The 72089-nt window shown below is 39.3% G+C and overlaps 3 protein-coding genes and 1 pseudogene across 8 annotated transcripts in view; 3 read left to right on the top strand and 1 right to left on the bottom strand.

Annotated features, from left to right (window-relative positions):
• The window catches only part of LOC131232802 (dnaJ protein homolog 2-like), a 12056-nt gene extending 9510 nt beyond the window's left edge, over positions 1-2546 (bottom strand). Inside the window, exons 1-2 of one of the 3 annotated variants that reach the window (XM_058229287.1) lie at positions 2416-2546; positions 119-352 (exon numbers count right to left, since the gene is read on the bottom strand). In XM_058229287.1, coding sequence (XP_058085270.1) covers positions 119-268 — 150 coding nt within the window. In that variant the 5' untranslated portion in view covers positions 269-352; positions 2416-2546. Of the gene's footprint in view, positions 1-118; positions 1200-2415 lie in introns of those variants that run through there. The other 2 variants (XM_058229289.1, XM_058229286.1) reach the window with 2 other exon arrangements.
• A 6283-nt stretch (positions 2547-8829) lies between these two features.
• Positions 8830-14774, top strand: LOC131233178 (8-amino-7-oxononanoate synthase-like). Of its 4 annotated transcripts, none has more exons than XM_058229792.1 (11): positions 8830-9144; positions 10916-11052; positions 11143-11250; positions 11437-11675; positions 11768-11809; positions 12471-12558; positions 12656-12789; positions 13294-13382; positions 13465-13615; positions 13718-13786; positions 14596-14774. In XM_058229792.1, exons 1-11 carry the CDS (start codon positions 8892-8894, stop codon positions 14726-14728), a joined length of 1443 nt encoding a protein of 480 aa, XP_058085775.1. In that variant the 5' UTR covers positions 8830-8891; the 3' UTR covers positions 14729-14774. The 4 variants fall into 4 exon arrangements, with proteins under 4 accessions (XP_058085775.1, XP_058085776.1, XP_058085779.1 ...); XM_058229793.1 differs by having other exon boundaries at positions 9010-9149; positions 10845-11052; XM_058229796.1 differs by having other exon boundaries at positions 9011-9144; positions 10845-11052.
• Positions 14775-21927: 7153 nt separating this feature from the next.
• Positions 21928-42095, top strand: LOC131233179 (8-amino-7-oxononanoate synthase-like; annotated as a pseudogene).
• A 7169-nt stretch (positions 42096-49264) lies between these two features.
• On the top strand, positions 49265-64694 carry LOC131233766 (gibberellin 2-beta-dioxygenase 1-like). Its single transcript, XM_058230555.1, has 9 exons — positions 49265-49417; positions 49717-49775; positions 49915-49960; positions 50568-50649; positions 51569-51887; positions 63705-63812; positions 63979-64222; positions 64292-64505; positions 64614-64694. The coding sequence occupies exons 1-8, from the start codon at positions 49265-49267 to the stop codon at positions 64355-64357; spliced, it is 1077 nt and encodes a 358-aa protein (XP_058086538.1). The 3' UTR covers positions 64358-64505; positions 64614-64694.
• The last annotated feature ends 7395 nt before the right edge of the window (positions 64695-72089 follow it).

Below are 72089 nucleotides of genomic sequence, written 5' to 3'. Positions count from 1 at the left end.
AAGTAATTTTATATATATATATATAAAATAAATAACAAAAAAAAAAAAAAAAAAACACCAGTAATAATCAGGGACTAAAGCAACCAAATGAATGGTGGTAAACCAGAAAAAGGCTAACCTTCTCAGGGTCTCCGCCTTTATCTGGATGATTCTTTATGGCAGCTTTTCTATATGCTTTTTTCAGCTCATCTTGACTTGCACCTTTCGAGACACCAAGAGTCTCATAGTACCTGGTGTTGTCACTCTTCTTCGGAGCACGTCCAAACATGATTTATGAACCTCAAAAGCAGCAGCTTATTTATGCACTACTAAAACTGATACCGCTTACTGTTTCTCTCATTTGCCTGAAAACCTGATTTAAGATATTTGGAAATAAGTAAATAGATAAATAGTGCAATGCATAAATGAGGCTGTGTTTGGAGGTTCATTTGAATTGCATTGCAAAAATTAAACTCAAAAAAGGGTAAATCACGCAACAGAACTAGCCCCACTAACTCAAAACGAGACTCAAGCCCCCAAATTTCAACTATGACCATACCAACTCCAACTTGAAATGTACAAAATTCTAATTAGGGGTTGGGCAGTCATTAGGGATAACAATGGTGCCACCTCCACTTTGGTTGCTTTCTATTTGATGAATTGAATGAATTGCTCAGTTCAACCAAGCATCCAAACACACCCTTAGAGCAAGAAATAAATTAAAATTATGAAATTGGCAGCCAGGGACAATGAAAAGCCCATTTGCAATGTTTGGACTCCAAGAACAAAATGACACTACAGGTTTCTTGTCAGTCCATAAAACCATATTTTCAGTAACAGAGGTGGCAGACAACTTCTAAGAACTCCAATTCAACAATAACATGCACCCATATTGGCCCCTATCAAAATTCAGGCATTTCTTTAGGGGCTGTTTGATTCGATGTAATTACTTATAATTTAATGTAAATAAGTAATAATTATTTTCTTTGTTATTTCCTTTGGAAATATTTGACATGTACGGTGTCTCAAAGGTTTCACTCGATTTGCGCCACGTCTGTAGCATGCCAAGAGTGCAAGACTCTGTGGACTCCACCATGATATATGGGTTTTATCCACACCACCCAATCATTTGCTAGATCATTTTAGGACATGAACCCAAAAATGGGACAGATCCAAAGGTCAAGTGGACCACACCAAAGGAAGAAGTGGGAATAATTACGTCAACCATTGAACCCACTGTTTTCTGTGGTGTGGTCCACTTGAGCTTTGGACCTGGCCCACAGAGTTTCGCTTTTACAAGGTTAAGGTTTGCCCAAAATTGGAGGTGAAATTCCACCTACATTTCGAATAGCTGTCATTTCTCATTATTATGCTTCTACCTTCCTTTACCAATATTTACAGCAAACCAAACATGCCTGTTAAAGAAAGTGAAACCAATGAATAAAAGAATAAATGAGTAAAAACAGCTACATCCAAAGAACTCTCTTGCTCGAATTGCAAACTTGAATTCAAACGAGAATTTAATAGAATGCAGACATTTCAACAAGGTCAAATTTAAAGAGGAGATACACAATGGTGGCTAAACAAGACGGAGCTTCTTGTTCCTCTTATAAAAATACATGATCCGTGACTTTCATCAGGTGGCCCACCATGAATTGCAGAAACTTTACTCATACAAGTGTGTTTTCCCCCAACTGAATATGGATGGTTGGATAAGCCATCCATTCTCAGGCAGCCAATTGGACACTAAAAACGTCCAGTGGAGGAATCTTTCGCACAATGCCAGTCCATAATTCTCCCAACAACATTCACGGCATAGATCACCAATGGTGGGCCTCACCTGGACAGTCGCCTAGCCCAACAAAATTTTTCTATATATAAATTTAAAAAAAAAATCACCAAGTATCATATGATTGTGCATATTCAAAACAAACACAGAAAATAAGTGACAGATTCTCTCCCCGGAAGGATTCTAAGAACTCCCATTCAAAATCCGGGCACACCCAGATCCCGAAATTCCATCTTGAAACTGAAATCCAAGAAAGATTCCAAACTATCAAACATCATAACCGGATTCTCTGAGCCCAAACAACCTCAACTACAATAAAAAAGATACCAGATAGATTCCAACAACTCCAAAATTCGAAAAATTAAGAAACAAACCTGATCAGGAAATCTTTCAAGAATGCGAAAACCCATCAAAAAACAAAAAAGAATCCAATTAATTCAATAAAAAAAATTACAAAAGCAACAACTCCAGATCGAAAAAATACGTTCCTGATTGAATCAGATGACTTTTCTAAAGCAACAAAAGCAAAACAACCACAAAGCGAGATTGATTCAACAACCCAACGAAATCATGAAAGCTATTCTCAGAGACTGTAAGAGATGATCGAAGAGAGGAGAAGGAAAATGAAATGAAGGAGAAGAGAGAACCGACGTGGGTTTGTGCAGATGGGAAGGAAACAGGTCGAATTCGCAGATGACAAGAAAGAGCTCTCTCTTCTTTCTCGCTTTATAAGACTCCTTTTTTGACGGCCACCTGACAGAGTATTTATAGGATCCTCGACTGGAGGATATGTCGTCGGCTTTTTTTTTGTTTCTACGAGTGGGGCCCACTTATTCAGTGGTCCAGTGTCGTTCTGTTGGACCTGGACTCGGATTCGGTAATGATCCTTCACTACCGACGTCCGTACTGGTCGGTTCTGAAAAATTCGGGCCCGACATTGATCCATATGATTTATCCGCACAGTCCATCCGTCTCGGCATCTCATTTCAGGGCATAAAGGTCAACAGCTGAGGCAGATCTAAATAGGAGGTGCACCACACCAAAGGAAATAGTGGTGATTGAACCCACACCGTTAAAAACTTCCGTTTTGTATCAAGTTCATACGTGTGTCTTCAAAGGTCTGCATGACTAGTAATAAGGTTAAAGGGTAAGCAAACGTTGCAGTGAATCTTATAAAGTTTTTACTGGTAGACTGTTAAGTCAAGATTATTTCATGTAGTGTGGTCCAGGCGACATTTCGATTGTCATTTTTTAAGGTTATAACTAAAATGAGCTCGGAAAATGGATGAGTGAGATGATAAAACACAAAGGCCATGGTGGGGTCACAGGGCCTTTCCAACGGGTAACAATATTGGTGTTGTGTGCTATACATTGGGTAACGTCCTTCTGTTAGACCTGGATGAAGATTAGATGTTATGGAATTGCATTTGGTCTAATGCAAACACGGTCTGGACATTTAAGTTGTAGATGTGTACAAGCGACTCGCATCAGCTGTGAAATATGGTTTGGAGGCTACAATTCAACTGTATTTCTCAAAGGGGATTTTTGAAATGTTGGGTGTAGATTACAGTTCAATTGCATTTCTCAAGAAATTTTTTTATCCCAAAAGTAATATTGGACAATACATACAATCATTATGCAATAATAATGTTAAATCTATCCACTGCATATAACTGTTTCTCCACTTTCATTTTAATAGCCACATATGAGACCGACACAATTGTCTAATAGATTATATTATGCAGCCATAAAAATTCAGTAAACGGATGAGTTGCAGGAGCTCATGGTAACTTCCCGTAAAAAGAAGCTTAGGTGAGCCCACCAAGATGTTTGTGATATATTTAGACCCAAAAATCAAGCGACCGCACAATACAAAAAGTAGGTAGGAAAATGTTTACAATTGAAAATTTTCTTAGGATATTCTTCCCGAGATGAACCGAAAACACAAAAATATTGGAAGCAGATTAGTTGGTGTACTTCACACCAGCTATATATCTGGTGTAGATACGTGTTGTGCGAAGACGAGTGCCGCTCCTCGAGCTCCAAGTTGTACGAATGGTTCAAAGGAGATCAAAGTTATGTGGGGCCACACAATGATATATTTATTATATCCACACCGTTTATCTATTTTTCAATATTATTTTAGAGCATCAGCCAAAAAAATGAATCATATCCAAAGCTCAAATGGACCACACCAAAAATAACAGCAGGATACTGATTTTAGTTGTTAAAAAATTCTTAGGGCCCACCATTACGTTTATTTTTCATATAATCTATTCATAAGGTCACAAATACTTGGATTAAGAGGAAAAACAAATTCCATATTGATTCGAAACTTCTGTGACCCCCAAAAGGTTTCAATGGTAGACGTCCAATCCTCCATTGCTTTTTGCAGTGTGGTCCACTTATCTTTAGATCTCTTTTATTTCCCGGCTTAAGCCTTAAGACGAGCTTGCAAAATAGATGGACAGTTTGAATATAACACATACCGTGTAATGTGACCCACGGAACTTGTTGGCATCAACACGTCATCTATATAGGTAGTGTGTGGTACACCAGCCAATCCGCTTCCAAAAATATTAGCCCCATCCCCATCCGGAACTTTTGTGGCCCCATGAATGCTTCAACGATGGACAATCAATCTTCATTGTCCGTATCAAGTTGCCCACTTGAATTTTGGATCTACATCATTTTTTAGAAAAACAAATGAATTGGGTGGGTATCTCACAAACATCACAATGGTGCTCACCTATCTTCTTGGTAAAGGCTTTCACACATAATCTACCTCCTTCAACATCAATGCCAAGCCTACAAGCACGGGTGCCTCCTTCAGCCTAGAGTCTGTATGGGCTATTCATCGAAGAGCTAGGGCCTGTTTGGGAGCGTGGATTTGGAAACCCCCTGGATTTGGAACCCCAGGATTGGAAACCCCTGGATTGGCAATCCTCCCAGTGTGTTTGGCACCCTGGAGTGTGAATTAACTTTAATTCAAAAATAACTACGCATGGTATATTCACAGGGGTTTGTATTTAATTACTAAATCAACTTTAATATCCTTAATTAGTGAGATATATAAATTTTGACGCTGTGTTTGTGATAAGCCCGCTGAAATATATGCTTTGCTTGAAAATGATCAAATTCCAAGTATTGGATGGACCGTAGGCACAAGATTATGTCTGAGTGACTAACCAACGATTTGTAATCGTTGATTAATATGGACAATGTTTGGACGGTGCTGGACAATGTTTGGACGGTGCTGATTTACATGGACAATGTCTGGACGATGCTGATCATCATTAGTGGGCCATGTGCCCAATAGAATGATAGTATACAGTGACACACATGTTACACTTGCAACTATTGAAATGATTTTAGGTGTAATACAAGCTCACCTCGTGGATTGCAAACCCTTGAAATGATTTTAGGTGTAATACAAGCTCACCCTCGTGGATTGTGAAACCCCCCCCCCCCCCCCCCCAAAGAGGGGATTAGAAACCCCCTTGGATTTGAAACCCCAGTTACTATATGCTGTCAAACAACCAAGGGGATTTGAAACCCCCTCCAATCCTAGGTGCCAAACGACCCCCTATGCTTGTCCAATTCTTGCACCTGGGCCCTTCTCTTAAAACGGACATAGTCCACCACAGACGGGAAGTGGATTGGCTGGTGTGGTCCTTTTGAGCTTTTTTTGGTGCGGTCCTTTTGAGCTTTGGATATGATTCATTTTTTGTCTAATGCTCTAAAATGACCTTGAAAAATTGATGAACGGTGTGGATATAATAAATACATCATTGTGGGGCTCATGTAACTTTGATCCCCTTTGAACTGTTCATACAATTCGGAGCTCAAGGAGCATTAGCACTCGTCTTCACCCCACACATGTCTACACTAGCTATATAGCTAATGTGTGGTACACCAACCAATCCACTTCCCCACAGATGCTGCCCATCGTACTGGATTAGTTGGTATACCACACACCAACAATATAGTTTGTGTATTGACGTTAGCAAGTTCTGTGGGTCCTATCATGAGGTATGTGTTATATCCAAACCATCCATCCGTTTTACGAGGTCGTCTTAAGGCTTGATCAGAAAAATAAGATATATCTAAAGATCAATTAGACCACACTGCAAAAAGCAATGGGGGATTGAACATCTACCATTAAAACCCTTTTGGGGTCACGAAAGTTTTGGATCAATATAATATTTGTGTTTCCTCTTCATTTAAGTATTTGTGAACTTATGAACAGATTTAATGGAAAATAAACATTACGATGGGCCCTACGAATGTTTTAACGGTGAAAATCATTATCCCGGCTGCTATTTGTGGTGTGGTCCAGTTGACCTTTGGATATGATTCAATTTTTGGCTCATGTACTAAAATGATCTCGAAAACGGGATGAACGGTGTGGATATAATAAGTGCATCATTTTGGGCCATGCAACTTTGATCTCCTTTGAATCGTTCGTACAACTAGGAGCTCGAGGAGCTTTTGCGCTCATCTTTGCACAACACGTACATACACCAGCTATATACCTAGTGTGTGGTACATAGCCAATCCACTTCCTGAAGTATAGCCCTAGTGGCTGAAGCGGATTGGCTGGTGTACCTCACACCAGCTATATAGCCGTTGTATTGACGTTAACAAGTTCTGTGAGTCTGATCATGAGGTATGTGTTATATCCAAACCATCCATCCATTTGGTGAGCTCGTCTTAAGGCTTTAGATAGAAAATAAGACAAATCTAACTATCAATTGGACCACACTACAAAAAGCAGTGGGAGAACATCTACCATTGAAACCCTTTTTGGGGTCACAAAAGTCTTGGATAAGTATGAAATTTGTTTTCCCCCTTCACTCAGGTCTTTTTGACCTTATGAACAGATTGGATGGAAAATAAACATTATGGTGGGCCATACGAATTTTTTAACGGTGAAAATCATTATCTCCGCTGCTATTTGTGGTGTGGTCTAGATGGTCTTTGGATATGATACATATTTTGGGTAATGCTCTAAAATGATCTCTAAAAATAGATGACCAGTGTAGATATGATAAACACATCACCGTGGGGCCATGTAACTTTGATCTCCTTTGAAATGTTCGTACAACTTGGAGCTAGAGGAGCGTCAGTGCTCGTTTTCGCACAACACGTACCTACATCAGCTATATAGCTGATGTGTGGTACACCAGCCAATCTACTTCCCCTTGTGGCCCATCAAATCTTTCAAAAGCATGCCATGTCGGCATGTGCGAGGAGCGAGTGTAGATGCACAACTACATCCTCTCAGTCGAAAATAGGCCGCTGATTAGGGCTGTTCACGAGTCAAGCTAGCTCGAAAAACTCGCTTGACTTGGCTCGAGTCAGCTCGGATTGACTCGGCTTGAATGATCGATTCGAGCCGAGTCAAGCTAATTATTTAAAGCTCGAGTTGAATTCAAGCCGAGTTCGACCAGGGAGCATTTCAACTTGACTCGACTTGAACTCGACTCAACTCGAAGATCGAACTCGAGCTCGACTCAGCTCGACTAACAAATATATTAAAGTTGTGAGGAATGTGGAGAAAGTTGAAGTGGGATCTCTTTGCTTTCACCCCAACAACGAAGAGTTTGATGTTGGTGTTGACGATCTCTTGAATCCAAAATCGTATATTGTATGGAACACTCACATGAATAGACATATCTTTCCTAAATATGTTGTGAGATACAAGTCCTCAAATCATTTGTAAGGTAACGGAAACTACGCTTTTGTTTGAGCAGCAACAATATAGGTGGGTCGCACTTTTTTGTGGTCCCAAGTCTATTCAAAATCCTATCTATTGGAAAGTATGGCCTTGATGATGGGTAATTCAGAACATACAATTGTGGATGCTTTTGGCCCATAGTTGTTCTATCGTAGGGCTCACACAGATGAATTTTCTACATTGCTGAAAGATAAACTACACCCTGTTTCGATTATCGGGCCAAATCAAAAATGAATTTCACTTAGTGAAGCATCATGTAAAATATATCTTTAAAATTTTTTTATTCAGCTTCTCTTCTGAATTAATGGAGGAGGATCAAAAATAAAATTCATTACTCTCTCAACTAACAAGCTTGAGCTTGGCTCGACTCGAACCACTAGCTAGACTCAAACTCGACGCGACACGACACGACGGCTTTGACAAACAAGCCTAACTTGGATGTTGAGCTCGAGCTCGAGTACATCGTGGCAAGCCAAGCTTAGCTTGGCCAACTACGACTCGGCTCGGCTCGTGGTAGTTGGAATTCGTGAACAAGAACGAAACGACAGCCGTCTCTGCCATAGCTGATTCCGCGAGTAGCCATTCCAGTGGCTACTCTCGCCATCGGTGACAACTGGTCATGTTTAATGGAAATCTAAACCGTCCATCAGATATTATTCCTCTTTTTATATCCAGGAAGTAAAAAATTAGACTATTCGTATTCGTAATCTTTATGTTCGTAAATAAAACGTTGGATGCCCAAAAAGGTCAATTCTTGTAAATGTCCACATTTTAAACTCGCATTTGGTCCACCTCATGAAATAACGGATCATATTTTATTTATAAACACTTAAACTTTGTTTACAACACGATGAACGGATGGGATCTCCCGCATGTCTCATTAAAACGTGCAAGAAGTGCAGAGCTATCAGGCGAGTAGCCATCACGTTTCACTGTCAAACGAGGATGAGTGCTACATACAGCGCGTGCTGAATAGAAATTCTATCCAGTACACTTTCCACTGTGCACGTGACAAACTAATGGATATCGAAACTGTTTATCAGGTGCACCGTTACGCTTTTAGGCCGCATTCAAAAAATAAAAGTGAATAACACCGTAACCATCCGATACGTGATGGAAAATGAACGGTTAAAAATAATGTATGATCATATCTGTTCAATCAATTTTTTCTTGCAGGCCTTCTACAGGGTGTCCCACCAGATGAAGAGTCCCGATCACTACATGATTGCCACGTGTACCTCAAGGAGGGAACTGCATTGGACGTCTATGCAGCGCGCGTTTCACACTCTCCTCTCTACTAAAAAGTGAAACAGCTCCCACCTGCCCTCTGAATCGGAGAAGAGAAGATTCTCTCTCTCTCTCTCTCTCTCTCTCTCTCTGTAAATGGAGTGCTCTTGGGATTTCTGGGTCGAGCAAGCTGTGGCGAGATTGGAATCGTTGAAAGTCCTGCGTTCTCTGAGGCCCATTTCCCTGCCTTCAAAAGAATCCAGCACCGTCGAGGAATCAGATAATGCCGTTTTGGGCACTGACGATTTCGAGACGTTCGATGGTTTGGGAGCGTGGGACCGTTCATCGGTGGAGATCGAGATTGCGGAATCCACTTTCCAGAAATGGGTCCATGATATTCCTAGTTCTGGTAAGGTAATTAGTTTTGACTTCCATACCTTTTTTATGTATGAACGGTTTACATATGTTTTCTTGAATTTGTTCTGAATTAGGTATTTTCTTCTGTTGTGAATTTTATTTCCTGAGTGTTTGAAAGTTGCTAGATTGTGAATAGAAAAAATAAATAAATTTAAGTAGTAGATAATATCTGTTAGTAATCGGCAGCATCACCTGAAATGGGAGTCCCCTGGTCCAGCCACACCCTTTTGTGGACGGCGAACTGTAAAAAGCTGACAGATCAAACTATCCTGAATGCACTCTTGTAGATTGAATGTCCGGCTTTTATTGTTTCATCTGGCAGTTTGCACACCATAGCAGGGCCATGGCATTGTCCCAATTGGTAAACTTTTTGCTCTGTGGACCATCTATGGTGGTCCCACTGGATGAGTGGTTCTGATCAAGGTAACTCTTTAAAGTGAGGTGATGTGTAATTGGGCATGTTCATATGTTGCTGATAGGGAATTACACACAATCTATCCTACCAACATATGCACAAACTGATGAGTGTACCCTTACATGCATCAAACGAAATTTTGCAAGTGGTTGAAACTTTGTTTAAAATGTATATGATGAAATGTCACCCAAGTTTGACTGAATTGGTTACCAAATCTTATGACCATGGAGCATTGCATGTGACTCTATTTTCCATTGATTGCAGTGTAAAATTTGATTTGAACCAATTGAGTTAAAATGATGATTGGCAGATCTGGGCTATATAATTGAAAACAGAACCGACCAATTATTAGAAATTGAGATCACCACCCTTAGCCATTGTCAACATATATAGGGACCAGATCTTGGTGCCTCCTTTTTTTTTTTTTTTTTTAATGGTATGCTTCAATGGTTTGGATCTTTCCACCCTATGTTGAGTTCTCTGATCTACAGTCCAGATGAAACTGTAGGAGGGCTTGGCATCACAGTTGGGTGTAAGAGGGTTGAGCTTTATTTGTAAGAACTGCAAGCATTTCTACAATTCCCAAAACACGTGGATGCACAATCAACGCCCTCTTTGGCTGAGGAATCTGCCATAATGTTGGTCTCTCTACCGACATGGGTAATTGAAATGTTTACCCTTGAGGCAATATGGTGAATCTCCTTGAAAATGAAGGATGGCTTCACTGTTTTGTCATCACCCTTCTAGGCCCAGGAGTTTGCAATCAGGAATCCCCTTGAAATTTGAAACTAACATTGCATGTCTCATAAGAAGCTAAGTTGTACCGATATGATTTGCAAAGTCAAATTGCAATTCCACTATCTGAGAATCTGGTCTATCCCTATACATCTTCCTTCTTGCCTCCATGTTTTTTTGTGCTATGATGATTGCATGGGCATCCATCTTATTCATCCATCTATTGATTTGTTTTTTCCCTTGTGTGTTTCTACAGATAATAAATGTACGAACTGCTTTTTCGTTGCCTTTCAAAAAAAATAAAAATAAATGTATGAACTGCTAAAGTTACTTTTTCTTTCCTCTCAAGTTTGTTTATGTATTCCTTGCTCTTATCTTTCAGAGTTTGATAATCTGGTGTTTACCGTCCCCTCTGCATTTGACTAAATCACACTTGTTCTATATTTGACTTAATGGGCTTTAGCTGCTTTTGATTCCATAGTCACAAGTTTTCATGGTGGATTCTATGTTTCTCATTAGTTCATTTCAGTGTAATGTTACAGATACCGTTGAAAAGATGGACTGAACCGATTGATTTGAAGGATTTCAGATTATGATGGTTTTGATTTTATAGGAAATGACACCAGTTGTAGAGATGGACACAGAACACTAATGGCCTGCCCTCCCCAGTCGAAAATGCTACTTCTCTTCTCAGGAAATGATTACTTGGGGTTGAGTTCTCATCCGACAGTACGGAAGGCCGCTGCTAAGGTATTCATAACCACTAATTCTTCATAAGCTCTTCAGTTCATTTGGATAAGTATACTTTTGATTGACATGTTCTTACTACCTGTAATTCAGGCAGCCCAAGAGCATGGAATGGGCCCCAGAGGGTCCGCATTAATCTGTGGTTACACTAATTATCACAGGCTGCTAGAGTCATCCTTGGCAGATTTGAAGAAGAAAGAGGTAGCTGATTATGATGAAGATTAGCTCTCTGAATGGCATGAATTGTCATGTTTGCTTCTTAGCTCATTCAACAGTATACGGGGAAAAAGCCCAATCTTCATTCTAGCTATTATTGCATTCCTGCATTCTGATACAATTTTATAGAAAGGATGACATTTGTGCATGTGTTTTATTTTTTTAATCCAGGATTGTCTTCTATGCCCTACTGGGTTCGCTGCCAATATGGCTTTAATGGTAACACTAGGAAGTGTTAGCTCTCTTTTGGCTGCTGGCAGAAAACCTTTGAATGATGAGAAGGTAGCCATATTTTCAGATGCTCTGAACCATGCATCAATCATTGATGGTATTCGTCTCGCTGAACGGCAACAGGAAGCAGAGGTCTTTGTGTATAGGCACTGTGACATGGTCCATCTTAATGCTTTATTGTAGGTTTGCTTGTGATGAGTTAGTTTGGTACTTTCATTTTTCTATCAAGTTTCTCAAGATCTTATGGCACTATATATTTGGGACTCAACAGATCAACTTGCACAATGAAGAAAAAAGTGGTCGTAACTGATGGGTAAGTCTCATGCAGTTAATGGCCACCATCCTTTTACTACTTTTCAGCTATATTTCTATTGCATATTAGATATATTCAAATAGTGTAGAGGTGCCTTAGAGGAATTATATGATTCATATTTGACCCAAGGATATGCATAACCTTCAGGTTTCTGTTTCCATTTTATGCAAGTGGGTCCCATGGTTTGGTGATCCAAAGTGTGAACTGATAGGCTCCATCGTGGATGGACCATGCACCAAACATCTAAACTGGTTGGAAGATCCTGGCTTTTCAATCATTGGCACTTTCTCAGTTGAATGTGGACTGTTACTACACTTGTTTTCTTAACTGTCTTTGCAGGTGACCAATGGAAGAGTCAGGATTGTATTGTAAGGGAGATTTTGAGCCATGGTCCATCCACTGGGCCATAGGATCTATGGTCTGGATGACCAAAACATGGGCTGCATTTGTACGAAGGACCTGAGGATGGTATGCATATCCTTGGGTAAGAGGATCATAATATCATGTAATTTGTCTTCCTAATATGCCATTCTATGGAAGGATACCAAGTCAAATCATTTTTCTCAATTTCTATGGTAGTTCCTAGCTCATAAAATACATCTTTGAGGGGGTATATTGTATTTTTGTTACATAAGCTACTGTCGTTTTTCTTATTGTGCAGCTTGTTTAGTATGGATGGAGATTTTGCACCTGTGATTGAACTTGTGGAGCTTCGGAAGAAGCATGGATTTTTATTGGTCATTGATGATGTAAGTGTGGCTTCCAATTCCAATTAGAGCTGCATGATTGTACCATACAAAACAGTGATTGATCTGATGCACTGGCATTTACCTGTTGTTTCTTCAGGCCCATGGGACACTTGTTTGTGGCAAGCATGGTGGTGGAGTGGCAGAGCAGTTTGATTGCGAGAATGATGTGGATATATGCATCGGAACTTTGAGCAAGGCTGCAGGTTGCCATGGTGGTTTCATTGCATGCAGGTAATCCAATCTGTGTTTCCACAGAAAATATGATTGCCAGATGGAGTGATTTTTTTAAAAATGTTTTTGATATCCGAATTATGTTTTGTTTTTTGATTTTTTATTTATTTATTTATATGCTTTTTAGTATTCATAATGAGGAAGCAGCCTCAAATTGCAGTTGTGTTTCATTGAAGTCAGATTTAAAATAATGTGGTAGCAATTTGTAGCTCAATTCCTCAATAAGAATACTAAGAAAGTTACTTGCAATTTGGTTATCACTTTATTCAACTAATTATTTGAGTTCATTTTAATATGCATCCAAATGCACATTACAAAGGAATTGTAATATCTGAAAAGAAAGCAGCTTAGCTAGTAATGCATCCTGAAGGATTTTACTGTGGAAACCTATTAGATCTATTTTTGGATGTCTGGATGTATAATGTTTGAACTTTCAACTATATTCATGTATGGACTCTATCAATGCAAGTTGCTACATCTTTGTTCGGAAATTCATTTGAACAGCAAAAAGTGGAAACTGCTCTTACAATCAAGGGGTCGATCTTTCATATTTTCAACGTCTCTTCCAGTACCTATTGCCGCAGCTGCACATGGTAGGATGTGTGATGATACTCCCTTTGCATTTATATGTGTCATTATACAAGATAATAACATCACGGGTACATGACTTTGTAGCGGCACTTATGGTGGCAAAAAAGGAAGAGTGGCGTAGACAGGCAATTTGGAATCGGGTGCTTGATTTCTCCGATTTAACCCAAATTCACATTACTAGTCCCATCATTTCTCTTATCATTGGTAATGAAGAAACAGCACTCCTTGCCAGCAGGTTTTCCTTATTTTCCTCATCAGATACTCACCTTTATTCATCTCTGTTATGAAAGCTTGTCACTAACTACGGCCACTAACTCACCTTGTCGGCCTGAACCAGGCATTTGTTGAAATCTGGTTTTCACGTGACTGCAATAAGACCTCCCACGGTGCCTCCCAATTCATGCAGGTAGTTAATCTTTTTCTTTCTTTTTTTTTACTTAAGTCTCTGTTGTTGTTTTCTTTTGCTGAATGGTTGAGTATAGATATCTGAATTGTCTTTTTATATTGTTTGTATCCTAATCTATTACTCTTCGTTGTTGTTTTCTTTTGCCGAATAGTTGAATAGATATCCAAATAGTCTTTATACTGTTTGTATCCTAATCTATGTAACTTACGCGGTGTTTGGATACAAGTGAGTTGAATTGTGGGCACAGTTTAATGGAGTACACTTCATTAGACTGATGACTAATGATTGCAATTCAATTCAATAGATTCACTGCAGTTTTTTTTTTTCCTTTTGGATATGTGCTAAGGGGGCCTTGATGAATTGTGGCTATTCATCCACTATTTGTATGGCTTATAAGTACAAAAATACAGATGATGGGCCCCATTATGGATTGAACATAGCCAGAAAATCCAACCGAGGATGACCTTAGCCCAACCCATCTAATGGAAAGTTACAAAAGCAAAACGCAGGGAATCCAAATTAAGTGAGAAAAATCAGATGGTTAGATCGTCCAAGCTGGATATTCACTTGCCTCCTGTCACACGGACCCTGAAGGCCTGAACTGAAAATGCAGTGTGATTTTCAGGCAATGCCCTTTCCACAATGGGGCCCACGATTTGGACATTCTGGATTGACTTAAATTCATGCCACATGGTGATGTGGATGAGTTGTGAAAAATTAGTAATGACAAACACGAGAAACCATCCTCATTTGTTACTTGTTTAAGGTTACTGATTTATTATTTTTATTTTTTAATTCTTTTCCATCAGGTTAAGGGTTACTTTAAGTGCTGCTCATACTTTGGATGACTTGAAAAAGCTCACATCTGCTCTATCTCACTGCATCAAATTATCTGATGTTGATGGCAAGAACGGTAGTACTATTAGAGCCCCCAAGCTCTGAGATTTTTTCTTCATCATCATCTTTGTCGTCGTTGTCGTTGTTTTGGGTTGCGGCAAACAAGAGCAGATTTAAAATGCACGTCTCTGAGTTTATACAGTTCAATATATTTTTAGGATTGTCAACAGCACAGAGAGCCTTAATATTTTTAGGAAAATTTCCGTATCTAGCTGGAATGGAGTGATTCTCATGCATGCAGTTGGGAATTATAATTCAAATCAAATCATATAAAATGTGGGCCCTACTTTAGTTGGGTTCTAAAACAAAAGGTACACTGATCTGATATCGTGATTGGTGGATGTTGAATGAACTATTGAAATAAGAGGTAGCTGACCCCAATTAAGGCTTAGATGACGAGGACGATTGAAATTAAAATAGGTGAAGAAGAAAAGAAAAGAAAATTTCAGCTGTACGAGTATATCGGTATAAACACATACGTTCCAATGTAAAGTACCATCTGTTGGAGCTGTGTGGGGCTGCAGTGACCTGAGTGCCATCCAACCCTATGTATTAGGCCTATATACCAAAATCCATTCTAACCCATAATTCAGTTGGGGCACACCAAAGGAACAATGGGGGACAATGGAGATGTCCACTATAGAAACTTCTAGATGGAATGTGGGGTCCACTGTGTTGTGTTTATGCCATTCGACCCACTAATCAGCTGGCCCCACCAGAATGAAGGGACAAACACTAACCCATGCCATTCCAAAGATTATGTGGGCCACACCACGTTACCATATAGGTTTTAGGCGTGACTGTATATTCCTCCCAGTGATATTTCCACATGAGTTTTGGTTCAGGATTTTTTGATTTTTTTTTCGGTGTATGGTCAACATGAAGAGGATCACCTGGTGAACGATTCGGATTCCACATGTATATCATGGGTGGACCCCACAGCTCCATTACCATACAATTGCAATGTACATGATCATTCCCCTCATGGAATATAAAGCCGATAATACCTAAGAAACCAGGGGAGATGTATGATACTCATACAGGTTATGAAGCTTGGTACACAGGCAGTCATAAATCTTACACGTGGCATACATGAAATCAAATTAAACCAATTAATTTGTGGAGCTCACTGTCGCTGAGTCACAATCACAAAATCAGACTATTTGAACAATCCTAACCTCTGATTCCTGGGAAACTTGATGAAATAGGACCATTGGATATTTTCCATTTTTAGCTGTCCAATAAATGACCATCAATCTGATAGTCAGCTAATCAAATAAGTGTAATTTTTGGTTCATCATCAGTTTAGACCCATGTTTTGGAGAGTTCAATTTGACTGACGTACCTGGCACATTCATTTTTTTAAAAGGAATTTCAAAGTCCTTGTGTATCATCCATGAGTTTTTTCTTGAAAGCATGTGGACGAAAAGTACTCCCACAAAAAAAAAAAAAAAAGGGTGTACAAAACCTCAAGGCCTATATCAGGTTAATCGTCATGGGCGAAAGATGAATCCAAGGGCAGGGCCTGCAATGAGAAGATTGTTGCCACTAATACAGGCATTTTTAGGCATCTCCCAAATTGGACCACGTCTAATTAAAAGGTATGTGAAGGGTTTTTGACAAAATTATGGGGAGTTGTTGGACTAGGTTTTCTTTCCCTTTACAATAAGAAAAACTTTGACACGCAGATAGAGTACATAATCACTGGTAAATTTGTAAATATGGCATATGCTTGTTGGCTATTTAATTAAACACAAGGTCACACATGTTAATAAAGGCTCATATTTAGTCAAACGCGTGTTATTAAAATAGTGCAGGCATGCCAGAGTCGCACTCAACTCGAGATCGATTGAACACTTTTTCACCCTAGGCACTGAGTTGGACTGATTAAGACCGGATCTTATAAAGATCGGTTGACTTCTCAACCACCTTTTGTCACAACAATCAGGTGATTTAGAAGAGGCGGTGTTTATTTTTGTGAATGAGAACTTTTTATCTTGCATTAAGGACTTTTCTTTCAATGGTAATTATAAGCCATTTGTTTCTCAATAAAATAATAATGAATCGGAAAGATTAAAACTAAAGGCTAATGCTACTGATTTTATTGATTCATATTTGAAGCTTAGCATAATCAATAAAGAAGCAAAACTAAGAAGAAAAATATATAAAAGATAAATACATGCAATCACATATATTGACAAACAATTGAGACGTATGGTCAGCAAAAAGTGCCCCGAGTTATGATCTTCCAATTGTAAATACTTGGTTAATCAAATATCCGATGACTGTAAGTTGTGGATATTTAAACTACTCCTATGTACATTGTAGTTGGACAACAACAATATAAATTAACGTAGACTCTAATTAATATTTTACAGCATGGCTGGCCAGAAATGATTTACACTAAGATATATAGCGTTACACTGTATAGATAAATTGTACTGAACTTTCCAAAATTAGAGATGGTTCGTAAGCATTGGGAACCTCTTTTGGAAAACTACACTTTGAGCAAGTGAAGTTTGTGAAGAGATGCCTCTCCTTTATGTCTGCATCTGAGGATGCAACAATCAGATATCAAAGCGGTGAATCGCAGGGCAGCCGGGACATATAATGGCCTATAATCAGAACAATCAACCAATCAGTTGGTTTATGCTGGTATGAGATAGAAATGGACGGCTAAGAAGAAGCTCACAGATTCTATATTGATGAAGGCATGCAGCGCACCTGATGAATGGACCAGTGCCAAGAAATATTGATTACATTTTAAAAATAAAATCCATGAAACGATCATATTCATTGCTTTCTCTAAGTTTATCCCACTGCTTATCTAACTGTTAACTGCTTGTATTTTCCACCGTCACTTTAATAGCCACAGATTAGACGGGCGATTATCAAATAAAATTTACTTTGCAACATAAACCATCTATCCTAGGGCCCTGCAAATGGATGGTTCAGATTTGCACATCACCTACCAAGTGTATTGTAGTAAGATGGCTCTACCCTATTACAGTTCTTCCTGCTCCACCCAATAACCTCCCATGCACAGCATCCTCCAACCTTAAGCTTGAATAGGTGGGTTCCGGTAATCAACTGATCAGACTGTTGATTGGATCTTGAATCCAACCTTTGGATTTTTAATTTAAATTTTTTTTTTTTTTCCTTCCAAGCATGCATGTATATTCTTTTTAACAGAGGACTTGCATGCAGCTGATCAAAGGGATAGGTTGTCCAATTTTGAAGAGCTTTTAAAGCTTGTTGGGGTTGCTAATTATATTAGTAATGTACCATAAAAATGCCATAACTAACATATAATCATTACAATTTTCAAATGGTTGATTTGAACATGCAGTTTATGCCGTTAAATGCAAATATATCAAGAGACAATTAAGAAGTTGGAACCATTACAAGAAACGAGTAAAATATTTAATTGGCAATCCAAAAAGGGGCCCTAAAGACTACTACATTGACAAAGTATCGACGTTGGGTCCCACTTGGCCCTCCTTTTGAAACGTCCCATGTTCCAACATAGATACCGCCCGTATGATGGGGAGAGCGGAGGGAAAGTATAGCCCTTGTGAGTCCCACTTGATTAACAGATCAGATCTCTCACACGCATGCCATGTCGGCATGTGCGTAGACCGAGTGTGGTGTAGATGAGCGGCTGCTTCCTCTCAGCATAAAATAGGTTGGGGATCCCGGACGCAGATTAGCTACTGACGACTTCAGTACCTATATGTCTATTGAAGTGACGTCACCAAAATTTGTCGGAACGGTCATGATATATGTGCTGTATTCTCACTGTCAAATCATTTTAGGGCCTGAGTCAAAAAAATGAAGCACATCCACAGATCAAGTAACCCATTGCTGAAAATGGTGAAAACAGTGGGATAGCAGGGCCTTTTGGTAAACTTTTTAATGGTGGGCCCACCATGATGTTAATTTGATATCCAACCTGTTCATAAATTCACACGGAAATGTAAAAAGTCAAAACACAGATATCAGCTTGATTGAAAACATCCGTCGCCCTAATAAATTTTTAATGGTAGGCGTTCAATCCCCACTAGTTTCTAAGGTGGTACTTGAGCTTTGGTTCGTTCTCTAAAATGACCTATCCAAAATGGATGGACAGTGTGGATACAACAAATATATCATGGTGGGGCCCACCATACTTGGTGACGTAACTTCCAGATAGATACCGAAGCGGAAGCGGATTGGCTGGTGTACCACACACCAGCTATATAGCTGGTGTATTGATGTGAGCAAGTTCTATAGGTCCCATCATGAGGTATGTGTTATATCCAAACCGTCCGTCCATTTTGCGAGCTCGTAGTAAGGATTGAGAAGAAAAATAAGATATATATTACGATCAAGTTGACCACACTGAAAAAAGCAACGGGGATTGAACGTCTACCATTGAAACCCTTTTGGGGTTCACAGAAGTTTTGAATCAATATGAAATTTATTTTTCCTCTTCATCCATGTATTTGTGACCTTATTAACAGATAGAAAATAAACATTATGGTGGGCCCTACGAATTTTTTAACTGTGAAAATCATTATATCCTTGCTGCTATTTTTGGTGTGGTCCATTTGATCTCGGGATATTATTCATTTTTTGTCTAATGCTCTAAAATGATCTTGAAAAATGGATGATAATAACTATATCATTATGGGTCCCATGTAACTTTGATCTCCTTTGAACCGTTCATACAACATTGAGTTTTGGCGCTGTCTTCGCACGACACGTATTTACACCAGCCAATCCACTTTCGTCCGTAGCTATTCCCATCAGGCACTACCCCTGCCGTGCAGAGCTTAGGCTTAGACATGTGGCCCAAGCGGTTATGTCAAAAGGTAGCAGGACACATCACGGAGGCGTTAGCTGGCATTTGTACTCGGTTCACGAAGAACCCAAGCGTCTCCTACCTATTCCCCATGACAGATTTCCAATGAAAGCCTTTTGCAAGAAGTTCGTGCGCAAGGAGGTTGGATGAGGCCTACAACTATTTTTTTTTTTTGGAAATCTACCCTGTTCATCTGTTTTGAGATCTCATTTTAGGACAAAAGACCAACAATGAGGTGGATCCAAAACTCAAGTGGGCCACACGAGAGGAAAAATTGGAGAAAGGCATACCTACCGTTGAAACCTTCCTAGGCTCCACCTTGATGTTTATATGCCATCCAAACCGTTTATAAGGTCTTTATCATGGGAATGAAATGGAAATATAAAAAATTTAGCCTGAAACAAATCTTTTATGGCCATGAGAATATTTCAACGGTTCTCACTAAATCTCCACTATTTTCTCTTGTATGGCCCACTTGAGTTTGTAATACACCTCATTTTTCATGTAATGTCGTAAAATGAGATCTCAAAACAGATGAATCGAATAGAATTCCTACTAACATAGTGGTGGGCCTCACCCATCATCCTTGCTTATTAACTTCATGCGAAAGGCTTTCGCATAATGAAATTCGCGTCTCCTTATCCCCATTAAAGTAGGAAATGGATTGGCTACGCCCTCTGCCACCAGCCAGTAGCTAGTGGTCGGTATGTGTTTCATCCATGTTGTCCATCTATTTTTTTAAGATCATTTTATGGTATGAGATCTAAAATAAGGTATATCCCAATCTCAAGTGGACCGCATTACACGAAACAGTGTTGAATAAATGTTGACCATTAAAAACATTTTGGGGGCCATAAAAGTTTTGGATTAAGCTGATCTTGTGTGTCGTAAAATAATCTAGAAAAATAGATAGAGGGCATGGATGAAACACATGCACACCATTAGCTACTTACCGGTGGCAGAGGGAGTAGCTAATCTGTTTCTTAGTTGAATGGGTAAAAGGGAACACGGATTTACTGCAAAAGCCTTTCGCATAAAGTTTATGCCCAAGGATGATGGGTGGGGCCACTGCCATTCATCTGTTTTAAGATATCATTTTACGACATTATATAAAAAATGAGGTGGATACTCAAGTGGTCCATACGAGAGAAAACAGTGGGGATTCAACGAGAACCGTTGAAATATTCTTATGGCCATAAAATATTTGTTTTAGGCTAAATTTTTTGTACTTTCATTTCATTCCAGTGTGAATGACCTTATAAACGGTTTGGATGACATATAAACATCAAGGTGGAGCCCAGGAAAGTTTCAACAGTAGATGTCTTTTCCCAATTTGTCCTCTCGTGTGGCCGACTTGAGTTTTGGGTCTATCTCATTGTTGGTCTTTTGTCTTGAAATGAGATCTCAAAACTGGTGAACGGAATAGATTTCTTAAAAAAAATGGTTGTGAGCCCCACCCAGCATCCTTGCGTAGGAACCTCCCGCGGAAAATCCGTCCTGGGAAATAGGGCCTGAGTACAAATGGGGGCTAAGGCCTCCGTTTACTGATGCGTCCTCCTGTCTTATGATGTAACCGCTCTCCACCAATGCAGTGCTGCATTTCTAGCCGGTCGGTAGTATCTAATCCGCGTCCGGTGAGAACGGAATGACAACCGTCGTCTGAAATAAAGCCATGGCTAATCGTGCGTGTAGCTATTTCAGTGGCTACTCTCGCCATAGGTGCCAACTGTTCATGTTTAATGGAAATCTAAACGGTTCATCAGATTGCATTCCTCTTTTTATATTCGGACTAGTGAAAAATTAGACAATATTCATGCTCGTAATCTTTATATTCACACATTAATTCTTTTAATTGTCTGTCCACATTTTAAACTCGCATTTCGTCCACCCCGTGAAATAATGGATCATATTTTTTTGATAAGACAATTAATTTTTTTTAACGATATGATAACGGATCAGATCTCCCGCATGCCTCATTAAAACGTGTGAGGAGAGAATATGGTTATCTTGCGAGTAGCCCATCACGCGTTTCTCAGTGAAACAAGAGTGAGTGCTAGCATACAGCACGCGCTGCATAGAACTTCTATCCATTACACTTCCCACGGTACACGTCACAAACTTGTGGAGATCGAAACTGTTTATCAGGTGCACTATCACGTTTATATCCGAAAAAATAAAAGTGATCTTAACATCGTCACCATCCGATACGTGAACTGCAAAAATGAACGATTAAAAATAATTTATGCTCATATCTGTTCAATGAATTTCTTTTATAGGCCTTCTACATGGTACCCCACCAGATGAAGAGTCCTGATCACTAATTGATTGCCACGTGTACCTGGAGGAGGGAACTGCATAGGACGTCTATGCAGCGCGCGTTTCATACTCTCCTCTCTACATAAAAAGTGAACCAGTATCCATCCACCCGCTCTCTGAATCAGAGAAGACAATATCCTCTCTCTCGCTATATATATATATATCTCTCTCTCTGTGTCTGTAAATGGAGTGCTCTTGGGATTACTGGATCGAGCAAGCTGTGGCGAGATTGGAAGTCGTGCGTTCTATCAGACCCATTTCCCTATCTTCAAAAGAATCCAGCACCGTCGACGGTGGTGGGCCCTGACAATTTCGAGACGTTCGATGGCTTGAGAGCGTGGGACCGTTCATCGGTGGAGATCGAGATTGCGGAATCCACTTTCGAGAAATGTCACATAATATTCCAAGTCTTGGTAAGGCAATTTGTTCGATTTCCATGCTTTTTTTAAAAAAAAATGTAAAGATGGCTGCTTTTAAAATATATGAACTAATCCGCCGACTGAGCCGTTTTATTTAACCGCTTGCGTCGGATGGCGGTTTAGATTGTGTACGGTTTTAAAACCGTAATTGATAAAAGGCTAAAATGTCTTCATTTAAACCAATGATCTAGCTAGGTGAGGCCCACATGGTGGTTTTTGAGAAATCTACTCCGTCCACGTGTTTTGAAAAAATATTACTGCATGGGCAAAAATATGAGGCAGATCCAAATTTCAAGTGGACCACAAAATAAAAACAGTGGATATTGTACGGTCACCGTTGAAATATTTGTGGAGGTAACATAAGCTTTGGATCAGGTTAATAGTTTTTTTCAATCGGTTTCCCAGACCTTATGAACGGTTGGGACGTATTATGAACGGCTTTTTCAACCTGTTTGGCCGGACCGATCCCACGGTATTTGGAGGGATGGGATCGCCATGACCCCAATATGCATGGCGAGCCAAGCAGACCCGGTGAACTTGTCCCAAGATATGAGCAATTGATCTTAAAACAATCCACCGACATCGCCATCATTACCTTGAAATTGATCCCCATAAACATTACAGTGAAGCCCGGAAAGTTTTAAACGGTAGGAAGTCTCTTTGTACTGTTTCCAGTAGTGTAGCTCAGTTGAGTTTTAGATCCACCTTATTTCTTGCCTCATATCTTAAGATGAGCTTCAAAAACCTATGGACGGGTTGGATTTCTAACAAACATTACAGATGGGGCAACGTACTGTGGCATTAATGTTGCGGATAAGCCACGGCGTGAAAACGTCACGTCAGTCATCATTTAATACGGGCTGATATACGGATAGAAACAAGGGAAACGGATTGGCAACTCCTATCAAACATTACAGATGGGGCCACGTACTGTGGTAATAGTGTGACGTACAAGCCACGGCATTAAATCGTCACGTCGGTCATCATTTAATTCGGGCTGATATACAGAGAAGGGAAACGGATTGGCTACTCCCCCTGACACCAGCCCCGTGGCTGCTGGTCGGTTCCCTGGGACCCATTATAATGTATGTGTTTCATCCATTCGGTTTATCCATTTTTTAAGATCATTTTAGAGCTTTATAATAAAAATTAGAGGGATATAAATCTCGTGGACTACACCACATGAAAAAAATAGCAATTGGATATCCACCAATAAAATCATCCTATTATTTTGACATTCATTTTTTTATTAGGTCATACACGCCCAAATGAAGGGAAAAAACAGAATTCAGCTTGATCCAAAACTTTTATACCCCAAAATGTTTCTAATAGTCAAAGCTTATTCAACATTGTTTCTTGTAATGTGGTCCACTTGAGATTGAGATATACTTCATTTTTAGTCTTATACTGTAAAATTATATTTAAAAATAGATAGACAGCATGGATGAAATACATACCTCATGATAGGATCCACATAGCATCGACCACCAGCCATCGGATGTGTTGGGGGAGTAGCCAATCCGTCCATCACCGCGAGAAGAGAATAATGGAAGCGGATTGGCTGGTGTACCTCACACCCGTTATGCATTGGGTCTGATCACGAGGTATGTGCTAAATCCATCCAAACCATTCATCTATTTGGCGAGCTCTTCTAAAGGCTTGAGATGAAAAATAAGACAAATCTAATTATCAAGTGGACCACATCGAAAAAAGCAGTGAGGGAAGTGAACGTCTACCATTGAAACCCTTTTTAGTGTAAGGGAAGTTTTGGATCTATATGAAATTTATTTTTCCTCTTCATTCATGTCTTCGTGACCTTATGAATAGATTGGAAGAAAAATAAACATTATGACGGGCCATACAAATTTTTTAACTCTAAAAATCATCATATGCGCTACTATTTATGATGTGGTAAACAGTATGAATATAATAAATACAACAATGTGAGGCGCATCAAACTTTGATCTCCTTGAACCGGTCGTACAAATCAGAGTCCGAGGGGTGTTAGTGCTTGTCTTCGCAAGACACACACCTACGGCAGTTATATAGCCCGTGTGTGGTACACCCGCCAATCCGCTTCAGCAGAATAGGGACACCAGCTTACGTCAGCAAGTTCTGTGAGTCTAATTATGAGATATGTGTTATATCCAAACCGTCCACCCATTTGGCGAGCCCGTCTTAAGGCTTGAGACAAAACTAAGACCTGTATAACTATCAAGTGGACCACACTGAAAAAAGCTGTAGGGAATTGAACATCTATCATTGAAATACTTATTGGAGTCACGAAGTTCTGGATTTATATGAAATTTATTTTTCCTCTTCATTCATGACTTTTTCACCTTATGAACAGGTTGGATGGAAAGTAAATATTATGGTAGGCCCTATGAATTTTTTTACGGTGAAAATCATCATCTTTGCTATTATTTGTGGTGCGGTCGGGATGATATTTAGACATGATTTATTTCTTAAATAATACCTTAAATAATCTCTAAAAATAGATAAAAAGTGTAGATATAATAAATACATTACTGTGGGAACATGTAACTTTGATCTTCTCCGAACGGATCGATACAACTCGGAGTTCGAGGAGCGTCCGTGCTTGTCTTCGCACGACACGTACCTAAAGCAGCTATATAGCTGGTGCCTGGTACACCAGGCAATCCGCATCCGATTTTGCTACTGACCTTGTCATCCAATCCGCGTCCGAATAGGTAATGGAGATGTAGATGCGCCCGGGAGCGGATTGCGTATTGAGTAACTCAATACGCTTGGCGTACTGAGTAAACTCTGTGAGGTTCACCATAATCTATGTATTTTATCCACTCCCTCCATCCATTTTATTAGATAATTTTATGAGAAGGCTCCAAAATTGAAGGATATCCAAAACTCAAATGCACCACACCATATGAAAGAGTGTGAATTGAACTTGTACTGTTGCAAAATTCTTGAGTGTCACAGAATTTTTTTATTAAGCATATATTTGTTTTTTTACCTTCATCTATATCTTTGTGATATTATTCACAGCTTGGATGACAAATAGATATCACTGTAGGGCCTAGGAAGGTTTCAACAGTGGAAATCATTATTCCCACTGTTTCCTGTTGTCTTATGATCCACTTGAGAGTTGGATATGCTTCAAATTTGGGCTCAACCCGTTAAATGAGCTGAAAAAACATATGGACAGTGTGTATAACTCACTTATTCTCACGGTGGACCCAAGTGAGTTTACACAGTACGATAAGAGCGTACCATCGTACTGTGTAACACAGTACGCAATCCGATTCCAATGCGGCCTGGCTCACCAACAAGGTGCGGCGCTCGCAGTGGGACCACCTTGATGTAAACATTGTATATCTACGCCGTTTATATGTTTTTTCAGATTAGGTTAAGAACATGGCTCAAAATTAAAGCAGGTGCAAATCTCATATGGACGATAACACATGAAATAATGTTGATTGATTATTGAAAATTTCTTATAAGCACCAAGAATTTGAGATGAAAATGATATTTTGATTTTTCCCTTCATCTAGGTCCGTGTGACCTTATCAACAGGTTGGATTGCAAGTAAACATTAAAGTGGGCCCTCAGGAGTTTTTAACGGTGGATGTTCAATCAGCATTCTTTACTACGGTATGGTCACCTGAGATTTAAATCTGCTTATTTATTTTTGAGTCATACTCTAAACTAGGATGGAAAAAAAGATAGACAGCGTGGATATACAATACATAGATAAAGGTGTGCCTAATCTGAGGGACGAGGCACCATATTGGCTCAGTCACACCTAATCGCACCTAATCGGCTCCTGGAGAGATGGACTCGCGTTCGGTAGTGACTCGTCCAGTGCCGAGGTGTGATATATGTATTTTATCTATGCCATTCATTCATTTTTCCAGCTCATTTTACGGCGTTATCTCAGGTAGATCTAAATCTCAGGTGGACCACACCATACGAAACAGTGGTGATTTCAATCCTATGGTTAAAAAATTTCTCACGTCCCCATGATTTTTAGATCAGGATGATAATGGTATTTTCCCTTCATCCAAGTCTTTGCAACCTAATCAACAAGTTGGATGGCAAATAAACCTTTCAATGGCCATTACTAAGTTTTCAATGGTGAAACTTCAATTACCACTGTTTCCATGGCGTGGTCCAACTGAGATCTAGATCTTCCTCATTTTTTGGCTTGTGCCCTAAAATAAGAATCCAAAACAGTTGGATGGAGTGGAACACATAAATCGTGGCTCACAGAGAACCGTCTAGTAGCGACTTAGTGACAATGTCAGCACTAGAGTTGGGCATCGGTCCGAATCAGATTGAATTGGATTCAACTCGGTCCAATCCGAAATCTCAATGGCCTGACTCGAACTCGATCCGATCCGGGACCAAGTCCGGGTCACCTGACTCGGACCGATCCGAAATGTGCTTTGCTTGATCCGATCCGAGTCCGACTCGGTCAGGAAAACCGCGTCGGATCAGATTTGGTATGGCTTGGATCGGTCCAGATTAAAAAAATAAAAATAAAAATAAATAAATAAACAAAAAAAAATAGTAAAAAATACTAACAAAATTCGGGTGCTCAATTTGGGATCCACCCGACCAGCGAGCAGGGCCGCAGGGTCCACCCGACCAGCCGGCAGGACCACAGGGTCCACCTGACCAGCACCCAATCGACAGTTCACCCGACCAGCGGGCACTGCAGGGTCCACCCGACTAGCTTCAAGGGTCCACCCGACCACTGCCAGCGGGCCAGGGCACACCTGACCAACAGAATAGGGTTAGCAGGCATGGCCGCACAGCCCGCACCACCCGACGTCCACCATCAACGTCGACCACCACCAGACATCCATAAATAATAATAATAAAAAAAACAATAACCATACCAGATTGAGATTGGGTAGGCAGGGACGACAGTAGGGATGGCAGCAGCATGACGGCAGCGTCGTCGGATAGGCAGGGACGACAGCAGGCAGCGTTGGGCATGCAACATAGGATTAGGGTTTTAGAGTTGGGATCGGGCGCAACTAGACGAGTTGGGCAGGTAGGGACAACAACAGGAAGCAGCAGCGTCGGGCTGGCAGCGGCAACGTCGGGCAGGCAGCAACAACGTCAGGTAGGCAGCAACAGCGGGCAGGGCAGAAGGCTAAGGTTCGTTCGGGCGAGAGAGGGTAAGAAAGAAAGGGGTAAGGGTAAAAATAATTGGGTAGTTTTTAGGGTAAAAAACTAAAATGTATATATACACACAAACACACACACATACACATATTACCCGACTCCGGATCGGGTTGGATTGAATCGATCCAAATCCATTCGGATCGGATCGGTCCGGATCCACCCCGACCTGAACTCAATTCGAAATTCATTTGGATTTGAATTACCCAACTCGATCCTGACCGATCCAGGCCGTCGGTTTGGTTCAGATCAGGTTGAATCGGGTTGGATCTACTAGATCGGATCTGTTTTGCCCAGCTCTAGTCAGCACGCAATCCGCGTGCGACTAGGTAGGCGAGTGGGTAAGGTGCGACTTCAATTTCATGCTGCTGGATCGTGGGCCCACCTAGATGTACATATTGAATACATCCACACCGTCCATCTGTATTTCCAAATCATTTTAAGGCTTGGGCCCAAAAATTAAGTAGACCCAAATGACAGATGGACCAAAACAAGAAAACAATAATGTTTGACAATTAAACAGTTCTTAAGGGCCGTAAAATTTTAAATCAAGCTGATATTTGTTTTCCTTCATCCAGGCCTCCATGACCTTATCCAGAGGTGGGATCGCATGGATATACAATACAAACAAATTCATTTCATAATCTAAAGATTAACCCTCGTTTCAACCTTCGTGGGCCCTATCTGCAATTCAAATATGCCTCATATTTTGAATTTATGGTCTTGAATGGACGGCATCGATTAATCACATGCATAAAGGTGGGCCTCATCGACTTTTTATCACGCCCACACTAAACAATGGACGTAAAATCGCAATATCGAATGGCCTTGGGGTAAAATATACTTTTACAGTTTAACCTCGCGTTTCCATCTATTTTCATTAGTCAAAGTTAAATAAATAGTTTTATTAACGTATTTTAAAATTGTAGGTGCAGCATTTTAAAATGGTATTTTAACTTTGACTAATGAAAATAGATAATATCTGTTATTAGAGTGCAGCATCACCTGAAATGGGAGTCCCGTGGTCCAGCCACTCATGCACTGCCAACCGCGTAAAAAGCTGACAGATGAAACCATTTTGAATGCACCCATGCAGAATTGAACCATTGGCCGTTATTGTTTCATCTGGCAGTTTGCAACGCCCATGCTATCGTCCCAATCTGTAAGCTTTTTGATCTGTGGATCATCCACGGTGGGCCCACTGGATGAGTGGTTCTGATCAAGTGAACGCTTTAAAGTCAGGTGATGTGTAATTGGGCATGTTCATATCTTGCTGAGAGAGAATTACAAACGCGATCTGATGTATTTGATGAAATGTCAGCCAAATGACCGCGATTGGCTACAAAATCTTATGACCGTGGACTATTGCATGTGACTCGGTTTTCCATGGGTGAAATTTGATTTGAACTAATCGAATAAATATCATGATCAGCAGATCTGGGGTACATAATTGAAAACGGAACCCCCAATTATGAGAAGTTGAGTTACTCACCTCCGGCTATTGTTTGTGCATGGTTTGAATTTTTCCTCCATATAGAGGAACCCAACGACTCTATTTATAATAACTGTAAGCGTTTCCACAATTTCCCAATATGACGAATCTCATCGAAAATGAAGGATGGCTTCTCTGCTTATCATCACCCATCTAGGGCAAAGAGATGGCAATTAAGATTACCCTTGAAATTTGAAACTAACCTTGCAAACACTTCTGTCGCTGGGGTAATCAGAAACATCCATAGATGGATCAGCCATATAGGCCCACTCATACCCACGCCAAAAGCTAGCAACTCTCTCATTTCAGCTACCCTTAAAGCCCTGGGCATCAACATCTCCAACTCCATGCCAGCTAATGCCCAACTCGTCAAATGGGCCAGACCACAAGTTGGCTGGACAAAACTAAACGTCGACGGTTCGGCGCTTGGCAACCCAGGTCCATCAGGTGGGGGAGGGATAGCTAGGAATAGATATGGGAAGAGCCTCTTTGCTTTCGCCCATGGTTATGGCCTTGGGTCGAACACAAGGGCTAAAATCAAGGCAATCCTGGATGGGCTTTCCCTATGCGCAAGGCTCAGTTTTACAAAAGTGGAGGGGGTCAGTGACTCCAAGTCAGTGGTGGCAGCCCTCTCTAACGAGACATCATTGTCTTGGTCCATGTGGTACTGGTTGACTAGGATTTGGGCAATTGCTCTTTGCATCGATGTGTGCGTCACCCATACACCCAGAGAGGCAAACTTCCCTACTGATGAACTGGCTCGCTCGCGGAATGCGAGTCAAGTAGACCGTCATTTCTACGCCCTGCAAGACCTTCCTCCCAAGATTCATGGGCTCCTTTTCTTAGATAGAACAGGTCTGGGCAACTTGCGAATAGGTTGATTGTCGTTGTCCTTTTTAGAGTCTTTCTGCGTTTTTCTTTTACTTTTTCAGCCCCTTGCGCTCCTGCAATGGGGTGTTTTGCTGGTCTTATGATAGGCTTTCTCAGGGTCCTTTTCTCCTTGGGTAAGCCCAAATTTGATGCAGGACATGAAATTAAATATGACATGCAAGAGTTTAAGCTTTAGATCATATCAATTTTAAACAATCAGAAAATTCCACATCCTACATACAATCAAATATTCAAAAATGGGAATCTATGGGGATCCAAGCTTACACAAGTTTAGGATTGAATCAAATAAAATTATAAACCAAACAAGCCCAAAGGAGTGTAAGATTCATCCATTCTTACAAAGAATTGTTCCCCAATTTAAGAGATTTACCATGTTTCAATTAGGGAAAAAAAATCTAGAGTTTGTAAATTTGGGAATTAGGATTTGAGATTCTCTAGGGTTAAGGGCCTAGATTTAAGGCTAAAGAGGAGAAAAATAGAGAAAATATGGAACCTAAGATGAGCCACGTGCGTGAACAGTAATTGGCCTTGGGCGCACGTGCGTGACCACTTGTCTGCACGTGTGTGGGGTCCACAAAGTCGGAAAGCGACTCATAGGCTAGGATCGGCCAGGGTGTGACTGCTTCTATATCAAATTTTGTGTCAATCCGATCTATGGTTTGTGCGTGGTGTTCCGCCGAAGTTTCAGCCCCTCTGATGAGTTAGAATCTGAAAATTTGTTGTAAAAAAGAACTTAGGTACAAGAAAGGGTAAATCTGAAGATGGGAGGGATGTATAAGATGATGAATGTGGGGTGTAAAGAAGTGGGGATGATTTGGGATGGTTATGGCTTCGCACCACGGTACTTAGTCCTTCAAGGAAGAGAGGGTTTTGCACCCAATTCGATTCTTCAACGTAAAGAGATAGAGAAGAAGAAAAACGTAGAATTTTTATTCATAAACTTCCTTCCAAAATACCTACATAGGATTCCTTATTTATAAAATAAAATAATAACTAATCTGCCCAATCAAAGCCGTTCATGATGTTTCTAATAATGAGAATAGTTAAAACTCAAAATTCTAGATCATTTAGGATAGTGGGCCACGATCATGAGATCCGATGGTAGAATCCATATGATGATCGGGTCCACTCAAATGCTCCATAGCACAACCTCTAACTATGAGGCCCTCTAAAGAAGTCGTCGCCGATCCAGATCGATAGTTGAGCCCTCCTCCTTGAATATGTGTGTAGGGTAGGGGGCGTGCGCATGATGTCTCCATCAGAATGTCCATGGTGACATATGCGTCAAATTGCAATTCCACTATCAGTGAAGAATCTGGTCTATCTCATTGCATGTACATCTTTCCTTTTTATTTTATTTTATTTTTTTTGTGCTATGATGACCACATGGGCAGCCACAACTTTATTCATCCATATATTGATTTTTTTTCTTCATTTGCTTCCACAGATAATAAATGTACGGGCTGCTAAAGTTAATTAATTTTCTTTCCTCTCAGGGTTGTTTATGCATTCATTGATCTTATCTTTCAGTCTGGTAATCCGGTGTTTATGATCCCCTCTCTAATTGACTAAACGACACTAATTTTATATTTGATATAATGGGCTTTTGCTACTTTTGATTCTATAGTCATCAAGTTTTTATGGTGAACTCTATGTTAATCATTAGTTTATTTCAATGTAACGTTGCTGTCACACTCCAAAATCTGGTATCTAGGTTGGTCAGACCCCGACCCTTATCCCACATCTCAGGTCATGACTAATACTTCAAGCATTTACACCTACAATTCCATAAAGATCACATAACACCACAGTCTACTTTCATAAAATGCATCCATTTAAATTAAACGTTCAAACATCATCATAATAATTTAAGGTCTCATCAATGCGTGCAGACACACACTCTCTGAATTCCACTCTACCTCATTCTTTGAGTAAATTTTACATCCTGAAAATATTTTACATCATGAAAATTTTTATTAACAATAAAGCTTACAAAGCCCAATGAGATAATCTCGTGCAGTTTAGTACATGCAATAATTTTATTTTATTTTTATTGTAAAACAAATATATTTCAAAATAAGAGTATTTAAGGCTGGAGTAAGAGACTTTATAAATCATATGATTAGAATTATGCGTGCTTTCCCATAAAATCATGATTGCAGTGAAATAAGTGAATATGCATGAGTCATCATTTTCATTATGGTACCAGCGTCAACTTACTACAATTAATCATCAAAGTCATTGGGGTCAAATTTTTTTCACACACGTACATACCGCCCCCCCCCCCACACACTTATGCCATAGTGGGATTTCACCACCTATGGGTACTCAGAGTGACACGGTGTTGAAACTCTTTTGAGTTTACCACCGAGGTAAGAGTAAAGGCTCAGTGGTTAATTTACTTTAATTGGCAAATACTTTCCCATACGACATCTAAACTGATAATGGGAACCTTTTGCATACACACTCATTCATCCAAACAATGCTCTTGGCCTGACAATGGAAACCTTCATAGGATACTCAACGCATCCAAATGGTCCATTGGTGAGGAACCATTTAGCATGGTCGGGCAAAACAAACATCTTTTACCGAACCTGATAGCAGGAACCTTTTGCAATCATTAACTTTCTAACTTTTTCGAAATACCCAACATTCAATTATATTATTCGTAAATCACAAGTATTTCAATTATGCAACATATTTAACACACTCAATATAATTTTAAAAAATATCACAAATAAATTTTCCAAAGAACAAAATCGAGTATACAATGCAATAACTTTGAATTTTTAGGAATAATTCAAACATTTAAAAGTAAAAACATTAGATATGGGCTTTTAAAAAATTTACACAAAATCCCTTGAAAGATTTGAATTTTGAGTTATTGTGTAGTATTTCAAGTGTAGCACATCGTAGGATAGGTTTTCAGGCAATTAAATAGGTAAAACATGAAATTGTAATGTGTGACGGTCCTCGACCTAATTAAGACGATACAAATCATATTTAAATCCTTTTTCAAAAATTTATGAAAAAATCCCTTGAATTACAAACACTCATTTAAATAATATTTTTCTCTTATTTTTAATTGTAATTTAAGTAATGAACTTCTAAATTTTCGGCAAACAAATAAGAAATATTGATGTTTGGGGGTGGGCCATCTAGCGGATATAATGAAAATTCTAATGGATGGTTAGATATTGTGACTTAAATGGGGAGAATGAAATGTGTAGTTTAATTGGGTTGAGTAAACTTTGATTAAATTTTCATCGCAATCGGGCACAAACAAGTAGATTTTAAAAAATTTCTAAAGGTAGGGATGTGTACACCATATAAATTCTTAGATGATCGGTACGCCTATCTGTAGCCATTAGATTTAGTATGCAATGGTGGAAAATGATCACGTAAGTGTAAGAAATAGGATAGACGGTTTAGAATCATGGATGGATGAGTGTAAGTGTGGTTTAGATAGTCTTAGGGCAAGTTCACTACAATGGAATTGTTCGATAGTGACTTGGACGGTTAGATCACTAGATCTACGGCTAATTAGGTATCTCTACGTTTAGTTTGATAAATAGGCAAATACAAGAGCAGATATGTAGATTGACAAATGAGTGGCCTAAAATTAATGATAAAGTTGGAGGATTTGTACACGTCGTTTTGGATGAGAACTACGGGATTGGTCTGTTTTTTTTATTGGATTGTTTTAAACAGTTTAGTTACGTTATCACATGACTTAAGGTGCGGGACCGAAAATATAGGATTAATGGTCATTAGTGATGCAAGTCTACGGTAAAGATCATAGGTCATAATCAGATAGGTTTGGTGTGTGCTCAACGGTTGAATTTGAGCTAACTTACGAATGAATAGGTGGACTTGTGGGTACGAGTGGTGAGAGTGAATGTATACCTATATATAAATACATATGTATATACATACATTCACACACATACATACATACAAATACACATACGAAATTATATTATTAATGGTTCACACTAAACAAATCGATCACTCATATCAATGTTTACAACTTGTATAAATTTATGGATGCGTGTATGCATGAGTGCATGGATGAATGAATTGAAACTATGCTTATATACTTGAATGAATGTAAGTGTATATGTATACATGTGTATGTATATGTACCGAATTCCTGGGTCATTACAGTTATAGATACTGATGAAAAGTTGAACAGACCAGGTTACTTTGAAGCATTTCAAGTTACGATGGTTTTTTATTTTACAGGAAAGGAGACCAGCGGTAGAGATGGAGACAAAACACCAGTACCCTGCCCTGACCAGTCAAAAAAGCTACTTCTCTTCTCGGGAAATGATTACCTAGGTTTGAGTTCTCATCCGTCAGTACGGAAGGCCGCCGCTAAGGTATTCATAACCACTCATTCTCTATAAGCTCTTCAGTTCATTTGGATAAGTATACTTTCGATTGAAATGTTCCCACTGTTCTCAAATTCAGGCAGCCCAAGAGCATGGAATGGGCCCTAGAGGGTCTGCGTTAATATGTAGTTACACTAATTATCACAGGCTGCTAGAGTCATCCTTGGCAGATTTGAAGAAGAAAGAGGTAGCCGATTATTACAAACAGCTCTCTGAATGGCATGAATTGCCATGTTTGCTTCTTAGCTCATTCAACAGTATACAAAAAAAGCCCAATCACCATTTTAGCTATTATTGCATTCCAATACGATTTAATTAAAAGTATGATGTTTGTGCATGTGTTTTATTTTATTATCCAGGATTGTCTTCTATGCCCTACTGGGTTCGCTGCCAATATGGCTTTAATGGCAACGCTAGGAAGTGTTAGCTCTCTTTTAGCTGTTGGCAAAAAACCTTTGAACGATGAAAAGGTAGCCATATTTTCAGATGCTCTGAACCATGCATCAATCATTGATGGTATTCGTCTTGCTGAGCGGCATCAAGAAGCAGAGGTCTTTGTGTATAGGCACTGTGACATCGTCCATCTTAATGCTCTATTGTAGGTTGGCTTGTGATAAGTTAGTTTGGTCCTTTGATTTTTCTATCAAGTTTCTCAAGATCTTATGGCACTCTATATTTGGGACTCAACAGAACAACTTGCCCAGTGAAGAAAAAAGTGGTCGTGACTGATGGGTAAGTCTCATGCAGCTAATGGCCATCATCTTTTTACTACTTTTCAGCTATATTTCTATTGCATATTAGACATATTCAAATAGTGTAGAGGTGTGCCCTAGAGGAATTGAATATACATAAAGGATATGCGTATACCTTCATGTTTCTGTTTTATACAAGTGGGTCTCATGGTTTGGTGATCCAAAGTGTAACCTGATCATATATAGGTCCCAACATGGATGGACCATGCACCAGACATCTCACAGGTTGGAAGATCCTGGCTTTTTAATCATTGGCATTTTCTCAATTGAATGTGGTCTGTTACTACACTTGTTTTCTGAACTCTTTGCGGGTGACCAGGAAGAGTCAGGATTGTATCATCAGGGGGATATTGAGCCATGGTCCATCCACTAGGCCATCAGATCTATATATGGTGATGACCAAAACATGGGTTGCATTTGTATCCTTGGGTAAGAGGGTCATATAATTTCTTTCTAATATGCCATTTTATGACAAGATACCATGTCAAATCGTTTTCCTCAATTTCTATGGAAGTTCCTATCTCATAAAATACATCTTTGAAAGGGTATATTGTATTTTTGTTACATAAGCTATTGTGGTTTTTTCTTATTATGTAGCTTGTTTATGGATGGAGATTTTGCACCTGTGATTGAACTTGTGGAGCTTTGAAAGAAGCATGGATTTTTATTGGTCATTGATGATGTAAGTCTGGCTTCCAAGTCCAATTAGAGCTACTTGATTGTACCATACAAAGCAGTGATTGATCTGATGCACTGGCATTTACCCGGAGTTTCTTCAGGCCCATGGGACACTTGTTTGTGGCAAGAATGGTGGTGGAGTGGCAGAGGAGTATGATTGCGAAAATGATGTAGATATATGCATCGGAACTTTGAGCAAAGCTGTAGGTTGCCTTGGTGGTTTCATTGCATGCAGGTAATCCGATCTGTGTTTCCACAGAAACTATATATGAATACCAGATGGAGTTTTTGATATATATATATATATATATATATATATATATGTCATGTTTTTTTTGATGCTTTTTCGTATTCATAAGGAGGAAGCAGGCTCAAATTGCAATTAATAATTTTAATGTGCATCCAAACACACATTACATAGGAATTGTAATATCTGAAAAGAAAGCAGCTTAGCTAGTAATGCATCCTAAAGGATTTTACTTTGGAAACCCATCAGATGCTATTTTTGAATGTCTGGATGTATGAGGCTTGAAATTTCATGTCATGTGAATTTCCAACTAGATTCATACATGGACTCTATCAATGCAAGTTGTTACATCTATGTTTTGAAATTCCATTTGAACAGCAAAAAGTGGAAACTGCTCTTACAAACAACGGGTCGATCTTTCATATATACAACTATCTCTTCCAGTACCTATTGCCGCAGCTGCACACGGTAGGATGTGTAATGATACTCCCTTTGCATTTATATGTCATTATACAAGATAATAACATCATGGGTACATGACTTTATAGCGGCACTTATGGTGGCAAAAAAGGAAGAGTGGCCTAGACAGGCAATTTGGAATCGGGTGCATGATTAATTTCTCTGTTTTGACCCAAATTCACGTTACTAGTCCCATCATTTCTCTTATCATTGGTGATGAAGAACCGGCACTTCTTACCAGCAGGTTTTCTTTATTTTCCTCCTCCAATACTCACCTATATTAATATCTGTTATGGAATGTACATGCTAACTACGGCTACTAACTCACCTTGTCAGCTTCAACCAGGTATTTGTTGAAATCGGGTTTTCATGTGATTGCAATAAGACCTCCAGTAGTGCCTCCCAATTCATGTAGGTAGTTAAATCTTTTTTACTCTTTATCTTCTTTTTTTTCACCGCTACATTAAATGCAATCTTTGATGATGTGGCCCAATCAAATTGCAACAAAGAGTTTTTTTCTATTTATGGCAAACAAAAAGGATGTGGCCTAACCACATTGCCACATAAAATCCAGATGCGAATAGTTGAGTAAGGATATCTGAATTATCTTTTATATTGTTTGTATCCTAATTAATCTATTAATCTATGTTGTCGTTATCTTTTGCCAAATAGTTGAATAGATATCTAAATAGTCTTTTAGGGGCCGTTTGGATGGTAAGCTACTTTAGATAAGCTACTTATGCCATAAGTAGCTTATCTTGGTTTCTACTTAATCAGCAGATAAGTATATTCGGTAAACAATGTACTTATCATCCAAAAGTAGAAAAGCATGTTTGGTTTCCAACATCATAAGTAATCATCCTCAAGTCTATTTGCTCCCCCTCACATCCACCGTTCATCATATGAGGCCAATCTTTGATGTGAATCGTTCATTGTGTGGGCCCTACCTTTGATGTGGTGTTCACAACCCCAAGTATAGGGTCGCGATGTAGTAATAATCTCGGTGAATTGAGGTCGAATCTACAGGGACTAATCTCGTGTATTTTCTAAGAGCACTTGGAAGTAGAACTAGAAGAGGATGTAAACCTAAATCAGGAAAGCGGAGGGATTAATTATGAAGTGTTTATTTAGAAACTCAAGTAATTTAAAGGTAGGAACTAGGGTTTCTAGGAATTCACTTGCAGCTATTAGGATGTTTCCTTATTTGATTTAAGACACTCAATTGGAATTGGAGTCTTATCCTATCCAATTGGAAGATATTCAATAAACTCATATATGAACTTCCATTGACTTATTTCTCAACGAATGAAAGTCGTGAAGATTGGAAGTGATTCCATCACCTAACCATGCCTAGGAGATTATGGTAGACAACAGGATTTCTCAATCCAACAACCAACATGGGAGAATTGTGAAGAATAGAAGAGATTCCATCACTCAGCCATGCCCAAGGGACAATGGAGAACAACAAGATTTCCTATTTTCACAAACTCCAAATAGAAAAAGAAGATACTTCAAGCTATTGCAGATCTATTGTAATTTAAGTCATAACAAACCATTAAAAACTAAAAGTATTCCTTAAATATCAAACTAGAATCAAATGATTTCAATAATAACAAGAATCAAACAAGAAAAACCATCCCAACCATGCTACAAGCTTCACCCCTTAGCTCTAGCTAAGGGATTTAGCCAATCATAAACATAGTTGGATCAAAAACCTTAGATGAAAGCATTAAAAACTAAGAAGAATTGAAGAAGTACTCTTGGGAAGCGGATCTGCCCTTTTGCTCTACTTCTCCAAACCCTAGATATTCTAAAAAGTGCTTAGGAGACCCCTATTTATAAGCCAAGTTCTGCAGATATGCAAAATTGGATCAAATTTATGCACTCTGCGTAATGCTTTCGATGTCATCGAACACCCTTCGATGTCATCGAAGGGGTTTGAATCCGTAAGTCGCGCCTTTTCGCTCTTTCGCTTTGCGTAAGTCTCTGTGTTATCGAATTGTCCTTCGATGTCATTGAACAAAGCTTCGATTCATCGAACAGGTCTTTGAGTCATCGAGAATGTGTCTAAAACAGTCCAACAAGTTGCTTCAATTTCTTCAATAAATTCGATGCCATCGAGGAGTCTTCGATGCCATCGAGCACCTCCTTCGAGTCGTCGAACATGTCTTCGATTGATCGAGCAAAGCACTCAATATGTTCAGCAACCAACTCAATTTTTCCTCATAAATTCGATGTCATCGACCAGTGTTTAATGTCATCGAATGGATCTTCGATGTCATAGAACGATTCTCGATGGCACAGTCTTTGTGATTTCTGCGCTTGTTCTTGGTTTTCTTAGATCTTGGAGTCTTGAAATCTTCAATCTTGGTATCCAAAGATCCCTTCTTTGCTTTGGCAATTCTTGAGCACTAAATCTATGCTTTTAGCATTCTTTTCAATATAAGCTCTTAAATTCACCTTGCAATACAAACACATGTAAATTATACCATTAAGCTATATTATGTTTGTAAAACCAAGAAATAAATGAGGGATAATATGCAATATTTGACCCTCAACATGTTGGTCGTCTATCATGCAAGGCCCGCCTTGGATGTAGGCCATTCATCATAATTATGGGCCGACCTTTAATGTGTATTGTGCATTAGGTAAGGCCTACCTTTGATGTTGGTCATCCATCGTGTGGGGACCACCATCATTGTTCTAGTCCATGTAGGCCCCATCTTCAATATCTACCACCTATCATGTTGAACTCACCTTTGATGTGGATCATCCTTCATGTGGGTCCACCTCCAATGTGGGTCGTCCATCATGCAGGGCCCACCTTGGATATGGGCCACTCATCATTAGGCTAACCTTTAATGTCGACTGTCGATCATATGGGGACTACCTTCAATGCTGGTTGCCCATCATGCGGGGCCCACTATTATTAATTACCTATCATGTGGAACCCACCTTTGATGTGGATTGTCCAGCATGTGGGGCCCACCTTCAATGTGGGTTACCCATCCCGCGAGGCTCACCTTGGATGTGGGTCATTCATTATTAGGGGCCAATCTTTGATATGTGGATCATCCATCATGTGGGGCCACCTTGATATGCGCCATCATCATATGGGGCCAACTTCATTAATGTCTACTACCCACAATGTGGAGCCCACCTTTGATGTGGACCATCCCCCACCTTTGAAGTGGGTCATTCATCATATTAGCTCACTTTGAATGTCGATTATTTATCATTATGGACTGACCTTTGATATGGACCATCAATTACATGGGTCCACCTTAATATGGGATCATCCATCATATGGGGCCAATTTTAATGTGGATTATCCATTGTGTGAGCCCCACCTTCGATTTGGACAGTCCATCATGTGGGGTGTCCTTTGATATAGACTATGAGAGAGAGAGAGAGAGAGAGAGAGAGAGAGAGAGAGAGAGAGAGACTCCCTCGACATGAACACGGAGAGAGCCTCCTTTGACATGGTACACTAAAAAGAGAGAGATAATCGGAGGAAAAAAAAACTTTTAACATGGACTTTGAGAGGCCATTGTGATGTATAGGTGTTATTCACACCGTCCATCCATTTTGCCATATCATTTTAGGGTACAAGCCCAAAAATGAGGCAAATTCAAGGCTCAAATGGGCCACACAATAGGAAGCAGCAGTGCTAATGACACCCACCGTTGAAACCTTCGTAGGGCCCACTGTTATGGTTAATTTTCATCCAAACTATTCATAAGGTCACATGGATTGGGATAAAGGGAAAACACAAATATCAGCTTGATCCACAACATTTATGGCTCTATACAGTAGGGGTTTAATCTCCATTATGTGGTCCACTTGAGCGTTAGAATTGCCTCATTTTTGGGCATGTACCATAAAATTATATGGAAAATGGATGGATGGTGTGGATGAAAACAATACATCACAGTGGCCCCTCAAAGCCCTCATTCGTTCCTAGCTAGAGACAACATAGTTAGTACCCAATCCATGCCCTTAACTAATTGAAATTCAATTCAATAGATTCACTGTAGTTATTCTGTTTGGATATATGTCCTAAGAGGGCCTTAATAAATGTTGATTGAGTGCTATTAACCTGGTGCAGTGCAGTTAGGTCGACCGAAGGTTCAGTTGGGTCGACCGATGTATGTTGTGATGTTCTTGGTCGATTGAGGTTTGTTTCAGTTGACTGACAGAGTTTATTAATATCTCGTTTGACTGAAGTTACGATCGACAAAAGGTAGAATGTTTTTAAAAAGTGCGGGTATTATTTCTAATCTTGTATGGGGGTGTATATAAGTACGTTTCTAAGCTTGATTAGGGTAGAACAAGGAGAGCCTACACGATTTCTAGGGTTTTATAAGAAAAAAAGCTAAGGTTTTGTACTGTAAGTTGTTCCACCTCTTGTAATTTTTTTTTTTTTTTAATTATGATAGATTGATCATCCCTTTATATTGTGAGTTTTTCCAACAAGGGTTTTTCACGTAAAATTTTTTTGTTCTTTGTGTTTGATTTTGTTTGAGATTGCTTCTGTGCTCATTAAGGGATTTTAACGTCTAACAAGTGGTATCAGAGCGTACGGTAGGTTATCATATTGAATCTAGAAATATGACATCGAGGAGATCAAATGTGAAGTTCAAGACAAAGAAGTTCATGAGTAAAAATAACTTCAAACTATGGATGTTGAAGATGAAATCCTCTTAGTTCAGCAAGGACTACAACATGCATTCCTTAGAAAAGTGAAATGTCTGGAATCTATGAAGGTAAACAAAAGTGAAGAGCATCTACATGACAAAATCGCTCTCCAATCATCTATATCTGAAGAGACAGTTCTACACTTTGAGGATGGTGGAAGGGTCAGATCTCTCTGATCATATCAACGTATTTAACAAATTAATTTACAAACTGACAAGCGTGGAGGTGAAGATCGATAAAGAAGACAAAACTTTAATTTTATTAACATCTCTCTCAAAGTCCTACAAGAATCTGGTGGATATAGAGATACATTGGACGTCGATACCGTTACCTAAACTCTTCAGTCGAAGCATTAAAGGATTTCAAAACCCAACAATAAATTGTGACTACTCATACTATCTGTGTGGTTTATAAGTACGAAACTCCAGATGATGGGTCCCATTAAAATCCAAATTAGGACGACCGTAGCCCATCCAATTCATAGACATCTAATGGAAGGCACAAAAGCAAAATGCCAAGAGTCCAAATTAAGGATCAAAATCAGATGCTTTAGATCGTCCAAGCTGGATTTCACTTGCCTCCTGTCACACGTACCGTGAATAGCATGTGCAGTGTAATTTCTAGGCAATGCCAGGGCCCACGATTTGGACAGTCTGGATTGACTTACATTTATTCCACATGAAGTAGATGAGTTGCAAAAAGTTAGTAATAACAAACACAAAGATTTACTTGTTAAGGTTACTGATTTATTCTTTTTTTTTTTTTCGTCAGGTTGAGGATAACTTCAAGTGCTGCTCATACCTTGGATGACTTGAAAAAACTCACATCTGCTCTATCTCACTGCATCAAATTATCTGATGTTAATGGCAAGAAGAGTAGCATTAAAGCCTCGAAACTATGAGATTTTATCATCTTCGCCCTTATCTTTGTTGTCGTCATTGTCGTTGTTCTTGTTTTGGTGCAGCATAAGCGAAGAATTATGGCATACAAGAACTTGATATAAGATGTATGTTTCAGAGTTTATACAATTCTAATATTTTTGCGATTGTCAGCAGCACGTGACTTTTTCTCATATACTATGAGGAGAATTTTCGTATGATTCTTATGCATGCAGTTGGGAATTATAACTAAAAATGTTGGCCCTACTTCGGATGGGTTCTAAACCAAAAGGTACACTAATCTGATATCTTGAATGGTGGACATTGAATGGACGATTGAAATACAATTAGGTAGAGCTGACCCCAATTAAGGCTTAGATGATGACGATTGAAATTAAAAGAGGTGAAGAAGAGAAAGGAAAATTCCAGCCTTATGAGAATGGTTATAAACACATCCCTTCCAATGTAGGTTAATTACCCTACGTTTGAGCTGTGTGGGGCCTGTAGTGATGTATGAGCTCCATCCAACCAGCGTATTAGATGTGCCACCCCTGTGTGACGCAGAATACAGAAACTCCTTGGATGGAATGCAAGGTCCACCCTGTTGTGTTTATGCGCCATCCAACCAGGTAATCAGTTCTGCCCACCAGAATGAACGGACAAACAAGAACCCAGCCAGTTTCAAAGTATTTATGCGACGGACTTCGTCCGTCGCAAAAATCTCTTGGTTTAACGACGGATTTAATCCGTCGCTAATGGAAAAAGTCCGTCGCTAAGCTCGTCTTTCTCGAATATCCGTAGGCCGAACGTCGTGAAATTTAGCGACGGACCTAAATCCGTCGCTAATATCTGATTTACGACAGATTTTTGTCCGTCGTAAATAAGCGACGGACGAAATCCGTCGCAAATTTTGATTGGGCGACGGAAAACATACGGTTGCAAATTCCCGCCCAAAATACCAGATGGCGCCTTTTCAGTTGCTTTTGCGACGGATCATGGTCCGTCGTAAAAGGATTTGCCTTGACTCTTTTTTTTTTTTTTTTTTTTTTCATTTTTTTAAGAATATGGTGGAAAATTAAGTTTTTTTGTAGTCTAATAATTGTTTTTTAATAGAATTTCAGTAGTTTAATTGTATATATTTGTATCTAAGATTATTTTTTAACAATTGATTAAATGTAAAAAGAAAATTTATTTTGTTTTTATATTAAATGAGTGGAATTTTTGTTTTTAAATTTAAAACTGATATTTAAATGATTTGTAATATCACATGAAAAAGAATACTGAGAAGTTTAAAATTTTTAACAATGTTTGAGAAAAAAAATTAGATTTTGAAAAAATAAAAATCGTGATTTAATAAAAATCTATTTTGTGGGAACAAAAAAGAATATTTAATAAAGTTGATAAATTTGAAAAAAAAAAAAAAACATTTGATTTTGAGAAAAAATAATATCCTGAAAAAGAAAATTAAAAATATTTTAAAAAATGTGAAAATTTTAACAATGTTGAAAAATGAAAATATTTTTAAAAAGAAAATGAGAGTTTGAAATTTGAAAAATAAAATAAAATTGTGAAGTTCAATAAAAATTGACAAGTTCAAATAAAATGCTTTCAAAAAAATGGAGAAGTGAAAAAGAATTGAAAATTTTAAAATAAAACGATATTAAAAAATCGATACTTTATCAAAAAACAAACATTTTGAAACGAAAAATAAATAAGTTGAAAAATTTTGTGATTTTGAAAAATAATTGAAAATGTTCAAAATTCGAAATTAAAAGAAAAGGTTATTTATAAAAACACTAAGATTTTGAAAAAATATATATAATTTAAAAATAAAAATTGAAAAGTTGAAAACAACATGATGCTTTTGAAGGAAAAAAATTGGCATTTAAGAATTTTTGGGGAAAAAAAAATAAAAAATTGTGAAAATTTAAGATATTTTGAAAAAAAAAATTCAAAATTTGTATTTTAATTTATTTTTTGAAATATTTTATAATAAAAATGATATTTTGTTATAAGTTTTCAAGAAAAATTAAGAGTAAAAAAATATACGTTTTGAAAAAAATATATTATTTTAAAATGGAAATTGAAATTTATCTGTGAAAAAAATATTTTTTAATAAATTATTAGGCGCATCCACTAATTGAACATTTAACCATTTTTGGACAATCGAATTAGTCCAGATTGAAGCGTAAATAACTTCATATGTTTAAATCAAATTTCACTCAAATTGTTGATCAATCTTGTATACCCAATACCTTTCTCACATATAGCTAGCCTAATTGGGGCGAGTAACTAGTCAAATTGAGGGTATTGGTCAATAAAATAGGGTGAATGGATTATACATATAAAATGGGCTAAATATTATTGTCAAAATTGTGACCCAACTTGTTGACCTCGCGAGAACCTACGAATTGATGTTAATAAGTTTTGTGGGCCCCATCATGATGTATGTCGAACATTAACACCATGCATTTAATGTGTCCCCTTTAGGTTATGAGATATCTCAAAAATCATCCCTGAATGAAACTCAGGTGGGTCATACCATCTAAAACCATGTCAAGACATCTTAAAAAATATAAAAGCACTTGGTGGGGCCCACACGAGTTTTGGATGCGATTAAAACTTGGTCTGACCCCTCATCCAAGTGGGACACACATAATGAGTGGGTTGGATATATGAATCACATTAAGGCAAGTCCAATATATGATTAAGAATGTTTTAAGAAAACCCCTATACATTTAGGTGAGTTCGTCATTACCCTTACCAGAGTAAACTCTGTGGGGTCCACCATTATTTATTTATTTTATCCACTCTATTTATCTATGTTAACAGATAATTTGAGGTCTAAAGAACAAAAATGAAGCACATCTAAAGCTCAAGTGGACCACACCACATGAAATAGTCTGATTGAACCTCTACCATTGAAAAATTCTTAGAGGCCATAGAAGTTTTGGATCAAGCTGATGTTTGTGTTTTCTCTTCATTCATATATGTATTTGATATTATGAATATGTTGGATGGCAAGTAAATGTTACTATGGGCCCAAGGAAGGTATCAATGGTGGAAATCATTATTTCATATTGTTTCGAGTGGCATGGTCCACTTGAGTTTTGGATGTATCAAAAATTTGGGATCAACCCATACTGTTCATCCATTTTTCAAGATCATTTTAGAGAATTATTCAAAAAATGAATCATATCCAAAGATTAAATGGACCGCACCACAAATACCAGCATTGATGGGAACGGATTGGCTGCTCCCCTGCCACCCGCTCGTTGTATTCAGTGCTATGTGGGCCCCACCATGATGTATGTATTTCATCCATTATGTTCATCCATTTTTACCGATCATTTTAGGGCTTGATCGAAAAAATGACAGGGATATAAATCTAATGTGGACCACATCATAGAAAACAATATTGATTGGATATCCACCATTAAAATCCTCTTAAGGCCCACAGTACTGTTTATTTGACATCCAATTGTTGATTAGATCATACAGGCCCTGATGAAGGGAAAAAAATAAAGATCAGCTTGATCCAAAATTTTTATGGCCCCCAAAAGGGTTTCAATGATAGACGTTCAATCCCCCACTGCTTTTTGCAGTGTGGTCCACTTGATAGTTAGATTTGTCTTATTTTTTGTCTCAAGCCTTATGACGAGCTCACCATATGGATTGATGGTTTGGATATAACACATACCTCATGATAGGACCCACATAACTTGCTGACGTCACCAACCCCCTCTCTCACGAGCGCGAATGGGCTACTGTCTAAGTTGAGTAGAGAGGCTGCTACTGAAGTGACGTCACCAAGTTCTGTGGGCCCCATCATGTTATGTGTTTTGTATCCACACCGTCCATCCATCTGGAGAGATCATTTTAGGGTAAGATCCAAAGAATAAGTCACATCCAAAGCTCCAGTGGACCCCACCAGAGAAGACAGTGGGGAGAGTGACACCACCATTAAAACCTTCTAAAGTCCAAAAAGTTTTATATCAAGCTGATATTTGTGTTTTCCCTTCTTTAATGTCTTTGTTAACTTTTGAACAAGATAGATTTTGAAAAAACATCATGGTGGGCCTTAGGAAGGTTTCAACGGTGGGCATCAATCTTCCCGCTGTTTTCTTTGGTGGGGTCCAGTAAAGCTATGGATCTACCTCGTTCTCTGGGTCATGCCTTAAAATAATATATCGAAATGAATGGACGTTGTGGATACAACACATACATCATAGTTGGGTCCACGGAACTTAGTCACGCCACTTCAGTAGCGAGTCTCGCTACTCAACCTATCAGTATCTAATCCGCGTCCCTCACGAGCGGATTAGGGCGCTGGCCCCCTCTCTCGTTTGAGCTTTTGAGGAGGCCCTAACCAGTCTCTGTTTCAACCCCTCTCATATGCTCTCCTCTCTCCCTTCCTACAGATCTCTCCTTCCTCTCTCTCTTCCTGTCGATCTCTCTCTCTCTCTCCTCTCTCTCTTCATGGTGAAAATCTGGTGACTCGCCTGATGGAAAAGGTGGATTTGAAGCTCGGGTTAAATCAGATTCACACAGGTGAAAGTATTTCTCTCTCTCTCTCTCAATCTCTCTCTCTCTCTCTCTCAATCTCTCTCAATATTAATGCCGATTTAGGAATTTGGGAGTTAGTAGTTTGTAGATTCCCGATTTGAATGTGGACCCTTATTTCAGGATCTGGAGATTTTAGAGTTTACAGATTTGAATGTGGACCCCAAATTGGGGATTTAGGGATTTTAGGATTTTGGGGATTTTCGGACTTTTAAAATTGGGGATTTTCTGATTTTGCAAATTGGGGATTTTCTGATTTTACAAATTGGGATTTTTTGATTTTGCAAATTGGGATTTTCTGATTTTACAGATTTTTATTTTTTTTTTAACATTCTGTTGCTGTTCTCTTTCTAATTTTCACGATGGATCCTAAAAATCAAGGCCATGCCACAAGGAATAGTGTCAAATCATGCCAAACTTACTATATATGGCCAAGTTGAGTCTCGGAATATCCTGATTTTTGGGGAATCCATTCATCCTAGTGTGGCAAATCATATAAGTAGATTGGATGGCATATAAATATCAGGGTGGAACCTGCATGTATTTTGGACGATTTTGGTGGTGGGAATTACTATTTCAACTGTTCCCCGACAGGTTTTGTCTTTAGTTTTGGAAGATTTTGGGTACCACCCACTCCGCATGGTCCATATAGGCAATTTGGATCATTGCAACATGCCCTGGATCTAGCTGCAGTTAGCGGTGAAACTCGGACAGGTGGATTTGGATTGAAGATGGATCTAGCAGTGCAACATGTCCTCCTTATACACAGTAGAGATGTGAAAGATGGAGGAAATGTTTGTATACTTAGAGAAAGCAGTTAATTGTGTCTACTGTATAATATAATCAGATTTTTTTTCCAATGGTTTAAACATTGCATTATCTCATTTGGCATCTCTACTCTAATGGAATAAGAACTTATAAAATAAGAGCTACTCTAATAAACTCTTTTTGTTCTAACAGTTGTTTTAAATAAGCTCATTTGGTAAAATTACTTCTTCAAATCTGAAAACAGCTCTTATTTAAAATAAGCATGCTTGGTAACATGTTGAAATAAGGGCATTTTTAAGGGTAGTAGATATCATTTTTTAAAAAAAAAATAAAAAATTACAACATGGCTGTGTGTTGATTCATTTAAGAACCTCCTTATTTATTTATTTTTTTGCAGGGTTTGAAGATAGAAAAAAAAAGTTTGAATCATTAACCTTGATCATCAATCATTTAGGCCCCACGTTTGATTGATAATAACTCTTGGGAAGTACTTTGATTGGATGAATCCAGCCATTTGATCAGTGGTCATTGATCAAATGGCTTGCATTTTTGTTGTCAATTATGTGGGTGGAGAAAAACATGAGAATCACACCCACTTTTCAATGATCTAACAGTTACACTTTAGAAGTGGGCAATGTTCTCCTCTAAGTAACTGATATGCTACTCTCAGCTTATCCTTTTGTAACTGATATGCTGGAGAACACACAAAGCTGAACTACACTTTGCGGGGAACAAAGTATAAGGAATGTTCAAAAGAGTTGCATTGATAAGCTTTGTGGGCCAGATTGTGCATTCTTATTTGCCAAACATCTTTCAAGAAATTTTACATCTGTGATTTATCACAATCCTATGGTTGGATGCAAAGTATGAGCTTCAGAAGTTTCAGTCCAATAACCAAGAAAATTCAGGCATTTTGATTTCCTATTAGATATCCATGTGTAGTGTCAGCTTTATTTGGACTAGTATTCATATTTAGATTAATTAACACAAAATTCTGTTACTAGTTAAAGATTACTGCTCCCAATTCCCAAGACAGCAACTGTGATACACAAAATTCTGCCTTTGTGAGCTAACTCCAAGAATGATTTCGATAATGTTGAAAGGAGTACATGCTCTCTTTGTTGCAAGGTGGATAGATATAAATGAGCTATTTAGGTGCATTTGTTTTTTTTTAATCTTTCCACAAAACCAGTGAATAAGACTTCCCTTTTTCAACCAATAATTAGGACTTGGCTTAGGCAATTTACATAACTCTGCTTTATGGGCTCCCATCCCATGTGAAATATTGAATATCACGGCACTATTATATCGTCTTTAACCATGTAGAGCGTCATGATTGATTTATACTTTATAATGAGGCATGTTGGAAATTTTTTCCATGATATCTGATTCGGGAGTTGGTTTTCCATGTTGACTATTTTATTTTATTTTTGCACCTTATACTAGTCTTCTTGATGTGATTCTTCAACCCATAACCCGGATTGTGTGTTTATTTCTTGTCCTAATAAGTTGCAGTCTCCTTTGATAGCCAATAGCCTACATACTTTTGAAATATTCTGACACAATAATGTTACCTAAATTGCCAACACCACTACATTTTCCAGTTTGAATTGCCCCCAGTTATGGACCATTTACAATTACGCATCAACTATTTTGTCTCTCCATTATCGCTTACTTTCATTTATTTTCCAAATGTATTGTTTCTCATTTGTCTTTCTATTATCTTTCTATCTGGCCTTTAATTATCTATCTTGGGATCTTCCATTGTAGAAATTTTCTTCTAAAAAGTTGTATGTGCATTTCAGATCTGTTGCAATTAGTTAGATTTCAATCCTAGTTGCTTCATCTATCTTGGGATCTTCCCTTGTGGAATTTTCAACATGCGCGCAATTTTCTCATATATATGCAGCCCCTCTCAGCAATTTTGGGTTGGCTTTTATATAAAAGTTGTGCTGCCATGTTTGGATATGAATTTGTTGCTCAAATTTACTAAAACTTTTCCTTTGTGGCTATCATGAATGTTTTGATGGGTGGCTTCCAGTGTTATAATGAGCTCATTCAAAAGATACTACTTACAGGACTGGAGCCTGGAGCTGTTGATGTGTTTCTTGATTTCATTTACTACTCAGGTGGTCCTCTACCTGACGAACTGCTCACCCAAGTTAAGGTTAGGCATCACCCCACATGATGTCAAATTCTATTTCTTTTAGCCTTTCATGAAGCTGGTTCTGCATTTCTATGTATTGTTTTCTTCTTTCTTTGAAGTCAAGGTTTGTGTGTTATTTTGTTGATATAATTTAGAAAATTTTCTGCATCAGTATGCAATCGTTCTTCAAAGCATTTTCTTTTACAAGATGTTATCAGTTGTTCTTTATCCTTATTCAATTTCCTTAGTGCTATTCAATTTTTGCTCATGCCTCATCTTGAAATAAGTTTTTTCTAATGGAGTTATTTTGTTATAACCAGGGAGTTCATGTTTCAGAGGACTTTGTTGCCGAGCAATTGAGGTCCATGATTTCTGATATGTAGGTTGCTGTGGTAAGTGACAAGCACTCAAAAGCAAGTTATGATAATGATGGTGGAAAAGGATTCATGTAGCTGACCCCAATTAGTTGGGATAAGGCTTAAATGATGATAATGATGGTCTTCCTTATTTTGCTTTAGGTCACTCAGGTTGGCAGCTGGTATACAGGAAGTCAAAGTTGAAATGGTAATTGGTTTCCTTTATTCGCTCCCTTTTTATACATGCAAATTGATTTTCACATTCTGTCCTTCATTTGATATGATTGTGTGCCAGAAAATGATGCCCATCCCAAGCATTACAACAAATATGATGTTGAACTGTGGTGCCAATTATTTCTATTGTTAGTTATTATGTTGGAGGTAACTTCGATTTTTTCCAGCTAGCGATATTGACGGATTCATTGAGCTAACTGGATTATATACAGGAACAAGGGTCCATTCAGCTACAAGTCTACTTATACTTCTAAGATGTGAAACTATAGATGAGCCTGAGTCTCTTCTTTGTTTCTTATCTTTGTTGATCTGTCCTAGGTTCCATTGTCTTTCATATGGTTGATAAATTATTAGATATGGTGGCAAGGCAGCTCAATTGAGTAGTTGCCTTGTAACCTTGCATGCTTGCATTGATGTCTTCATCCTTGAAGAAGCTTTGCATTGATGTCTTTATTTTGCACCCATGTATGTGAGTGGATAAGTGATGCCATTCTTGTAAAAATTTTGCAAACCATATTTGTTGTTAGTTTCTTTTGATTCATTTTTGTCCTTACACTCGGATTTTTCTTTTGCTTTTGAAGGTTTGCCAGGACGTTTTTACATGGAAAATGCAAACGGAAATCTTGTCGATACTCTCATGTTTTAGCTCATGGAATGCCTCAGGTCAAAGATGCATACTTATGATTTCTTCATTGTGATCTGGAAATTTTCATTTGTATTGTTTCATGTCTTCTCTTTAAGCCTGCTGTGTATTTCTTGTTTAACAAAAAATTATTTCATTTGCTTAACAATTAGATGAATGTAGTAAGTAGTAACTGTGAGTTGGTTCTCCATGGATGGTGCTCTTTGAGGCAACATTTAGGTCTCAAGTGTGATCCCAATTTACCTATCCACAGAAAAAAGGGGGAGGAAACTACTATTTGGTGGAATATACAATATATTGGAGTTGTTCTCCTATGCTTTATTGGCATGGAGGGAGGGGCTGGAGCTGGCTGGACCTTGTGATATTAAGAAATAATTCGAGTATTAAAAAATTATGAGTCTTAATGCTTTCTAAATGTCCAACCAAGACTTAAAAATTGATATAACAGAAAATATTAATCCAAACATGAAAACATGACACAACAGTTTCATGTTTTTATGTTTTATTTGGAGAATTCATCACTATTGCTATGTGCAACATTTTACCTCTCTGTCTGAGTTACAGTTCATTTGCAGCAACATGGAGCACCTATGAAGTCTCCTTGTTCTCGGCGTCAACTTTGAGATGGTACGTTGTAAGGTCATAGGATCCAGCTGCCTATTGTGTTTTCTAAGATGTTTATGTTTTTCTTGTAATTTCAATTGATGCTTCTGTTGGTGATTGGAGCATCATGATGCTTTTATGTGATTAGATTCCCATAGTTCACTAATTTTTCATGTTCAACTTGAATATAAAGAAATTGTTGCTTATTTTATATTTGCACTCAACGACACATACATTAGAGCTGGAATTGAACATGGATGCTTTACTCTAGGAAAGCATTGATAGGTTGTCCCAACGACATATCCAGATTCCTCTGTTTCTCTCTGTTTTCTTCAGCTTTGCTCTTGAAAAAGAAAAAGAAAAAGAAAAAGAAAAAAAAGATGTTGTCCGAACTAGCATTAGATCAGATTAGTTTTGTAGGAAACCAGAAGCCCATGTCCAACCCTGGCATTCCAACCATAGACCTGTCAAAACCCAAGTCCAAAACTCTTCTTGTGAAAGCCTGTGAAGAGTTTGGATTCTTCAACCATGGCATTCCATTAGAGTTCATCGATAGGTTGGGAGCTGAGGTTGTGAAGTTCTTCTCCTTACCTCAACCTGAGAAGGAAAAAGCTGGCCCTGCTAATCCGTTTGGGTATGGAAACAATAGGATTGGACCCAATGACTTGTTCACTCCCAAGTATAGGGTTGTGATGTAGTAATAAACTCGGTAAGACCGAGGTCGAATCCACAGGGACTGATACCTGTACGTTATCTGAAATCAAGTAGAACTAGAACTAGACTAAGATGCGATCTAAACAAAATAGAATTTAAGAAATAATTGTGGAATAATTAAAACTTTAAGGAATTCAGAGGATGGAATCTAGGGATTCAGAGGATCCACTTGGAGAGATCAGGGAGATCTGCATCAAGGATTACAGAATTCAAACTGAACTTGCTTGATTTGGTTTTCAAGAGATGAAAGGTGTATGAATTAGAATGGATTCCATCATCTAACCATGCCTAGGAGACAAAGCAAACAACAGAATTAAACTAATTACCAATCAATCAACCATGTATGAGGATCAGGAAGGGTACTGTCATCCTACCATGCCCGTGGGACAATGGTGAACAACAGGGCTTCCTGACTTTACAAACATGAAAAGGGGAAAAAGTAATACTCAAAATCATCGCAGATCCATTGTAATTTTAGTCACAACAGACCATTAAAGACAAAAAGTACATTCCCAGAATAAAATTAAATCAACATCAATTCAGTCTAAACAAAGGCGCAAGCGAAGACTTATCCCATCACGCTACAAGCTTCACCTCTTAGCCCTAGCTAAGAGGTTTAGCCACTCATGATTGGCCTAAACCCAAAACAAATAGAAAGGAAAAGAAAATGAAAAAGAGAATAAAATGAAGAAAAATTCCTTATCTTTTCTCTCTCATCTTCTCTCCCTGTCTTCTTTTCTTCTGTCTGTCCTCCAATCCTCAAAACGCTGCCAGCCTTTCCGCACTTCCTGGAGAACAACCACCGTCCAGCCGCACTCCTCTCGTGCACAGCAGCAACTCTCCACGTCCCTGTCTTTCTCCCAAGCCGTGCACAGCAGCAACTCCTTCAATCCTCCAAACTAAGCCCAGATCGCTCAAACCCGTAGCTCCCTCCTTTCCTAGAATGCTGCCTCCGTATATCCCTCTCCCTCCACGTTAGGCTCCTTTTTAAAGATGGAAAGCCCTCTCCAGGGCTGCCGTGGAGTCCTGAAAAGATCAGGCTGCGAAACAGTCCTTTCGCAGCAAAAACATCCTGCCCTCGTCACGCAATCCGAAATACTAGTCTCCGCGCTTCTTCTTTTTTTTGCTTTCCTTCCAAAAGGACAACGTCCCCTGGGAGATTTATGGCCCACCTACATGATGAACGGTTCAGATCAGCCGCCCGACCGCCCCTAAAGGTGTACAACTCACCGTGAAAGTCGGACGGCGTCCGGTTGCGAAAACAGGGTAGCGTCATTGACGCTGTGACGATGGTGGGCCCCATTTCACTATCTTTTTGGAAAATCCGATCCGTCCACTGCGTTCTACTCGAAAAATCAGCTGGGAAGCACTACTTTTGGTCCTCATTTCATGTGGCCCACAATACCTTCCACTCCACCGTCCATCTTCCGTTTGGACGGTAATCTTCCTGTTATTACGTTCATGGGTCCAAAAGGACACCTAGGTGAGGCTTATAGGCACCCTTTGGACACAATGGAAGGTTCTGATCATCAGCAATCAGGATGGGTGGGTCCCACAAGCATAACCGATCGTCGGCAGCGTTACGCTGCTGCGTAAAATAATAATAATTGAGTTTGAGTCGGTCAGCGCCTGCTGACCGACTTTGTTATTTTCTATGTTCGTCCGGTGCACCCGTGCACCTTGCACGTGCACTGCATGTGTGGATCCCATGGTGATGTTTGTAAGAAATCTGCTCCATCCATCTGTTTTGACACGCAGTTTAAGGCGTTGAGACCAAAATTGGGGTATATCCAGATATCAGGCGGGGCCCACATAATGATTAAAGGGGCTGATCTGTCCGTTGGGCCACTTCCACAGTGATCCAGGAGCTGAAATTTTACGTGTACGGTTACTTTATGGTCCTCAGGCCATATATGGAGTTTCGAACTGATCGGATGGTGAGAACCCTATGATCTTGCATTCTGGACACTTTTCAGGCCACTTGAGCTTCAATTCCTCGATTTTCTTGGATCCCTGGCGTGCAAATCTATCGATCTTGGTCTCCTAAGGTCCGTCCCATGCTTTAGTGTCATCAGATCGGTAAATCCATGCTTTTTAGTGTCCTTTCCCAGTCCAAGCTCATGAAGACGCCCTGCATCACAAATACAATTAAATTAGGCTATTAAACGGTGTCATGCTTGTAAATCCATACAATAAATGGGTCTGATATGCAATATTTGACCCTCAACACAACCCCCAACCAGCATTTTGCTAGTCCCGAGCAAAGTATGCGAAAAATAAATTGAGAATTACAGGAGAATTTCTATGAACTCGAGTGATTTTGGAAAACAATCTAGATATTCAGAAGTCAACAATTCATGAATGTTGGGCCTTACTCTCTCCTAGACTCAAACACACGGTAAACTTCATTCAAAGTATTAGTCCCTTAATTAGAAATAATCCTAAACATTGAGTTCCACAGATGTAAAGTGCACTCCCAACTTTCAACATTAATATTCAATTCTTTATTTCAGGATATCGTTGGTAATCAACAAGAGATTTCATAATAACCAAAGCTTGCCTCAAAGATCATCTTTTCATTCCTTCTTTCTTTTTTTTTTTTTTTTTTTTTTTTTTTTTTTTAAAACTAAGAAGGGGAATGAAGTCCACACTTATAGGGAGCAAACCTATAGTGAAGATTCTTTGCCTAACCTTTTTCAACGGTATCTCTTCCTTTTAATTGATCTTGATGGGCAATTGTTCAAGTTGGTTCCTTCTATGCTTACTGATCCCCAAATTAACCCTTCAGTTTTAAACTGAAATCTTGATGTGTAAGCGAGATGTGACATGTGAAATCATGACTCAATCAATGTTTACAACTTCTAATCATGGATTAATAATTAAACTTAACTGTGAAATCTAACGAGCAACTGAATCCAAGAGCAGTAAATCACCAACATTCCATATCCTGTGATTCTAAATCAAAGATGGTTGTCAAATCACTTTGAATTCACCAGAAAGTCCAGAGAAAATTTAAAAATTTTCACAATTTTTGATCAAGAAAATAATGATATGGTAATGAATAATTCTCCCACCCCCAACCTAAAAGCTACATTGTCCTCAATGTAAAAGATATGAGTATGGAATGCGCATAGAACAACAAAAGTAAAGAAAAAGTGAAGGGAAGATAGTACCTGAATGATGAATCATGAGAGACTTTCAAAGAGATCGCAGCATGGAATCCAGTCAGCACGAGAGAGAAAATAACACAAAATTAACAAAAATAAAATCCTACCTATACCACTTTCGCAGGTGCTCTCGATTACATTTAGCGCATGCAACAAGCCTTGAAACCCCTAGGTTACCCCTAGTGGACGAGTTGTAGTCTCGTGAGGGTTTGCAGTAATGTTGCCCACAAACATTGAACTTGCTAGGAAAATGAAATAAGTTGCAAAGCTGGGTTGCCTCCCAGGAGCGCTAAGTTTGACGTCTTCAGCCAGACTAAAGCAACTACCATAATCCTATGAAAGCGATAAACCTACCTATACCTCCATCAGACTAGGAGATCAGTCCTGGTAAACAGGATCAGTCAGAGGCATGGACATGTCCTCTGAATCAAATTTCTCGACAAATGGCTTTAAACGATGTCCATTTACTTTAAATTCCTTGCCATTGTCGGGATCTCTTATCTCAACGGCCCCATGAGGAAAAACAGTAACAATAATGTAAGGGCCGGTCCAACGAGATCGAAGCTTACCCGGGAAGAGATGTAATCGAGAATTGTACAAAAGGACCTTCTGACCAGGCGTGAATGATTTTCGCAAAATGTGTTGATCATGAAACGCCTTCATCCTGTCCTTGTAAATTCTCGAATTCTCGTATGCGTCGTTCCGGATTTCTTCAAGTTCATTCAATTGAGTTTGCGTAGCGAGCCAGCGTTGTCTAGATTGAAATTAAGATTTTTGATCGCCCAGTATGCCTTATGTTCCAGCTCCACAGGCAAGTGACAAGCTTTTCCATAGACAAGTCTAAAGGGAGACATTCCAATAGGGGTTTTAAAGGCAGTACGGTATGCCCATAAGGCATCGGTCAATCGGATTGACCAATCCTTACGATCTGGGTTAACCGTTTTCTCCAAAATGTGTTTAATCTCCCTATTGGAAATCTCAGCTTGTCCACTTGTCTGTAGATGGTATGGGGTGCTCACCTTATGAGAGATACCGTATTTCTTCATTAAGCTCTCGAATGGTCTATTACAAAAGTGTGAGCCCCCATCACTAATGATGGCTCGAGGCGTTCCGAATCGAGAAAGGATGTTCTCTTTCAGGAATTTAATGACCGTGCGATGGTCATTCTTTCGACACGGAATCGCTTCAACCCATTTAGTGACATAATCCACCCGAGCAAAATATACAGATTTCCAAACGATTGGGGGAATGGTCCCATGAAATCGATGCCCCAAAGAATCAAATGCTTCAATGATAAGGATGGGATTCAAAGGCATCATATTTCGACGGACAATGCTCCCAATTTCCGACAACGCTCACAAGCTTTGCAAAACTCATGAGTTTCCCTAAACATAGTGGGCCAAGAAAAGCCACACGCAGATCTTGGCCGTGGTCTTTTTAGCGAAAAGTGACCACCACAGCCTGTGCGAGTGACAGAAGGAGATGACGCTCGATGCTCATCGTCCGGTACACATCTCCTTAGAATTTGGTCCGGGCAATATTTAAATAAGTAAGGATCATCCTAGCGAAAAAGTTGCGCACCTCGGTGAAAAATTTCTTCTTATCTCACGCAGTCTAATGGCCGGTATAGCACCCGTAGCAAGATAATTAGCAATATCAGAACCAAGGTGAATGGGAGACTCTGAACAGTTGTTCATCAGGGAACATATCATCGATATGGGTCGCCTCAAGGGAATCGGAGGTATTAAGGCGAGAAAGTGATCGGCCACTACGTTCTCTACTCCCTTTTTATCTTTAATTTTCAAATCAAATTCTTGGAGTAGAAGGATCCATCTTATCAGGCGGGGCTTAGAATCATTCTTAGAAAGAAGATACTTGAGTACCGCATGATCTGTATAGATAATGATCTTGGATCCGATTAGGTAGGACCTAAATTTGTCCAAGGCGAACACTACAGTTAAGAGTTCATTTTCCGTAGTCGAGTAGTTCACTTGGGCAGGATTTAGAGTCCTACTTGTGTAGTGAATGACGTAGGGCTCTCTTGTCTTTTCTCCGGCCTAGACCGCCCCAAGAGCATAATCAAGCGTCGCACATAAGCTCAAAAGGAAGGTTCCAATAGGTGGCCGCATGATAGGTGCAAGGGTTAATGTGCCTTTAAGCTTGGTGAAAGCTTCCGGGCATTGCTCAGTCCACTCATACGGAACATCCTTTTCAAGAAGATTACATAATGGACGAGAGAGGAGACTAAAGTCCTTTATGAATCGCTGTAAAATCTGCGTGTCCTAAGAACGATCGCATGTCTCTGATGTTCTTGGGTGGAGGTAGGTTAAAGATAAGATCGATTTTTGCCTTATCTACCTCGATTCCCTTGGACGAGATGATATGCCCAAGGATAATTCCCTTCTGAACCATGAAATGGCACTTCTCGCAATTAAGTACCAAGATCTTTTCTTCACATTTTTTCAGCACACATTTAAGACTTTCCAAGCACTTGCTGAAAGATGGACCGTAAACAGAGAAATCGTCCATGAAGACTTCTAGATATTGCCCCACCATATCAGAAAAGATACTAAGCATACATCGTTGATAGGTGGCAGGGGCATTACATAGTCCGAATGGCATCCTTTGGTAGGTAAAGGTGCCGTAGGGACATGTAAATATAGTCTTTTCCTGGTCTTCAGGGGCTATCTCTATCTCGTTGTAGCCCGAATACCCGTCAAGGAAACAGTAATAGGAATGACCAGCTAACCTTTCCAGGATCTGATCAATGAATGGTAAAGGAAAGTGGTCTTTCCTCGTGACGGTATTCAACTTCCTGCAGTCAATGCACATTCTCCAACCAGTAGTGACTCTAGTTGGCACGAGTTCATTATTAGCATTGGCTACGATGGTGATTACGGACTTCTTAGGAACCACTTGAGTTGGACTCACCCATTGACTATCAGATATAGGGTATATGATACCCACGTCCAATAGTTTAAGAACCTCGGCCTTAACTACTTCCTTCATGTTTGGATTTAGTCTACGTTGTAGTTGCCGAGCAGTTTTTGCATTATCCTCAAGATATATGTGGTGAGTACAAATCGAGGGATCGATTCCTTTCGAGGTCCGCTATCGTCCATCCTGTGGCTCCTTTATGCTCAATGAGAGTAGATATAAGCATACTCTCTGTTCTTTCTCCGTGGGCAGAGATCACCACCGGGTATGTCTCATCTTGACCCAAATATGCATATTTCAAATCGAGGGCAAAGGTTTTAGGTTAGCTTCGGCGGCTTGAGGTTAGACGGTAAAGGCACTACATCAGTTTGGGGCAACTCTTCAAATTGTGGCCTCCATCGGTTAACTTCAAGTACCGGTGCAGTATCAAGTAAGGCGCACGTCTCCCTAATCATGTCATCATCAAAATCATGGGAGTGGGCCAGGCACGTCTCTAGATGGTCGGAGGATAAGGTCAGAGGTGTCGTATTTTCCACGAAAGAGTCAATCATGTTAATGTCGTGGAACTCGTCATCATCCTCTGAATTGCTGCCGTTATTGAAAAAAATGTTTGACTCCAATGTCAAATTTCCAAAAGACATAGTCATGATACCATTCCTGCAATTGATAATTGCATTTGACGTGGCAAGGAATGGACGTCCAAGAATGACGGGAATCTGAGTGCTCATGTTATTGATGGGTTCGGTGTCCAGGATGATAAAGTCTACAGGGTAGTAAAATCTATCAACTTGGACCAACACATCCTCAATTATCCCTCTTGGTACACGAACAGAGCGATCAGCAAGTTGTAGTGTGGTTAGGGTGGGTTTTAATTCACCCAAACCTAACTGTTTGTATACCGAGTAGGGAATCAGATTGACGCTTGCTCCTAAGTCAAGAAGTGCGTGATCAATTCGATGGTTCCCGATTACACATGATATGGTTGGGCTACCGGGATCCTTGAATTTCTGTGGCACGTCTTGCTTCAGGATGGCACTCACTTTCTCAGTCAAGAAGATTTTCTTTTGAATAATTTTCCGTCTTTTAGTCGTGCATAAGTCTTTCAGGAATTTAGCATATGAAGGTATCTGTTTAACGACATCAAGTAGAGGAATGTTGACTTTCACCTGTTTCAACACCTCTAGGATATCCTGAGAGTTAGAGAGAGGTTTTGGTGAAACCAACCGTTGGGGGAATGGAGCAACTGGCTTCTCTAGAAGTTCCGGTTCCACTTTTTGTGGGACATCACTGGATCCATCATTGTTGTCCTCTTTTGGTTCTTGAGGCTTGTCGGGCCTAACCGGAAGAGTTTTGTCAATGATCCTCCCACTCCTAAGAGTGGTGATGGATTTAGCATGTCCCATCTGATTTGAAGAGCTGGGATCATTATTCTCGTACTGTGGTTTAGGATTGGGGAGAGGTTGTGCAGGAAGCATCCCCTTTTCTATAACCGTCATACGAGAATCTATTTTTTGCATGAAATCTGTGATTCCCCGCATTGCCTGAGCCAGCTCTTGTATGGGATTTTGAACTGGTTCCTCTTGAGGTTTCACTTGATTTGGATTTTGATTGAAGAAACCTGGAGGAGTCGCCGTTTGTCCATTCCTCCAACTAAAGTTTGGATGATTTTTCCAGCCAGGATTGTATGTGTTGGAGTTAGGTCCAGTAAAAGGTCTTTGATAGTTATTTACGGCATTGGCTTGTTCATTCAACACTCCTCGAAAGGCAGGTATTGTAGGACAGTTTTCAGTTGTGTGAATGTTGCAATCACAGATGCCGCAAACAATTTCATTGACCTTATCCTTCTTTCCTTCCATGGCCTCAACTTTCCTTATGAGCGTAGTCACTTTACACTTGAGATCATCCTCTTCTTTCAAGAGATATAATCCACCCTTCTCCTTTAATTGAGTTGGCCTAGACGTGGTGTTCGACTTTGGGTAATAGTCCCAAGATTGTGTTTTTTCGCAAAACTATCGAGGTAGTCCCATACCTCGTCGATATCTTTATTAATGAACTCTCCATTACACATTGTCTCACCATTTGGCGCATGGAAGATGTCACCCATCATAGAAAAAATTTATAATGCGCCACGTTTCAAATCCGTGTTGTGGGCATGAATCGACAAATCTTTGAACCTTTCCCAACATTGAAAGAATGTTTCATCTTCCTTTGGGCAAAGTTCATGATCGCTTTCAAGGGTAATCGCTTTATGATGTGGGAAAATTTTTTTATGAATTCCCTCCGCATGTCGCTCCATGTGCCAATGGATCTAGGCGTTAATGAATGAAACACGTCTTAGCCTTCTTTTTAAGGAAAAAGGAAAGAGTTTCACTCTGTATCCTTCGATACATTAGGAAAACATAATGTAGCTATTATCTCATCGAACTCTTTCAATGTAAAGATGGACTTTCAGATTCAAGTCCATGGAATTTGGGAAGGAGTTGGATAACTCCTGGCTTGATGTCCATTTGTCCTGTGTTTTCAGGAAAAATCATGCATGAGGGCGTACTCACTCCCGCCGGTTGTAGAAAATCTCGTAAAGTACGAGGCGGGGGTGCCTGTTGCACCTCATTTTCATCCTGGGTATCCTCCACCCTGGGTGGAAGTAGAGGAGGTTGGTCTTCACCATAACTTCACTTAACTCAGGGGATTTTGAGCGGTGTCTAGTCCTCGCGATGGATAGTCAACCCCTCAACCAATCCTCCTTCAGTTAAGAGACGTCGAGTGTCGTCACGGGCCCACTTGGGCATGAAAACACTCGCAACCCTCAATTAAAAACCTAATCCTAAGAAAGGAAAAGGAAATCTAGAAAGAAAGAGAGAGTTGGAAAGAAATTACCAAATTGGAGTCCTAAGTTAAAAACCTGCAAAATAAAACAAAAATAAGTTAGATTCCTAAAAAGAGAAGAAAAATAACAGTAAATTAATTTCTAAAAGAAGGAATTCTTAAAAGAAAGTGGAAATTTCTAAAGTAAATTAGGAAAGATCTAAACTAGAGAGTAGATTATTAAAAGAGAACTGAAAGATAGGGAGTAGGGAAAGAGCTTACCAAATTAGAAATTTCTATCTTAAAGGCCTACAAAATAAGAAGGTTAGTTCCTAAAAAATATTCTAAAACAAATTAGGAAAATAAATTAGATTCTAAAAGTGCTAGAATTAGAAAATTTCTAAAATTTAAACCCTAATTCTAAAAATATGAAAAAGTAGAGAGATTAGGAAGGAATTACCAATTGAGAAACTTATGTCCAGATCCTATAAAATAGGAAACAAGTTAGTTTTGAACTCAAATAGAAATAAATAAATAAATAAAACTAAGGTTAGTAAAACTCTAATCTTAAACTAATCCTAAAACTAATTAATTTCAGAAAATCGTAACCGTCAGTCCCCGGCAACGGCGCCAAAAACTTGTTCACTCCCCAAGTATAGGGTTGTGATGTAGTAATAAACTCGGTAAGACCGAGGTCGAATCCACAGGACTGAAACCTGTACGTTATCTAAAATCAAGTAGAACTAGAACTAGACTAAGATGCGATCTAAACAAAATAGAATTTAAGAAATAATTGTGGAATAATTAAAACTTTAAGGAATTCAGAGGATGGAATCTAGGGATTCAGAGGATCCACTTGGAGAGATCAGGGAGCCTGCATCAAGGATTACAGAATTCAAACCGAACTTACTTGATTTGGTTTTCAAGAGATGAAAGGTATATGAATTAGAATGGATTCCATCATCTAACCATGCCCAGGAGACAAAGCAAACAACAGAATTAAACTAATTACCAACCAATCAACAATGTATGAGGATCAGAAAGGGTACTGTCATCCTACCATGCCCATGAAGCAATGGTGAACAACAGGGCTTCCTGACTTTACAAACATGAAAAGGGGAAAAAGTAATACTCAAAATCATCGCAGATCCATTGTAATTTTAGTCACAACAGACCATTAAAGACAAAAAGTACATTCCCAGAATAAAATTAAATCAACATCAATTCAGTCTAAACAAAGGCGCAAGCGAAGACTTATCCCATCACGCTACAAGCTTCACCTCTTAGCCCTAGCTAAGAGGTTTAGCCACTCATGATTGGCCTAAACCCAAAACAAATAGAAAGGAAAAGAAAATGAAAAAGAGAATAAAATGAAGAAAAATTCCTTATCTTTTCTCTCTCATCTTCTCTCCCTGTCTTCTTTTCGCACTTCCTGGAGAACAACCACCGTCCAGCCGCACTCCTCTCGTGCACAGCAGCAACTCTCCACGTCCCTGTCTTTCTCCCAAGCCGTGCACAGCAGCAACTCCTTCAATCCTCCAAACTAAGCCCAGATCGCTCAAACCCGTAGCTCCCTCCTTTCCTAGAATGCTGCCTCCGTATATCCCTCTCCCTCCACGTTAGGCTCCTTTTTAAAGATGGAAAGCCCTCTCCAGGGCTGCCGTGGAGTCCTGAAAAGATCAGGCTGCGAAACAGTCCTTCCGCAGCAAAAACATCCTGCCCTCGTCACGCAATCCGAAATACTAGTCTCCGCACTTCTTCTTTTTTTTTGCTTTCCTTCCAAAAGGACAACGTCCCCTGGGAGATTTGTGGCCCACCTACATGATGAACGGTTCAGATCAGCCGTCCGACCGCCCCTAAAGGTGTACAACTCGCCGTGAAAGTCGGACGGCGTCCGGTTGCGACGTTGTGACGATGGTGGGCCCCATTTCACTATCTTTTTGGAAAATCCGATCCGTCCACTGCGTTCTACTCGAAAAATCAGGTGGGAAGCACTACTTTTGGTCCTCATTTCATGTGGCCCACAATACCTTCTACTCCACCGTCCATCTTCCGTTTGGACGGTAATCTTCCTGTTATTACGTTCATGGGTCCAAAAGGACACCTAGGTGAGGCTTATAGGCACCCTTTGGACACAATGGAAGGTTCTGATCATCAGAAATCAGGATGGGTGGGTCCCACAAGCATAACCGATCGTCGGCAGCGTTACGCTGCTGCGTAAAATAATAAAAATTGAGTTTGAGTCGGTCAGCGCCTGCTGACCGACTTTGTTATTTTCTATGTTCGTCCGGTGCACCCGTGCACCTTGCACGTGCACTGCATGTGTGGATCCCATGGTGATATTTGTAAGAAATCTGCTCCATCCATCTGTTTTGACACGCAATTTAAGGCGTTAAGACCAAAATTGGGGTATATCCAGATATCAGGCGGGGCCCACATAATGATTAAAGGGGCTGATCTGTCCGTTGGGCCACTTCCACAGTGATCCAGGAGCTGAAATTTTACGTGTACGGTTACTTTATGGTCCTCAGGCCATATATGGAGTTTCGAACTGATCGGATGGTGAGAACCCTATGATCTTGCATTCTGGACACTTTTCAGGCCACTTGAGCTTCAATTCCTCGATTTTCTTGGATCCCTGGCGTGCAAATCTATCGATCTTGGTCTCCTAAGGTCCGTCCCATGCTTTAGTGTCATCAAATCGATAAATCCATGCTTTTTAGTGTCCTTTCCCAGTCCAAGCTCATGAAGACGCCCTGCATCACAAATACAATTAAATTAGGCTATTAAACGGTGTCATGCTTGTAAATCCATACAATAAATGGGTCTGATATGCAATATTTGACCCTCAACAATGGTGGTGTGGGCTGGATTGAGTATCTCCTCTTTCAAAACAATGCCAATTCCATTTATCAGAGATCTTGGGCCATTTCTAGAGAAAACCCAGAAATCTTTTGGTAAGAAAATCCAACCATTTTCTCTTGTAGCTCAAACCCAATTGCATTTTTCAAATAGCATTAGCTATTTATAGCTACGATTCTTCAACTTGGAGCTTCTGTTTTTATGCAATAATACTTTATGTTTTGATGAAATGACCTTTTTTTTTGGTGGGTTATTTTTCAGCTCTGCTGTGAGTGATTACATATCAGCTGTGAAGAAATTAGCTTGTGGAGTTCTTGAATCTTTAAATGAAGGGCTGAAGGTTGAACCAAGCTTAACTGGTTTTGGAGAACACACTGACCCTCAGATAATATCAGTTATGAGATCAAACAATACATCAGGCCTTCAAATCTCTCTCAGTGATGGGAGCTGGGTTTCAGTCCCACCTGACCACAACTCCTTTGTCATTGTTGGTGATTCCTTGCAGGTATAAATCTGCATAATGATGCTTCTTTTTCTTCTTTCTATTTAATTCCCAAGTTTCTCTGTTTTGAAGAATGGGCTTAATATGGTGTACCCAATTGAGAATGGGAGAGCAGCAGTATTGCAAGAGTTGTGGTGAAGTACAGTTGCCATCTCTGGAAGGAGGCTAGGTTGCTTGGAGTTGTTTGAATCATGGGATGAGGCATCAACCTTCACGTTGCTAACCATGTAATCCTTGTTGACGGTTTGTGGAACCCTACTTATGATCTTCAGGCTCAGGTTTGGAGGTCTGACATAATCGAGATATTTATTTTCTAAAAAAAATTAATGCTTAATCTTTTGGAGCGCAGTTTTCTTGTTGTTCTTTGTTTCTAAAATGTATTGCTTTCTTGCAGGTATAGGCAAACAAAGCCCGTTTATGCATATCGTTTGATGGCACATGGAACTATGGAATAAAAAATATATAAACGGCAGGTACAGACAAAACAGGACTACTAATAAATTGTGTATGAGGCTTTACTTAACCATCTCATTTTATTTTCAAATCTTTCTTCTACAATCAAAGTTTGGAAGAAAATGTTTTTTTTTTTTTTTTTTTTATTGTGATTTTTTGTTACTGCAACAGGTGACGAGAGGGACTTGCTGTAAAGGGTGGTTGATAGGCAACAAATACATCGGACCATTTTTAAGATCTTGCATCTCTTGGATTTGTATTTTAATTGATGGGACATAATTATGATGATCATTTGTTAAGTTTTCAGGGAAAATGATATTCTTTACATTATCTTATTTCATCAGTAGCGGACCTAATTTTGGCTATTTACTGTATATTTAGATCAGTTACTTATTCAGCCTTTTGAGCATCCAAACACATTGATATTTAGTCTAGTTTCATATTCAGCCCAATCTTGTGAATGTGTTTCTTATTAAACAATCTTGTGAATTATTTTTTGAATGACTATCAGGTGTAAGATATTAAAAAAAAAAAAACAAAAAATCTGATTTATTTTCTAAACTAAAGATATTTTAGCGATGGACCAAATCCGTCGTTAATTTCTGAACGTTGAAATAAACGACGGATTTGAGGTCCGTCGCTCTACTCATGATAGCGACGGACCTTATCCGTCGCTAATATTTTTAATGACGACGATTTTTTCGAATTTCAGCAACGGATTTTTTATTTTTTGCGACGGATCTTATCCGTCGCTAATATTTTTAATGACGACGATTTCTTCGAATTTCAGCGACGGATTTTTTATTTTTTGCGACGGATCTTATCCGTCGCTTATTAAACGACGGATATTATCCGTCGAAAATAAAAAATGACCCAGTAAACAACGACGGACGAAATCCGTCGTTTATTTGGTTTTACGACGGATTTGATCCGTCGTAATCAGTTCTGCCCACCAGAATGAACGGACAAACAAGAACCCAGCCAGTTTCAAAGATCATGTGGGCTATGTCCCACATGAGTTTTGGATCAGGATTTGTATTTCTTTTTGGGTGCATGGTGAAAATGAAGAGGCTCACCAGATGAGCGATTCGGATTTCACAAGCACATCATGGGTGGGGGACCTCACACGGCTCCATTACCATACGATTGGAATGTACGTGATCATTCCCCTATATGAAATTTGAAGATGATAATGTTGAGATGTGGAGCCACATCTGCACAGGGCTGCTCGACCAGTCGAATGCCCTGCTCGACCGGTCGAGTGGCCCACTTGACCAGTCGAGGGCTGACTCGACTCAAAGTCGAGCGAGCAGTAGTTTTTGGATCCAAGGTGCTCGACCGGTCGAGGCCCATGCTCAACCGGTTGAGGAGCCTACTCAACTAGTCGAGGTTACGCAGATTCATTTCCAGATTTTACACGGACTGCATAATTTTGAGGCAGTTTTCGCAGAAGTGCGGAAGGGAAGTTGCCTAAACTATAAATAGGAGTCCCTAGGGCTTTTCTAGTGTTATCGGAGTTATTCTAGGGTGTATGCAAAGGATTTTTTCTATACATCCAAGGGCAAGAGGTTAATATATTGTTTATAATCTCGTTTTCTTCATAGTAGAAGTTTACACCCGTGGTTTTTTTTTTTTACCCTTGTTGGGTTTTTCGACGTATATCCTGTCTTGTGGTTTTGTTTGAAATGTTTTGATTCTTCTTCTAGATTATATTTCTTTCTGTTTATCGTTTATTGGTGAGACTGGAGATTAGATCTCGATTCACTGCGTTGTTGGCATGCTGCGCAACAACTGATAGCAAAGCTATTGGTTTTAATTTAAGTGGGAGTGATGACGGAAGAAGGGAAGACTAGAATTGAGAAGTTTGATGGTTCAAACTTTGCCTTTTGGAAGATGCAGATGGAGGATTATCTGTATCAGAAGGACCTCTATATTCCTATAGGAGAAAAAGAGAAAAAACTAGAAAAGATGACAGATGATGAATGGTCTTTATTGAATCGGAAGGCTTTAGGAACGATCCGACTCTCTTTGTCTAAGAGCGTTGCCTTTAATATATCCAAGGTAAAGACCACAAAAAAATTAATGGAAGCCCTAGCTACGATGTATGAAAAACCCTCAATGTCTAACAAAGTTCATCTTATAAAATAGCTATTCAACATTAAGATGCATGTCAAATGGTGGGAGCGTGGCTGAACATCTAAACGAGTTCGATATAGTCACGAACCAATTGGAATCCGTTGGCATTGTTTTTATGACGAGGTCAAGGCGTTATTGATTTTGTCTAGTTTGCCAGACAGTTGGGATGGTTGGGTGATTGCTGTGAGCAATTCCTCGGGGTCGACAAAGCTAAAATTTGATGATGTGGTCGGTCTAATTCTCTGCGAAGAATCTAGAAGAAAGGTATCAGGAGTTTCAAGGGATTCAGGGAATGCTCTAAACATTGAAGGATGAGGAAGATCGCTAAACAAATGAGGCAATAAACACGGACATTCTAAATTGAGGAAGAAGTGCAAGGGACCAAAAGACAAAGCCGGGTATTAATATTGCGGGAAGAAGGGGCATATGAAACGTGATTGAATGACACTTAAGAAACAAGAAGAAAGCTCTCAAGGCGGGAAGGATTTGATGAATCTATCTGAGGAGAGTAACACAGAGGCGTTGATCTTGTCTCTTGATGTGAGGAATGAGTCTTGGGTTATAGACTCGAGTGCTTCGTTTCATGCTACTTCATGTTAAGAAGTTCTGCGTGACTATGTGTCAGGTGACTGTGGGAGAGTCTACCTAGATGATGATGAACCGTGTAGTATTGTTGGAAAGGGAGACGTTTATATAAATCAGAAAGACAGAACAACTTTGAAATTGAAGGATGCCAGACATGTACTGAGTTTGAAACGGAATTTGATCTCAGTAGGATAGTTGGCCGATACTAGATATATGGCGACATTCACTAGTGATTCTTGGAAGATCACAAAATGTGCCTTGGTGATATATTGAGGCAAGAAGGAAGGTACTTTATACGTGACTTCAGGATTTTATAATTCACTCGCAGTCGCATCAACTGGAGTGAATGGGCAGTTATGGCATCAGAGGTTGGGATATATGAGTAAGAAATGGATGAAAATGCTATTGTCAAAAGGGAAGCTACCAGGGTTGAAGTCTATTAACTTGGAATTCTACGAGGACTGCGTGTATGGCAAGAAGAAGAGAGTAAGCTTCAAGAAAACAGGATGCACTCCAAAGACGCATCCATTGGAGCTCGTACACACTGATGTGTAGGGACCGGCACAGGTATCATCTCTTGGTGGCTCACGATATTTTGTTTCTTTTATTGATGATACTAGTAGAAAACTATGAGTCTATTTCTTAAAGCACAAATCTGATGTATTTGATGTATTTAAGAAGTGGAAAATTATGGTAGAAAACGAGACAGGTAAAACAGTAAAATATCTCAGATCAAATAATGAGGAAGAGTATAGTAATAAGAGGTTTGAGGAATATTGTGCAATAAATGGAATCAAACATCACAAAATGATTCTAGGGACACCATAGCAGAATGGTGTGGCTGAGCGCATTAACAGGATCATCCTTGAGCACGCCAGGAGCATAAGGTTACATGCAGGGTTGCCTAAGACATTTTGGGCAGATGCTGTGAATACTTCCGCATATCTCATTAATAGAAGTCCCTCAGCACCATGGGATGGTGAGCTATTAGAAGAAATGTGGATTAAGCAAGAAGTGAACCTTGCACATCTTAAAATGTTTGGTTACACTTCATACGTTCACATTGATGCAGAGCATAAAAATAAATTGGATGCGAAGTTCAGGAAGTGCACGTTTTTAGGCTACGGGCAACATGATCTTGGCTACAGGTTTTGGGATATAGAGAACAGAAAAATCATCAGAAGGAAAAAAGTAGTCTTCAATAAAAAAGTGATGCATAAGGACAGTGTGTAGTAAAATAAGTCCGATGAAAAAGAATTCATAGAGTTGGAAGAGTTACTGAACACGGGTGTTACAACGCCACAAAATGATCATGCACAGGAGCATTATGAGGCAGAGCCGCAGACACCGGTTGTGAGGAGGTTTACTCGGGAGAGGAGACCCACAGTCTGATACTCACCCTCCTTACATTATCTACTGCTGACAAATAATGGTAAACCAAAGTATTTTAAAGAGGCATTACAGTTAGATTCACGGGTTAAGTGGGAGCAGGCCATGGATGATGAGATGGACTCTTGAGTCTAATCGTACATGGAAGCTAGTCACTCTACCTAAGGGTAAGAAAGCTCTTCGTAACAAGTGAGTTTACAGACTGAATGAGGAGCACGATGGTTCGAAATGGTACAATGCTAGATTGGTTGTGAAAGGGTTCCAACAAAAGGCAAGTATCGACTTCACTGAAATATTTCACCAGTGGTGAAAATGTCCATGATTCGTATGGTCTTGAGTATAGTGGCTATAGAAGACTTACATATAGAGCAGCTAGTTGTTAAGACAGTCTTTTTTCATGGGGACTTAGCCGACAGGATACGTGACACCAGGAAAGAAGAACAAGGTGTGTAGACTGAAGAAGAGTCTATATGGCCTGAAGCAGGCCCCAAGATAGTGGTATAAGAAGTTCGACAATTTTATGTTGGGAAATGATTTTAGGAGATGTCATGCAGACCACTATTGTTATTTGAAGAAGTTTGATACGTTGCACATCATCCTTCTTCTGTACGTTGATGATATACTTGTGGCCGAATTAGCATGAAGGACATCTCAGATCTCAAAAGACAACTGTCTAGAGAATTTGTCGTGAAGGATTTAGAAGCTGCAAAATAAATTCTAGCATGAGGATAAAGCGTGACAGGAAAAATAAGAAACTGGTTTTGTTACAAGGAGAGTATATAGCCAAGGTACTTGATCGATTCAGTATGGGAGGTGCTAAGCCAGTTAACACTCCATTAGCCAACCACTTCAAGCTTTCTAAGAAGTAAGGTACAAAGACGCAGGAGGAACGAGACTACATGGCTAAAGTCCCATACGCGTCAGCTATTGGGAGTCTCATGTATGCTATAGTGAGCACGATGCTAAACATTGCTCAAGCAGTGGAAGTTGTTAGCAGGTTCATGAACAACCCCGAGAAGGAATATTCGGAAGGTGTGAAGTGGATCCTTAGATACTTGGTAGGTACTGTGGATTTAGAGTTGTGTTATGGCAGATTGAAAATCAAGCTACAAGGCTATGTAGATTTAGATTTGGTAAGAGATATCGACAGCAGAAGAAGCGCAACTGATTATGTCTTTACTCTGGGTAGTGTTGCAATCAGTTGAGTCTCTCAGTTACAAAAGATAGTATCTATCAATACAACAGAAGTAGAATACGTCGTAGCTACAGAAGCATACAAGGAGATGGTATTGATGCAAGGTTTTATATAAGAGTTGGATAAGAAGCAAGCAGATTGCAAGCTATACAGTGACAGTCAGAGTGCAATACACTTGGCTAAGAATTCAGACTTTCATTCAAGAACCAGCATATTGACATCAGATATCACTTCATACATTCGTTACTGGAAGATGAATCGATTATTTTGGAGAAGATTCATATAAGTGAGAATCCTGTGGATATGCTGACCAAGGCGGTCACACGGGAGAAGTTGAAGCTATGTTCAGCTTTGATTGGTCTTCAGGCTTGAAGACGGAGAGGTAGTGCACTCCGAATGTAGAAGACGAAGGTTTATGCTGATGTGTTTCCAAGTGGGAGATTGTTGAGATGTGGAGCCACATCTGGATAGGGCTGCTCAACCAGTCGAGTGGCCCACTCAACCAGTCGAGGGCTGGCTCGACTCAAAGTCCAGTGAACAGCAGTTTTTGGGTCCGAGGTGCTCGATCGGTCGAGGCCCATGTGTAACCAGTCGAGGAGCTTGCTCGACCAGTCGAGGTTACGCAGATTCGTTTCCGGATTTTACACGGACTGCGTAATTTTGAGGCGATTTTTGCAGAGGTGCGAAAGGGAAGTTGCCTAAACTATAAATAGGGGTTCCTGTGGCTTTTCTACTGTTATGAGAGTTATTCTAAGGTGTATGCAAATGGTTTTTTCTATACATCCAAGGGCAAGAGGTTAGTATATTGCTTGTAATCTCGTTTTCTTTATAGTGGAAGTTTGCACTCGTGGTTTTTTACCCTTGTTGGGATTTTTTCATGTATATCCTATCTTGTGGTTTTGTTTGTAATGCTTTGATTCTTCTTCTGTATTATATTTCTTTCTGTTTATCGTTTATTGGTGAGACCAGATATTGGTTCTCAATTCATTGTGTTGTTAGCGTGCTGCACAACAGATAATATATATAAAACCAGGGGAGATATATGATAAACATACTGCCTGTGAAGCCTGGCATACGCTTGATATATAGCCCTAGCAATAACTTACACGCGGAATATGGTACAATGAATCCAGATCGTCCATCTTAGGGGCATTCGCGTGAATGACTAGAGGTTGCTATCATATGAATGGTGCCTTCAATGGACCGTCTAAGCATCTGATCCAGTTTGCACAAGTGGGCCCAGATTCGCTTGATATGATCTCTCTCTCTCTCTCTCTCTCTCTCTCTCTCTCCTTCCCTGGCAAGTAAGCGCCCATGATTCGCTTGATATGATCCCTCTCTCTCTCTCTCTCTCTCTCTCTCTCTCTATATTCTTCTTCTTAGTAAGGGCGACCAGTTCATTGATCCTTATCTTACAAACTAGCACTCGGACGTAGATGACCCAACTCAATCAGCATTGCTTTTTTTTTTTTTTTTTTGGACTTATTTCACATTTGTTTTAATACATAGTAGAAATCTGAAAGTAGATCAGTCTTTTTCATTATGGCCACAAATCAGATATTTAAATTACAAAATTTGGCAGCACTAAAGTCAGTTTTGCCTATGTCATGGACACAGGATGACCAGCATGTGCAACTGTATTGGTACTAACATGCTGAGATGATCAGGTGATTAGAGCCATCCATGTTCTCTAGATGCCATAAATCTAAGCATTACCATGCATCAATAGATGAAGAACCTTTCATAACCATTACTAGACCATAGGCAAAGTCAAGGACAAACGTTCGGATCAAGGATCTAGCCTGCACTATAGCTTCTGAGGGCCATAACTTTGCAACAAGTTATCCATATTGTGTGTACAATGTGTTGTTCAAAAGCTATCAAAGAATTCTATATCTTGGCCAATGCCAAAGAGTAATTGGCCCTAGAATCTTCTTCCAAAATAAGGTCGTCTCAGAACAGTGTCTTATTTCAAGTAAACTTAGGGTTCGGGGTATATTAAACACATTGGATATTTTATAAGCAACACTTTGTAGATTTATACTTCTCTCTGCTTATCTCTTTTATCTACGCGTCAACTATTCTAGCCAATGTGCATTTATTTTCCATTGA

The sequence above is a fragment of the Magnolia sinica genome, chromosome 18 (assembly GCF_029962835.1).
Source record: "Magnolia sinica isolate HGM2019 chromosome 18, MsV1, whole genome shotgun sequence".
Lineage (NCBI taxonomy): Eukaryota > Viridiplantae > Streptophyta > Magnoliopsida > Magnoliales > Magnoliaceae > Magnolia > Magnolia sinica.
Note: the sequence above shows the minus strand (reverse complement) of the source record. Positions and strands in the feature narration are given on the sequence as shown.

Excerpts from the sequence above, each read along its gene's own strand:
- LOC131233178 (XM_058229792.1), top strand. The coding sequence starts at position 8,892 with ATGGAGTGCTCTTGGGATTTCTGGGTCGAGCAAGCTGTGGCGAGATTG. Across the intron at positions 12,559-12,655 it reads TTTTATTGGTCATTGATGAT|GCCCATGGGACACTTGTTTG; the intron begins GTAAGTGTGGCT and ends TTGTTTCTTCAG. Across the intron at positions 12,790-13,293 it reads GGTGGTTTCATTGCATGCAG|CAAAAAGTGGAAACTGCTCT; the intron begins GTAATCCAATCT and ends TCATTTGAACAG.
- LOC131233766 (XM_058230555.1), top strand. The coding sequence starts at position 49,265 with ATGAATGTTTTGATGGGTGGCTTCCAGTGTTATAATGAGCTCATTCAA. Across the intron at positions 49,961-50,567 it reads AGGAAGTCAAAGTTGAAATG|GTTTGCCAGGACGTTTTTAC; the intron begins GTAATTGGTTTC and ends TTGCTTTTGAAG. Across the intron at positions 64,223-64,291 it reads TTGTTGGTGATTCCTTGCAG|AATGGGCTTAATATGGTGTA; the intron begins GTATAAATCTGC and ends TCTGTTTTGAAG.